At 36.0% G+C, this 72089-nt stretch overlaps 3 protein-coding genes and 1 long non-coding RNA gene across 7 annotated transcripts; 1 reads left to right on the top strand and 3 right to left on the bottom strand.

Annotated features, from left to right (window-relative positions):
* The first annotated feature begins 925 nt into the window (after window positions 1-925).
* On the top strand, window positions 926-7678 carry LOC108204286 (uncharacterized). Of its 4 annotated transcripts, none has more exons than XM_064091857.1 (6): window positions 926-1250; window positions 4216-4851; window positions 4945-5542; window positions 6006-6203; window positions 6410-6561; window positions 6760-7678. In XM_064091857.1, the coding sequence occupies exons 2-6, from the start codon at window positions 4252-4254 to the stop codon at window positions 7360-7362; spliced, it is 2151 nt and encodes a 716-aa protein (XP_063947927.1). In that variant the 5' UTR covers window positions 926-1250; window positions 4216-4251; the 3' UTR covers window positions 7363-7678. The 4 variants fall into 4 exon arrangements, with proteins under 4 accessions (XP_063947927.1, XP_017229131.1, XP_017229130.1 ...); XM_017373642.2 differs by having other exon boundaries at window positions 6003-6203; XM_017373641.2 differs by having other exon boundaries at window positions 4216-5542.
* A 25255-nt stretch (window positions 7679-32933) lies between these two features.
* Window positions 32934-33711, bottom strand: LOC135150786 (uncharacterized). The gene is made up of 2 exons (XR_010289052.1): window positions 33495-33711; window positions 32934-33270 (listed from the first exon to the last, which is right to left on the bottom strand). It is a non-coding gene; the product is annotated as an uncharacterized LOC135150786 (long non-coding RNA).
* A 24446-nt stretch (window positions 33712-58157) lies between these two features.
* Window positions 58158-61497, bottom strand: LOC135150820 (uncharacterized). Its single transcript, XM_064088058.1, has 2 exons — window positions 58967-61497; window positions 58158-58878 (listed from the first exon to the last, which is right to left on the bottom strand). The coding sequence occupies exons 1-2, from the start codon at window positions 61495-61497 to the stop codon at window positions 58158-58160; spliced, it is 3252 nt and encodes a 1083-aa protein (XP_063944128.1).
* A 6734-nt stretch (window positions 61498-68231) lies between these two features.
* On the bottom strand, window positions 68232-69628 carry LOC135150816 (uncharacterized). The gene is made up of 3 exons (XM_064088033.1): window positions 68903-69628; window positions 68418-68516; window positions 68232-68324 (listed from the first exon to the last, which is right to left on the bottom strand). The coding sequence occupies exons 1-3, from the start codon at window positions 69626-69628 to the stop codon at window positions 68232-68234; spliced, it is 918 nt and encodes a 305-aa protein (XP_063944103.1).
* Between the last annotated feature and the right edge of the window lie 2461 nt (window positions 69629-72089).

Below are 72089 nucleotides of genomic sequence, written 5' to 3'. Positions count from 1 at the left end.
GTATTTTAGTATTAATGGATTAAATTTTAATTATATTATATTATTCAACTAACTATATCTCCTGATTACTTGAAAATGGACAAACCATAATATATATGTGTGTGTGTCAGGATTTTAGTACATTTAATCTGAATTTAGTACACGTAGATTTAAAAATAAAAAAATTAGAAAATTCAAATCTTTTCCGAACATAGCCGATCGTGTAATACCTTTGAAATATCCAGTAATCTAAACAATCGAATTTCAACGTAATTTTGTAATCTTGGTTTTTTTGACAACAATAACTTTCGAGATTAGAGTTAGAAAGAATTATGTAATGGTTCGTGTTTATATTGAAATAAAACATGTTAAAGTTATATGAAGGTTCTTGTTAAAAAAAGATATTTAAAATTATATATTTATAATTTTATTTATAACATCATTATAATTTTTTAATGAAATATTATATGATAATGAATTGTTATGAGTGTTTTTAGTATTTGAAACTGTTTAACAATATAATACTAATAGACTCCACATTTGTAGACTTGTAGTACCAAAAGGAGAGTACCAAACCAAAAATAATAGACTCCACATTTGTAGACTTGTAGTACCAAAAGGAGAGTACCAAACCAAAAAATATAACTAAAACCTTAGACTACAAATTATACCCATGTTGGCTTATTATAGTATAGTATAGATATATAAAATATGTAAATGAATATTAGAAATATTATATTTTTCATACTTTTTATTTTCTCATATATAAAAAGATAATATTATTTATGTCATATCAGTTATGTGATGACTTCTTATTTGTCTTGTAGTACAAAATAGTGGAGTTAATCTCTCGTTATCTATATATTTCTATATTTAATTAAAATGATAATTCAACATTTTATTTTTTTAAAGGTATTTTCTGTTGGTTAAAATAACACAACTTCTACCCCTCTTTACCACCGAGCAACCAAAACATAACAAGAGACGGAGATAAATATAAGCTACACACACCCAGACAAACACCAAAGCCCTAGGTCGTCTAATTAGGGCTCAATTACTCGTAACATCTAATGGTTTATTTGTGCTTTCAGGCCCCCGAATTTATGGCGTAGACTCAGATTTGTGCCCTAGTTTCTTCGTTTTTATAGCCTTTGTGTTGATTTCTTTGCTTAATTTGTTTTCTGTTATATCTAATTCTTGTTTGATTCTCGTAGTCCTAGGCCTTCGTGTTTCGGAGACTCGCATTTCAAAGCTTTTCGACATCTCGGCCTGTAAGTGTATCTTCCGATTGTATGTATTTTTCGGTGGTATGCCTTACGCTTTTGTATATATATGTGTGTCGATTATGTGTGGTTGATATTTGTGTTTGAATTAGTTAGTTCACTACAGCGGAATCTCGATAAATGAAAATCTGGTAGCGAACAGCCTCAGCAGATTAGTATCTTTTCTGTTTTTTAACTCGATCCGCTATTTTTGAACTCGATATATGAATTGTCCATAGATAATTTTGTGTTTGATGTAGCCTCGATGGTTTGAAATCCGATGAGTTAAGAGCCTCGGTAGATTAATGTATTTTTTATTTTTAAACTTGATATATGAATAATCCACTATTTTTTAAACAGATATATGAAATTGTATATACATTATGTATGGATAATGTTTGTGATAAATGTAGCCTTGATAGATAAAATAAACAAATAGTCTCGTTTGATTAATATACTTTCTAGTTTTGAACTTTGACAAGTAAATAATCAGCAAATTTTAAACTCGATAAGTAAAAAATCGGCTAATTTTAAACTCGATATATGAATTATCTATGTATAATGCATGGATAATGTTTGTGTTTGATGTAGTTAGGTTACTTAAGCAGAACCTCGAGACATGAACACCCTTGGCAGATTGATATTTTTTCTAATTTCTAAATTCATTCATGTATAATCAGCTGTTACTTTTTAGACATTATAAATTATCTAGCTGTACTTGTGTTGTTCGAGTTACAGTTATAGGAAATAAAGAAGAAGATATGCTTTGTCCTTGAGATGTACATCTTTCTATCTGTGTGTGTTTATATGGTTAAATTGCTAGTTATTTGTAATGAATCAATGTCTGATGGATAAAGTTTTAAAGTATAAAATGTTTCGATAATAGTTTATGATTATGTAAATAGTTCTTAAATCACGTAAATATTTAATAATAGCTTTGGATGAAGTTAATTTTAAATTATTCAGGTGCCATTGTGTTCTGGTAATTGAAGAAGAGGAAGATGATAAGTTTTGTTTCTTTAATATATATCTACAATTCTACATGTATGTGTGCGCCAAGTTAGTTAAAGTTCTAGTTAGTTGTATTTACCTTCTGAAGGATTGATACTTGAAACAAATGTAACTTTTGCCTTTGTGATTAATTATTGAAATTATTTAGCTGTCCCGATGCAGTTGTATTTGATAGGAAAAACATAAAAGATATGTTTGTCTTTTTGACAAGGTGATAGTGTCCTGCTGTGACTTGAGACTACACTTGTAAGTTGCCACATACTCCCTCCATTTTGTTTTAAAGCTCGCCTTGACTTTTGACACGTATGTATAAGTGCTTTGACCCCATAGTTATTTTTTTTTGTTTTTGAAATGTTCTTTTTATGTATTAAAATTTTGATTATATATTTTAATTCAAAAAAAGAAAATTTTAAAATAAGATTTTTTTATTATGCAGTCAATGCACCAAAACATGTGTCAAAAGTCAAAATGACCTATAAAACAAAATGGAGGGAGTAGTTTTTAAGCATGCCTCTATCCTGTTGAACAGGACCTATGTCCCACACTTGAGTGGCGGGTCTTTGATATCTCTGGAAAGATTTTTTTCCCCTTAAAAATTTACTTATGTTTGATGTTTAATTATAGTTTTGCAATTGATTTCTTATTATATCAGACATCAATATGACTAAGTTTGACATGAAAGGATTTGTCAGATCAGATACGCTTTATTCACTGTTACATAGGTTGGGAGTATAGATGTTTTGTTTTTTGTATTTAATAAAGAATTGCATGTTTTCAGTCATAATATCATTTTATAGCAAAAATATTCTATTAAGATTACTTTAACCTGTGTATTGTTATAATTTTACAGATCGTATTGTGATTTGTGAGGTGATTGGGCCTCAAAAATAATAGTTATTTTTGTTTGTTTGTTTGAAATATTCCAAGGTGATTTATGTAAAACTATTAAGAATGGGCTCATAAATGATTGACTTGTTTGGGCCTGCACATTTATTTACGGGCCTAAAGTAAAGACCTACATGTGAACCCTAATATATCCATTAGTTGAGCAGCCACTTTTGTGACAACTGACAAGTATTAACTGAGAGAGAAATGTAAGTGTTTACATGTATGGTAACATAATTAAAAAATCGTGATTCCATAGAGCTTCATTTGGTATAGTTTTGACGGAGTTTGGTCCAGCAAGAAGGTAAGTTTGTGTATGTTTATGTAATTGTATATCCCCAAAACATGAATCTCATCCTTTCTCTTTAAGAAGTTTACCAAAACAGTATGAATGCACTGGTTCATTGTCGATTTGTCGTGGATGATCTGAGTAGCCTTTTACTATCATCTGAGACGTGTTTGTTTCGCATTGCGGTACATGTGGATTGGATAACGGAACAGGGTTTATTCCCGTACCTTGTAATTGTGTGTGAGACTAATTTTGATTTTTCAAGTCAATTGGGTTCTTATTTAGTCATGTGTATTTTGGTAAGGTCAAGACGCTTATGATGTAGCCAGTACATTATTATTCTTGCTTATAATATAGTAGCTTCAAGACACTTATAATCTTCGTTACCAAATTATTATTCCTGATGTAGCAAGTGCATTATTATTCCGGCTTCTACTATAGTAGCTTCAAGTCCCTTATGATATAGGTGGTCTTTGTTAATATAGTAGCTTGAATACATGTGTAATGAGGCAGTCTTCCAGTTATTATTCTTCAAGACACTTATAGTATAGGTGGTCGTCATTACATAATAAAATGTAAGCAGTAACTTGGAATTTTTTAGCAGTGACGGCTGAAGTTTTTTTTTTTTTTAAACAAAATAACGTACTTGTAAACTCACTTAATGACACCATTTTTCATAAAATAAATTTCTGTGTTGATTGATACTACATTGTTATTCTTTATTTATGTGCTTTGCTTAATTGTGGTACCTTTTTGTCGCTGATCATATATTTTGAACATCTTGGTCAGGCTGAGTTTTGTGGAAAGTGAAAGTTGGAACTTAAGATGTCGTCGTATCCTGTTCTGTATGATAAGCCAATTGATCAATGGAAAGTCACTGAGCTAAAAGAAGAACTCAAGAGGCGGAGATTGACAACGAAGGGGTTAAAAGATGATTTGATTAGGCGCCTGGATGAATCTCTTCAGATGGAAATTGAAATTGCTAACAAAAGTGCTGGTAAAGGTTTGGCTTTTCATCCTGAACCTGTTCAGTATCAAGACGCTTCAGTAGTGGCTGGAGCTGATGAGAAATCTAGTGCTATTTTTAATAAGAGTGGTAAGGACACAGAGCTGAATAGTAATGTAACTGAGCCGAATGTTGATGTCAATATGGGGTTGATGGCTCAAGAACCAGTTGTAGAAGTGGATACCTTGGAACCCGTCACTATTGCTGAAACTGCTATGGAGTCTATTGTTCAGGAAACAACTTTGGACATGACTGTTCAGGTGACTACTGTGGAAACCAAACTTAAATCTGGGGGCCATGAGTTACAGAACAACGGAGCTCAGAGCCAGAGTGAGGCTTTAGATATCCAAATGCAGGACGAGAAGTTAGATCCTTCACATGAGCTCGCCAAACTCAGTTCATCTGATCTTGAAACCCAGGTATTTGAGGTCAACAAAGTAAAATCTGATTCTATTTCTACTGATAATGTCCCGGTTAATGAAAAAATTGAGGATCTGAACATCCAACCGCAGAACGAGGAGTCAAATCCTCATCAAGAGGAGGCCAATCCCAACTCCTTTGCTCTTGAAACCCAGGTATATGAGGTCAGCAAAGTAACATCTGATTCTATTTCTACTGATAACATTTCAATTAATGAAAAATTAGAACTAAAGGATAATATAATTGCTGCTGATGTCAAATTAGAGTTTGATGTTAAGCATATTAGGCAAGAGCCATCATCCGGCCATGTTGGCCTGGATGATGGCGGTTTACAGCCAATGGATGTCAAAGGGCCACAAGAAAATGAAGTTAAATTTGAAGTTACTGGAACTAATGCTGATGATTCAAATCTAGAGAAGAAAAATCATAGTGGTGATGTGGAGTTCTCAAAAACGTCACACTTAGATCGAAGTTCTGGGGACAATTCAATTGAGGATGGTATATTAGAGAGTAAGCAGACAGAGTCAATATCGTTATTTGTTGAATCAAGTGATAAGATAGAGAGGAGGGAGGTGACTGTAGCGAGAGAACAAGTTCCTGTTGTAACTATGGTTGATGATACTAGGACTGATGGAAAAACTGAGCAGAAAAATGTTCCTGACGTTGCATCCACAAAACGAAAACCTCATGGTAAGACCTTTGAAAAAGATTGTTATTTGGGCTGTATTTAGGCTGTTGATGCAGTATAATTAGATATAAATACATGACTTCTTCTATTTGAACTATTAAAAGAATACAGTATAACTAATGGCTCACATCTCATTGTTGTGCCTACTTTTTAGTGGAGAAAAGAAGTACAAGCATTTTAATCTGCAATAGACATAGTGAGGCTTATGCTTCTTATGTCTAAATTAATCTGTGCATCTTTATACAGCCTGGATAGACACAGAAGTATTTTCTGTTAAGGTGGTTTTTGTATAAGATATTTCCAATATCTATGTATGTGCGTAAATATGTTCTTTCTCCTTCAACTTTATATGTTTTAGTTGTAACCATTTTATTGTAAGGCATATCATATTATAAGGCTATACGGGTCTTTTAATGTTTCACTTCTTTTTCTGACTGCAAGCCTTTACTATAATTTTTCAAGCAGACCAAGGAACAGTAGGGAATTTTGATACTGCAAAAAAGCAGCGCAGGTGGAACAATGAAGGACTTAAAGTTCTTGAACCAAATAATGACAATGCGTCACCATCTATAACACCAAGGGGTACATTTCAGTCAAATGCCAAACATACTATTTTGAGACCTGACCCTATGGCCAGTGTTGAGACACCTAAAGAGCGTGTCGGTGAGTTATTTTTTATCTTGACCTTAAAAATTGTTGTTAGTTGCACCTGAACCTGCAGTAAATACCAGATTTAACACAAATGAAATAAGTACATGTGTTTTAAAAATATGAATTCATTTTTAATTATTTAATGAATATGGTAAATACTTATAATAGAATATTCTGATCTTCATTAACCTAATAAACAACTTATAATGACTTGGCAGTTCCACCATCGTCAAGGTCACCGACATCTGCTCTTAGGATTGATCGTTTTTTGCGTCCTTTTACTTTGAAAGCTGTGCAAGAACTTCTTGGAAAAACAGGCACTGTCACGAAATTCTGGATGGATCATATCAAAACTCACTGCTACGTCAATGTAAGATCTCTCGTCTCTCTTCCCTCTGAAATATGTGAGATCCCACTTAAAGAAGCATTGTTCAGATAATTAACTCAAGACATTTCTAGTGTCTAATATAGTTTTCCTGTACAAAAAAAGCATCAAATATGTGGGGGTTATGGAGCGTTTTTTCTGTAACATTATGTGACACTGTTTTTTCCATTTCTGTGGATACAGTTTTCATCCATTGAGGAAGCAATAGAGACCCGAAATGCTGTATACAACCTTCAATGGCCAGCAAATGGAGGTCGCCTTTTAGTTGCCGAGTTTGTTGAACCTCAGGAAGTGCAAATGAGAATTGAGGCTCCTCACTCTCCAGCTGCTTCTGTTAATACAGTTCCTATCCTGCCTGCTGTTCCTACCCCTATGCAGTCACAGCCATATCCCCGTGTGCAGGTGCTGAGGAAGGCACCTCCACCTCTGCCTGTTCTCCCCCGGCCACCACCGACAGTGTCCAATCCACTAGCAGGAAGGGAGCGGGGTCTCCATCCGCCACCACCAACAGTGTCCAATTCACCAGCAGCAAGGGAGCGGGCTCTTCCTCCACCACCACCTCCACCAGTGTCCAATCCATCAGCAGCAAGAGAACAGGATCTCTCTCCACCCCCACTCCCCGAAAGAGTCATGGTCCCTGAAAAAGTTGACCCGCCCGTTGTCACTCTTGATGATCTCTTTAGGAAGACCAGGGCAACTCCTCGTATCTATTACTTACCGTTGTCTGACGAACAAGTAAAAGCCAAGGAAAATGCCCATGGAAAGCCATCTAGCAGCAGGGACTAGGCTATAACTTAAGCAAGCTGCTCTCATATTTTCTAATGGATTTCTCACTTTTTAATGTAGTAATAAGCTAGTGTCATGTAATTACCTATTTGCAGGTCTGCAGGTAATGCTTGTAGGAAGGAACTTTGTAGGAGCTGGCTCTTTGACGGATTTTACTTTTCCTGAAAAAGATTGCCCTTTTGTTGAGGCTAAACCCTAAATTTGGATTTGAACTTGCTAAATCTACATTCCTGTTTCTTAATAGGATTAAGGCTGAACTCAGATATGGATTTGAACTTTGCTACCTATTTCTTAATAGATTGATGCTTGTTAAATATTTCGTCTGTCGTAGTCTCGTAGATGCCAAAACTTGAATGAGCCTCAAAATACCTTGATCATTAATTGTTATCACTGTATTGCTGTTTCCCACATAAATACATAATCGTTACCCCCTCCGTCCCTATTGTTTACCACTTTATGTACATTGTTTGCACGTATTTTGAGACTCTTGTAAAATATAGTTCTATAACGTATATTTAACTTTTTCTTTTTTTGAATAAAAGTTTAAAACGTGAAATTTCTTTTATGATTTTTTTTAAAAAAATTTACATTTTGTAAGTATACTTTATAACAGACATAAAATATCTGTCAAAAAGTAACGTAAAGAATTAAGTGGGAATGATGGAGTATCATTCGATTGCTGTTTTCTACGTAATTTTAGAATGAACATGTTAACAAGCTCCAAGTCTGGTTTCAAACATAACTTCTTGAAATTTCTGAGAATGCAGATATCTTCCTCGGTGTGATTGCATCCTCCCTCTTTCTGTGGAGTATCATTCGATTGCTGTTTCCTACGTAATTGTAGAATGAACATGTTAACAAGCTCCAAGTCTGGTTTCAAACATAACTTCTTGAAATTTCTGAGAATGCAGATATCTTCCTCGGTGTGATTGCATCCTCCCTCTTTCTGCTTGAAAACGAAAATACTAGAACGGATAATATTTGAAGACGAACAAACCCTTACCTACAAGTAAATCTCACACAATTAAATTTTTTTAAGAAATATGAGAAATGTATAAATATATATTCATTCTTGGGAGGCTATTTGCCCTCTAATTTGACAAAAATAAATATATTGGGAAAACAATTTCACATGCAGATACTACTTATTTTAGGGGGTTGTTAGTATTAAGTATTTATAGTGTGTTTAGAGACATGCTAAAAATAAAAATAAAATAAGTTAAAAAGGTGAAAAGTGAAAAACTAATTTATTATGTGTTTTAAGTGGTGCATTAATAAATAAAAATATAATAAGGGATGGAAAGGGCGAAAATTAATCTATAGTGGTTTAATAATTGATTAAAAACAAAAATAAAATAACTTAAAAAGGCGGAAACTAAAATCCCCAAACAATGTCTTGTTAAATTTTTAAAAGAGTAATATATCTGCTACCATGTCGATCATTCTTGTTTAAAACAATCAAATAACAGTATTAATTTTCAATTTTCAATTTAAGGTTTCTATTCTGTTGAAGAAAAAGTTGCTGTTATTTTCAATCAAATAACAATATTAATTTTCAATTTAAGGTTTCTATTCTGTTGAAGAAGAAGTTGCTGCTATCAAGGTATGAATTCTTACTGTATATTATGCTTGATCACACTCTGTGCATAAATAATATATTTACGGTTTGGCTGGTGTGTGCCTATGGCACATGCTAAGCGCGGAAATTTTTGTATTTGGGAGATTTTGATTGGTGTGGTTGGTGTATTTGCAGGGGGATCCACCATTATCATGAGATATGAGCCAATCAAAATCATCCAAGCACAAAATTTTTTGCGCTTAGCATGTGCCCATGGGCACGACATAGAAAAACCGATATATTTATATGCACATTTTTGAATCTTCTAGACTTTAATACATAATTTATATCATAAATGTTATTGCCTGAACCAAACCCTCCGCCTATATTTCTCAGTAGTTTACAACTAACTTACCCGCCAACTGTTTGATGCTTGCCTGCTTGGTCTATTAGATGTTTATTGTTTCACTTGTGGTCATTAGATGAGTGTAGTACACGCGAACAATCTTCAAAACTTAATACGATGCAATTTCTATCATTAGTATGTATGTGATTTTTATTTGCTTTTTGTACTAACTAAAACTAAATTATTCCAATGTGCAGGGTTGTAGTAGGGAAATAAGTATTGTATTTAGCAGTATGATAATAATTTTGGAATATTCTGCAATTAACGATGTATATCTACTTATATTTTTGCTGTTTTTAAGTAGAAATGAAGTGAACAAGTCACCGAAGCAACAAGCTAGACAATAAAGGTAGGCGTGTAGTGTTCATCACTACATGATATCCTGTTATTATGATTTCTTTAAATGACAATTACAATAAAGATTTAGGAGCATTTGTGAATGGATATTTATATTCCTTGATTTCTCACCATCTCATGTATCTTCAACATAAAATTCTTCTTTACTATTTTCTCAAACTTTTAAAAGCTAAGGTGCTTTTTGCAAATTCCCGCTGCAATGAATTTCCTCCGTGTTCGAGTTAACCAGATTGTGTTTGTGCCATTTGCAGATCATGCCTCTTTAAATCCTGTCACGAATTGGATCAGGTTCGAGTGAATTTGAGTTGTACTTGATATTGATACCCCTATACTGTAGCTTGTTGTCATCACATTGATATCGTTATCGATATATTTTATGAGATGAGGAGTATTTCCATCAATAAGTCCTTTAAAAAAATAATTAAATTTTTTGATGTTTACAAGCTTAAACAATTATATTGAACGCATATATAGTCTATTTAGGCTAATTAAGTTTTCTTGTGGGCTTTTCATGTGTAATATCCAGTAAAAATCCAGGGGTTGTGGGTTGCTATATAAGGAGTACTATATAAGGAACAACATCGGGTTTCTTCCCATCACAAATCGCAGTTTGTCTAATAGCAACGTCTCTTTTTATTCGACCGAGCCAAGAGAAAGATTGGTATGTGAAAGAACCAAGGCACTAAATTTGTCTCATATCCAAGTTCATGAAATCAGGTACATGTAATTTGGTATAAATCTTGAAATTATATGTATATTGTTTGCACTAATAAACATCTTCCCCTTTAGCATCAAAGCTCCAGAGGCATTTTGCGCATCTTATTCTTTAAGTAGCTGAATGTAATCAAGCGGCACTTTGGCAATTTTCTTAATTTACATCTCCAATGAACAACGACGAAGATATTTGCGGAAATCCCCAGAGTTTTCCTAAGTACATTCTGCTCTTGAGGTATATGATGGTGAAACTCTGTGTCATTAAACTTAATAACTTATTGAAGAAGGAATATCTCTTCGGTCTTAATCATTCTATTTTCATAACTTGAGATAACTATTTAATATGTGTATTTTATTTGCACTTGCACCAAAGCTTCTGTGGTATTATCACTGGTATGTAGGGTCGTATTCCTCATGGAGCAGAATGTGCTTTAGCAAAATTTTGGCAATTTTCTCGAACTACATATCCAAAGAACGACGAAGTTATTTAGAAAATAACCAGAATTTTTCTCAAGTACATTCTGCTCGTGAGGTATACGATGCTACAACTGTAATAACACTTGTAGAGTTTTGTTTTTGAAGGTGGTAAATTTCTTTATTAATTTCAGTTTCAAATCTTGAGATAATTGGATGATATGTCTACTTTTTTTTACAGTAAAGAACTTCCTTCCCCTTCTTAACACTTGAACTTTGACGTATATTATTTTTCAGAAAAAAGTTATTTCAAAAAAAATCGTCAATGTGTACTTTTTTCTAAAAATAAGTAACCTTTTTATATAAATATGAAATGTTAAAAAATTATTAATACGTTATACTAAAAGTTATTATGTGAATATGAAATTTTTCATGAAATAAATTCTTATTTTTTGATAACAATTGCTAGGCATACATGCCTAATATTTAGAAAGTGAAGTTATATTTGTAGTATCAGAACTTGTATTAATTTTTCTATCTTTTGTGCAGTCATATGTTTTGAAGTTATATCATTTATAGTGATTTTTTTACACATGTGTAATCAAATGCTCAAGCTGAGTATCAAAAATTTGAGTTGTCGACAAGAGAACTGCACTCTTCATTTATGTCGCATTCTTAAGCATGTAGAATAGTCCAAGAAAGTTGTCAAGTTCTTTCATATAGTAACTAAAGTAAGGCTGGTAGATATGTGGAGCGTTCGACGTACCAATTGTGCTTGTTGGAAACAAGTGGACGATAAGTCAAGAGTGCTGCCGTAAAATCAGAGCAATCTATAAACAAAGAAAGCTACTGTAAGTTCTGACTTATCGACAAGTCAAATAAATTACTGCAAATTTGCAGTAAAGTGAAGTTGATATCTCATATACATATCTTCAAATCAGTTCTCGATATGATAACTTAGTGAAATCAATTCTCGACATGATTATTTAGTGAAATTTCAAATTACAAATACAATCAACTATGGGACAAACAAATCACATCGCCAGTAATTTTTAAGAGAATTGTTTTTCTCTAACTGGACATGTGACAAGTCTATAATTGTAACTTGGAGCTTATGTAGATATCAATGAACATGATGAAAGATGGACAAGATAACTGATATGAAGATGTTGTGATCAATGTTGCAGAAATTTTAAATAAAGTCCAGAACAAAATCGTTGTGTGCTCCCTGATTAGCTTATTTTGAAAATTTTGTAACAACTGCATGTGCTAGTCTATAATGTCATCACTCTTATATAGTTACTTGTGGTGTACTAGTTGAAACACTCTCTTTTTAATTTCAAGTACAAAATCGGGCTTTTCATCAAAGTAGAGCCTAGATTGTAATAGAATTCAAACTAAATAAATTTTATTTGTCTTGCATTTATATCTATATTCTTGCATGCTTATAAAATGCTATTATTTTTAACAGTTCCTCCATAGTTAACAAGTTTTAGTTTTATCTTTATGTTTCCAGTGCCAAAAATAAAATAAATAAATAAAAAGAATCTAACACACAAATTCACCCCCTCTGTGTGTACAACTCATTTCTAACAGATACAAAGATGTAAATTTCTGTATTAATTAACCCATTAATTTTTATATCTTTGACAAAAAGGAAATAAATCTAAAATAAGTAAGTGACAAATGCAATTTTAACTTTGACACAGATGTAACAAATTTATATTAGGTAAATCGAAAATTTCATGTATCTCGCCGCAAGGGTTGGTTTACCTGGTTATGTTACATATTTGATGATGTCACAGGTATTTAACTTGTTTAGTGTGCAGAAATGAAGATCATAGTTTAATCTAGAATCAGAGTTGAACGACTGCCAGCTGGATCAGAGTTTGTATGATGATCAGAGTTTGCAGGCGGCTGATTTCTAGGAGAAGATCTGGATAAGCAAGGAAAGAGAATATCAAGGAAGATATGCATATCAGAACAGGAAAAGGATAGCTACTGATTAGATTATTTTAGGAAGCAGATAATTATAAATCAATCAGTAGATATCATGTAACTGTGTATATAAACACAGCTTAGGGTTTACTCTAGATGAGTTGATAATTGAATATTATTCGTGTAACCTAGCAGCTCTTAGTGATAACATATAAATCACTAAGAGATTATTTGTAAGCTACTGTGATTTGTGAATAAGAGATTAGTTGGTTTATTCTCTTATACTTGAGTTTTGTTATTGATTCTGATCACTATATACATTAATATAGTGAATAAATTCGGCCTAACAAGTGGTATCAGAGCCAGCTCTGTTGATATACCTACAGTGAGATCTTAATCACACAATCATGTCTGAGAAATCACAAACTAGTTGCTCTAAAAGTTCTAGAAGAAACAGCTGTGAAAAGCAAGGGAAAAGCACATGTAAGAAAGTCTGACACTGAGTTATTAAACTCTGATGATGACTCAGACTCTGATATACCGTCAGACTCTGATGACAGTGATACTGAGATGATGCAGCTGGCAGCACTGATGGTGAAAAGCTTCAAGAAGATGGCTTATAAGACTTCAACAAAGGGAAGAAGTTCTCAAAGAAAGACAGAAACTCTGATAGGAAGGTCTATAAAAGGAATGAAGGCAAAGAAGAAAAATCTGGAAAATCTGATAAGTCTAAATACACCTGCTTCAATTGTGGAGAGAAAGGCCATTTTGCAACTGAGTGCAAGAAAGCTAAGAAAGAAAAAGAACAAGCCTTTATCACAAAGAAAGGAAGCTGGGTAGACTCATCAGAATCAGAGGAAGAAGTCAACTATGCCTTGATGGCAAACATGGACAACAGCACTGAGACTGTTGAAACTAAGGTACCTCATTCCACTCTTGCTTTTGATACTGAGGATATAACTGAGTTAAGATTGTTTCTTAAAACTCTGCATGTTAGTTATAGAGATCAGACTTTAGAAAATGAAAGACTAAAATCTGAGATCTTAGATGTCAAGAAAAGGAATGATTATCTTGAAAAGGAACTAGTTCAGATGCTAGAAGTTCATAAGGAAAGAGATGACTCTATCTTTGTTAAAAATGAACTCTTAAAGAAAAATGCTTCTCTTGAATCAGAACTTGTTAAGGAAAGAGAGATAATCAGAACTTGGACTAACTCAGGGAAGACTACTCAGAATATCTTAGAAAGTGGAAACTGGAAGAAAGGGTTAGGTTACTCTGATAAACATGAAGCTGAGTCATATAAACAAGAAACCATTAAAATTGAAAAACCTAGGGTAGTTCCAGTAAGATTTGTTGCAGAATCAAAGACTCAGGACAAATCAAAGACTGATATACCTAAACAGGTTAACATTGGTTTGATGACTCAGAAACAGCTTAAGCATAAGCTCAAGGAGGTTAAGAAAGAAAACAGGATTAAGGAACCTAGGAAAAATAGGAATGGAAAGGTTGGAATAAACAAAAGCAACAGTTATATGCCTATTCCAAATGCTCCTAGGAAAACTTGTCATAATTGTGGTAATCCTAATAATCTTGCTTCTTTTTGCAGGAAAAATAAGGACATAAATGCTATGTCTCCAAAATCAGAAGTTAAGACTAGGAATACTAGATTTAGACCAGAAAATCTTTGTTTTCATTGTGGTAGTTTATGGCATTCCATTTACACTTGTAAGGAATACCATAGTTTATATTATGACTATTATGAATTGAAACCTTCTTTGAAGAAAAAGATTGATTCTCCTAGTTCAACATCTGTTAAAAAGTCTGTTAGCACAAACTCTGATTTAAACTCTGATAAATCTTCCGCTGCTAGTGTTAACAAACTTAACAAGAACAAAGGATCCAAGCAAGTCTGGGTCCTTAAAACTAACCATTAGTTGTGTATGTGATTGCAGGACAACAGGGAGAACATCCTAGTTCTGGACAGTGGATGCTCAGGACATATGACAGGAAATAAAGCCCTGCTATCAGACTTTGTGGAGAAGGCTGGCCCAAATGTTTCTTATGGAGATGGCAACATAGGGAAAACTTTGGGATATGGCAATATCAATCTTGGAAATGTCATCATTCAATCTGTAGCTCTGGTTTCAGGACTTAAGCACAATCTGCTGAGCATAAGTCAAATCTGTGACAGAGGATATCATGTTGATTTCCTGGAGGAACACTGTGAGGTTATCAGTAAAACCACTGGAAAAGTTGTTCTAAAAGGATATAGACATGGGAACATCTATGAAGCCAAGCTATCTTTAAACTCTGAAAGCTCTGCAATCTGTCTACTTGGCAGAGCCAGTATTGAAGAAAGCTGGAACTGGCACAAGAAATTATCTCACCTGAACTTCAATAATATAAATGAGCTTGTGAAGAAAGATCTTGTGAAAGGACTTCCAAAATCAGTTTTTACTTCAGATAGACTCTGTGATTCCTGTCAGAAAGCAAAACAGAGGAAGCCTTCATTTAAAAGTAAAACTGAGTCCTCAATTCTTGAGCCATATCATCTGCTTCATGTTGATCTTTTTGGACCAGTAAATATAATGTCCATTGCAAAGAAGAGATATACTCTGGTCATTGTTGATGAATTTACCAAATATACATGGGTATATTTTCTACACAGCAAGGATGAGACACCATCTTTATTGATTGAGCATGTCAGACAGCTGGACAAAATCTCTAAAGATGCAGTAAAGATCATCAGAAGTGATAATGGCACTGAGTTCAAGAATTTTAAAATGGAGGAGTTCTGTAAAGCAAATGGCATTAAACAGGAATTTTCAACACCTGGAACACCTCAACAAAATGGTGTTGTGGAAAGAAAGAACAGAACTCTGATTGAAGCTGCTAGAACCATGTTGGAGGAAGCAAAGTTACCAACCTACTTCTGGGCTGAAGCTGTGCAATCTGCCTGTTTCACACAGAATGCAACTCTGATTAACAAGCATGGGAAAACTCCATTTGAAATGGTCAAAGGCAGAAAACCAAATCTCAAATACTTCCATATTTTTGGATGTAAATGTTTTGTTCTGAAAAATCATCCTGAACAGCTAACCAAATTTGGTTTAAAAGCTGATGAAGGAATTTTTGTTGGTTATCCTTTATCAACAAAAGCCTTCAGAGTTTACAATCTGAGAACAAGGGTAATCATGGAATCCATTCATGTGTCCTTTGATGATAAGAAAATTACTGGAATGGATGATTTTGAAGATCATGAGCAACTGAGATTTGAAGATGAAGATGCGTTCTTTGATTCTGGGATAAACTCTGACTCTGAGACAATATCAGAGCATGTCACTTCAACTCACCAACCTCAAGCACATGTTGAGGGGGAGCACTCTCTACATGAAAATATGGATGAAAATGTTGAAGACTCGGCAGAAAACACAAACTCTGATTCTGACTCCTCAAGCTCTGATCATTCTGCATCAGAGAATCATGAGAACACATCTTCAGGGGGAGCATCAGAAACTCAGAATGCTCATGGAGATAGCATGAATAATGGGGGAGAGGCATCAGAGAATCAGAATGATACTGGCATGGATTATGGGGGAGGATCTAGTTCCAGAAATCAACTGCCACATGAAAGAAAATGGACAAAGTCTCATACACCAGATATGATAATTGGAGATCCAGATGCTGGAGTACAAACCAGAACTGCAACAGCAAATGAGTGTTTATTCCATTCATTTTTATCTCAGACAGAACCAAAGAAAGTGGAAGAAGCTTTGAAGGATGCTGATTGGGTAACAGCAATGCAGGAGGAGTTAAATGAATTTGAGAGAAATAAAGTCTAGACACTGGTACCGAGACCAAAGAACAGATCAATAGTTGGTACTAAGTGGGTTTTCAGAAACAAAACAGACAGTGATGGTGTAATTACAAGAAATAAATCCAGATTGGTAGCTAAGGGATATTCTCAACAAGAAGGAATTGACTATGATGAGACCTTTGCCCCAGTTGCCAGATTGGAAGCAATCAGAATTTTCTTGGCTTATGCAGCACACAAGAAATTCAAAGTTTTTCAAATGGATGTAAAGAGTGCTTTTCTCAATGGGGAGCTGGAGGAAGAAGTATATGGTGAACAACCTCCAGGATTTGTGGACACAAAATTTCCAGATCATGTCTACAGATTGGATAAAGCACTGTATGGACTAAAGCAAGCACCAAGAGCATGGTATGAAACTCTGGCTCAATTTCTTTTGGACAGTGGTTTCAACAGAGGTACAATTGATAAAACTTTATTTTATCTCAACCATGGTAATGATCTGCTATTAGTTCAAGTCTATGTAGATGATATCATTTTTGGATCTGCTAATCCTAAACTCTGTGAGAGATTCTCAAAGCTTATGCAGTCCAGATATCAGATGAGCATGATGGGAGAAATGAGCTATTTTCTGGGACTTCAAGTCAAACAGACTGATGAGGGTATTTTCATTAATCAGTCTAAATATACCAAGAACCTGCTAAAGAAATTTGGCATGCAGGATAGCTCAGCTGCTACCACTCCAATGGCAACTGCCACTAAGTTAGATAAAGATACTGGTTCACCAGTAGAAATTACTAACTACAGAGGTATGATAGGCTCACTACTATATCTGACTGCTAGCAGACCTGATATCATGTTTGCAACCTGTCTCTGTGCAAGATTTCAAGCAGATCCAAGAGAACCACACCTTGTAGCAGTCAAAAGGATTTTCAAATATCTCAAAGGAACAGTTGAGATGGGACTCTGGTATCCCAGAGAATCAGACTTTACACTGATTGGTTACTCTGATGCAGATTTTGCAGGATGCAAAATAGACAGAAAAAGCACAAGTGGAAGCTGTCAATTTCTTGGAGGAAGACTGGTTTCCTGGTTCAGTAAGAAACAAAAGTCAATTTCTACATCCACTGCAGAAGCAGAGTATATTGCTGCAGGAAGCTGCTGTGCTCAGATTTTATGGATGAAGAATCAACTACTGGACTATGGGTTAACTCTGACTCAAATTCCTATTTATTGTGATAACCAAAGTGCTATTGCTATGACAGGAAATCCAGTACAGCATTCCATGACCAAGCATATCAGCATAAGATATCATTTTATCAGAGAGCATGTGATGGAAGGGACAGTAGAACTTCATTTTGTCCCAACAGATCAGCAGTTGGCAGATATCTTCACCAAACCTCTGGCTGAAGCAACATTTACAAGACTTGTAAACGAATTAGGGATGATTACTGGTCCTCTCTAAACTCTGATACATTGCATGATATTATATCTGTTAGTAATTGTTGTTAATATCTTGATATGCAACTGCCTCTGTTATTCTCTGATCTAAATTCTGATGATTATGCACTGATATGACAAACTCTGATAGTTAATCTCTGACCCGACAAACTCTGATGGTTTGAATTTTTACTGATATGAGATATTCTTGTGCAAAATGTTTTGCAAATATTTGAATTAAATCATGAAAAACTCTGAAGTCTGACTTTTGGGACATTACATATGTGGAAATCCTTGTTACACAAATCATGATTTAAACTTGTTACCTAGACTGCCTTACTTCTTAAATATTAGATAAGTATTCAGTGAAGAACTTGTTTTATTCCTCTTATGAGCTAAGAGTAATCAGGTCTCAAATATGGATCACATATTGGTTTTCTCTCAGAAAAGAAAAGAAAAGAAAAAGAAAAGAAAAGAAAAATAGAAAAAGAAAGAAAATTATTTCAGGTACTCCTTTGAGATCTTAGAAATTCTGTGAAAGGAAAGAACCATGTGCAATGCTGGTATTAAGCAAAATGCATCAGAAAATTATTTTTCTTGGTGACCTTTTACATTCTCTGATTACTGGAGAAATACTCTGATAAATAAAATCTGATGAAGGTTATAACTCACTTACCCTGAGAAGTTTCCTTTCAGAAGATACTTGTCTTACAAAAGAAGAGAAATCTTAAACTCTGATCCTTATTATGAGACACTCGGCTTATGAGATGGTTAAATCATTTTCTGTACATCTGATTCTTTCTAATTTTATTTGAGAAATTTGTCAATCTCTGTTACAATTAGAATAATCATGACAACACACACCTCTCACTCCACATCTGTGATTAACAAAATTTATGACATTGGGTGATTTTTTTTCAAATAATGGTTTGCAAACTCTGAAGAGAAAATTGTGCAACAAATTTTCCTTTTATCTCCCATCAGTGTTAAAATTCTATGCTTAACCGTTATTTTTGTCTGATAATTAGCTATTTAATTAAACTCTGGTCAATGGTCAAAATTTTGACTGAAGTCGGAGTTAAATTAAATATATTTTGGTCAGATAAATATCAGATTTACTGTCAAACGGTACAAAATCCATTTGAATTCCTGAGTGGAGAAAAACACGGTAAATAATTGTGTTTTATCGGTAAATGGTACAAGGTTGTACAGATTCACACGCTGCTCATTATTACTACTCCACTACCATTTTTTTTACCGCTCAGAGCTTGCCACGTGTCCCACTAACACTTAGAGTCAGAATATCGTGCATATACATATATATATCGTTCTTGAAAATCATTTTCACATTTTTCACACGATTTCTACTTACTCTCTCTCTCTCAAACTCTCAACTCATTTTCTCACAAGATTTCAGACAATGTCGACCAAAGCCTTCGAATTTGATGGTGCCAAGTTCGTTACCAACAACTATGCTGCAGTTCCGACCAATGATGAAGCTCTCAGCGAGTTCCATATAATCCAAGACTATCTTGCCCACAGTGAACTTATGTATGCCCTCACTCAACCAGAGGTTATCTCTCCAGCACAAGTTCTGACTCTCTGGCGTTCAACAAGATACAATGATGGTGGTGAACAAGGATCACCATCCTTAACCTGTACTTATGAGGGACAGGAGTATCTTGTAACTCCTGAGACGGTTCGAAAGGCCCTTCACCTTCCAGAGCATTCCAAGTATCATAGTTCTGTTTCTACTCAAACTCTGAAGGATATGATGCAGTTCTTTGGATACTCTGGTAGCACTGATAAAATGGGGGAACTCAAGCGTCCATGTCTCTGCAAAGAATGGAGCTTTTACTATGACTGCATAACCAGAGCCTTTGGGAATAAATGCAGCAATTTTGATGCTATTCCTCTCTTCAGTCAGCAGATTGGGTATTCTCTTATCCATAATCTCAGCTTTGATATTGCTCCATCTATTTTGAGATATATTGGTGATAGGAAGTTAGAGGATGAGAATACTGTTTACTTTGCTCGATTTTGTCAGCTTATTTTCTCATACTGTTATCCTCTGGTCCCTATTCCTGATACTGATATTGAACTACCCTTTAAAATCACAAAACGAGCATTCACTGATTTAATGAAGAAGGATAGTAAGAAACCCCAACTACCTGTTTTTGCTATTCCTGTAACTGTACAGGATAAACTGAAGCAGGCAATGCCAGAGAAATATGGTTCCTTATTCTCTGATGCAAATGTTCCCTCCTCTTCCCACCAGCAACAAACAGATGCCCCAACCTCTGGTCCTTCAAACAAAGAGCCAGTTGCAAAATCTGACAAGCAACAAATCTCTGATCCTTCCCAAAAAGGACCAGTTATACCTTCTTCTCCTACCAGGGTGCTGAGATCTTCCAAATCACCATCCAAGTCATCTCCTCCACCTAGGAAGAGAAGATTTCTCCAGAAGATCTCAGACTCTGACTCTGACACTGAGACAGTACCAGTTCCTCTTGTCTCCAGGCCCAGGAAGAAGATCAAGCCCACCTCCACAATCACTGATCTCACTGTGGACCCTCCTCAGGAATCCATGGTTAATCCTCTTGAGATGGTCACAGTCTCTGATCCTCTGATGGTGGAACCACTATTTGCTGTACCTCTGACAACTTCATCAGAACATACTCCAGAAGCTGACATTCCTATGTCAGAAGATAATCTTCAATCAGAGGAACCTTTGCCACAACCTACAGCTGCTGTTATACCTTCTTCAGCACAAACTCCAGAAGCACATACTCTAGAAGCACATACTCCAGAAGCACGTAATCCAGAAGCAATTGTATCTACTCCAGAAGCAATTGTGACTACACCAGATATTGCTCAGGAAACTCTGATTCCTGTTGAAGATTTTGTTGCAGCTCCTGATCAGGAGATCTTAAATGCTGCAAACTCTGATGAAGCTACAGCTCCTCTGTGTTCCCATACAATCAGCATTACAGCTATTGATGATGATGATGATGCTACAGAGGTAACCTCTGTTCCTCCTGTTGACTCAGCCACTCATATAGCTGAAGTCTTTGCTCAGATCAGAGAAAGCATCTCAGTGAGGGAAGTTTCTCCAGTCAGAGTTTCTTCACCTATTAAACCTGCTTCACCAGCTCCTGACTGTAACATTCCTCATTCTAAGCCTACAGAGACCAGGGTCTGTACACTAAGTTACTCCAGGAGAATGCACAGAGCTCCACCTTCCTCTGTGGAAGCCAGACTCGCCTCAATTGAATCCACTCAGAGATCTATGCAGCAAACTCTGGCTGATTTGAGCTCCTCTGTAGCTCAACTGGTACAATTTCTCAACCCTAATGATGTCAAAAAGGGGGAGAAAGTGCTTAAAGACAAATGCAAGGTTGATCAGCAACAGAGAAAGCCAGATGATGAGGAAGAGGATGAAGATAAGAAGAAGTCTGGAAATACAAACTCTGAAATAGTCTTACACACTCAGAGTGAGACTAAGGAAAATAGGAGTGATAAGGTTGGAAGCAGTTCTAAACAAACTCAGACTACAAAGTCTCAGACTCAGACTACAACTCAACCTCTGATACCAGCTGACAGTAAATCAAGAGCTCTCTCTGAGCAACTAATTGAGCTTGGTAATCCTGAATCTAAGATTTTGAGTCACACAGTGAAGATTCAGGGAGAGGAAACAACCTTATTCTACAAAGCTCCTACACAACTGGATTTTGATGAAGCAGTTGCAAAGAATATATTTGAAGAAGAAAATCCAGGGGTGTCAATTGAAGATATTAGAAAAGAAGAAGAAAGGTTGGCTGCTGAGAAGAAGAAGATCATCAAATCTAAGTCTGATGAAAAGGAAGCTAAGATTGATGAAAAGAAAGCAAAGTCTGATGGAAAGAAACAGATCACTGATTCCTCCTCAAAGAAATTACCATCTTCAAAAAGAAAAGGAATAGTGATCAGTGAAGTCAATTATGCTGATATCAATAGGCCCAGAGTTTATCAGAAGAAGTCTGACTCTGATTCCAGTGGAAAAGGGAAAAATATCATAGATGGTGCTCCATCTAAAAAGAAGGATGAATCAGAAGTAAAACAAACTCTTGCAACTATTACTGAGTCTATTGATCAGAATTTAGCCTCTGACACTGCTCAAGCTAAAAATATGAAGGAAGATCAGCTGAAGCCAGCTGAAGTAAAAGCTACCTGGATAAAGTCAACCTCTGACAAGGCTCAAGTTGATACAGTTGAACCAAAGAAGAAGAGCTTATTTGGAAGCCTTGGTACAGGACAGTACAAGGAAAGCTTTTTATTCACACAAATCAGAACTCAAGGAACAAAAGGAAAAGAAGCACGTGACACTACTGGTCTAGGTCACAGCCAAGAGAAAATGCAGACCAGTGCAGCAACTGTCTTCAGAGATCCATATCCTCTTACTGAAACGGCTGGAGAAGTTGTTACACAGAAAGATCTTGACAGAATAGAGTCAGCACAAATTCTGATGGATACTCATGATGGACCAGAAGATAAGGAGAAAATTGCTATATTTTTGGAGTCTGGCAGAGTTTACAGAATTTCTGAAGCTGATCTGTTGTTAAAGTCTCTAAGGGAACTTGAGCATATTCATTATATGCTTGAGATAAAGAATGAAGCAACCAAGAGATGGTCTGAGAGGCTGAAGAGAACTATCCAAGAAAAGAGAAGATTTTATGGGATAAGTTCCGATGCTGAATATGTTCCTAAGATTACTCAAGAAGATGGTTCAGAGATAGATATGATCAAAAATAGCTCTGTCTTGGAGACTATAGCAGGAACCAGGATTTTGGGTTACAATAATGAAGCTGACAGACCAGGAGCTATTCAATTGGGAGAAGCTATGAAAAGATGCAAGGCAAGAGCCTTGAGATCAGCTATATACCAGACAGGAGAAGACAATGAAGAGTTAAAGACTGTCAAAGCTCAGATGATACAGACTCTGAAACAGATTGAAGAAGATTTGATCACTCAGTTTGTCAAGGAGAGCTATGGATATAGACTGATTGGCTAGTTAGCTTCTGCTAGTTCTTTAAGTTGTAATTAGTTCTGCTTGTTCTGTAAGTAATAATTAATTTTTGCAGATTAGTTACTTCATGCATTTGTCCTTGATTATTTTTGACATCATCAGTATATATATAGAACTTGTTCATTCTGTCTAACGTACAAGTTGGGGGAGATTGTTACATATTTGATGATGTCACAGGTATTTAACTTGTTTAGTGTGCAGAAATGAAGATCAGAGTTTAATCTAGAATCAGAGTTTAACGACTGCCAGCTGGATCAGAGTTTGTATGATGATCAGAGTTTGCAGGCGGCTGACTTCTAGGAGAAGATCTGGATAAGCAAGGAAAGAGAATATCAAGGAAGATATGCATATCAGAACAGGAAAAGGATAGCTACTGATTAGATTATTTTAGGAAGCAGATAATTATAAATCAATCAGTAGATATCATGTAACTGTGTATATAAACACAGCTTAGGGTTTACTCTAGATGAGTTGATAATTGAATATTATTCGTGTAACCTAGCAGCTCTTAGTGATAACATATAAATCACTAAGAGATTATTTGTAAGCTACTGTGATTTGTGAATAAGAGATTAGTTGGTTTATTCTCTTATACTTGAGTTTTGTTATTGATTGTGATCACTATATACATTAATATAGTGAATAAATTCGGCCTAACAGGTTAAAAGAGGGGACTTGTATCCAATTGGTCACAAGTTCGACTCCTGAAGGGAGCATAATCGGTGATTATGCCTCCGGATAATTAAATCATCTGTAATCGAAGCATTTTTTTCCATTTGAGTTCAGAGTCTTTATTTCATGTGAAATGTTATAAAATATTTTTGTGGTTGAATCATAATTCTTTTGTAGAAAGGTAGATACTTTAGTGGTAATCATCCCGTTCATTTTTTATACATCTTTGACCAAAAGAAATATAATTTTAAGATAAATAAGTGATATCACACAATTTAATCTTTGACACAGAAGTAATGTATATATATTAAATAAAACGAAGGTTTCATATATTTTCGTATATCCATTTAATTATGTCATCCATATTAAAAGTAACTATCATTAAATAACACGAAGGATTCATATGTATTCACATGTTTAATCAGATTACAACGTTTATTGTAAAAAACTAGGGAATTATGCCCGCGCTTCGCGAGCTCCCTAAAAAAAAGTTTAATAATTGATAAAATTGTGATATTATGAATATGTCTTCAAAAAATTGAAGCGTATGGGAAATTATAATATTATCAGAAACAATTACATCAGCAACAAAAATTGTAAATACTTTTCTTACTATGTATACTTTTAATTTTTCCACATGATACCGATAGGGATTACAATTTATCTGAATAATAGTTTTTGGTTAAGTTATGTAATGAGCTTATCCGAAGAATAAAAATACTACTAAAAAAATCAAATCATATTCAGGACTAAAACAATTCAGCCACATGAGCCTAACATTATTTTAAATATATGAAGAATTTGTGTAATAAAAAAATAAAAAAATTTGAGACATGATTATAAGATTCGCTCATTTGATGTAGAGATTTCATCAATTTATTAAACACTTGGACCACGCCCTCGCTTTTTGGTCTCTGCAAAAGAGAAATTAATCGATCACAACAAAAGAAGAAACACTAAAAACATGAACTAATTTTTTTATATAAAAAAACCATTTAAGAAACTTGATCATTACCACTCTCAATGGTTGTTTTCGTGGAACTTCCATGATTGTTGTGATCAAAGAGTGTCTGAGACTCTGAATGCTTGGTCCTCTATATTTACGACCAAGAGTTGTGAACAAAGAACAATGATAATTCACAACAATTGTGAGAACTCAAAAAAATCTAACATATTAACCTAACCACAGCCACCTGAATTCCCTTGGTGATGTGCAGATGAAGGGACATTCTCCTCGTCCTTGTGTAGGGTTACATCAACTGATTTAAAGCCAATTGCCGAATCGAGATCACGTACAACAACTGTATGCAAAACGAATGATTAAAGCTATGAATTCTATGACCAAGTGAATAAATAGAATGCGCAAAATCACACAAAAAAAGGAATTGCAAGACTCATGGAAGAGACTATACGGATTAAAACAAATATTTTGAAGAGAAGACCTCACCACCAGAGTTAGTTCCAGTTTGATTCTGATTCCATGAGAGTCTACTTTTAATGGAATGTGAAGAGAATTGGTTAGTGTCAACGGTGCTTAGGGGTGTCCTTGTGCTAGATTGCATATCTAATACAAACATATGGATGTAAGAGTCCAAAAGCTGTTAATTAAAAAAACGGTAATTGACAACATTTGTCCCTTCACAGACAATTTAACATACTAACCTAAAGTAAGCCCATTGGTTTTGTGCAGAGGAATGGAAATTCTCTTTGTCCTTGGATAGTGATCTTTTAACAGATTTGAAGCTGAGAGCTGGATCAAGATCACGTACTTGACCTGGTTGCAAAAATGAGATCGCAGCTATGAATTCTATTACCATTTGATTAAACAGAGAGCACATATCACATAAAAGAACCTCCTGCCAGGCGCATGGTACATAATATACGGACTGAAACACAGAGTTTGCAGAGTAGATCTCACCATCAGAGTTAGTGCAAATTTGATTCTGATTCTATGAGAATCTACTTTGATCGTTTTTTGAAGAGCTATTGTCAGTGTCAACGCTACTTAGTGTTGTCCTTATGCTGGATTGCATAACTAACAGAAAAAAACGGGTAAAAGATTATTAAACATAAACCTATAGTTGTGGAATTACTGATCACAAAACAAAAAATCAGCGTTCTCATGTACCACTTTCTCCATTGTGGGATGAAAACCAAATCAATATAGAAGTCACATTCCATTGCACATCAGTGGCCTCTACTTTGTGCAACTTTATAATCATTGGTTTAGAGGCTTTTTGTGATCAATCTTTCTAAACGTATCCGGGCTAGTTTTTTTGTCAGTGAACTCCGGATGATCTCTTTAACTGGCGGCAGAAAATAATCAAGCAATGGCAAACCATTATTCTTAATCATCTGATCATCTGAGGAATTCCAGAATTAATTGAGCAGTAGATTTAGTAGATTTAGGCCAAGAGCACAGTGTCCTTTGCTAGGAACTTCTGTCCACAAAATAAACACATCGAATTAAGAAAACTGTGAGATCACATTATAATTTTCTTTTAAAAAGATAAATGACAGAACATGAGATATAAGGTCCGTGTTGATCCGATTCACCCAAATATATCAATTTTTTTATATGAGATAATAGCTTAATCTACTCAACTGCCTATAATTGGAGAAAGTATTCAAAATTCAAAATAATTTTAAACAGAAGCAAGTATTCAAATTCAAAAAAATCAACTATTTGATTTAACATTAAACTCTCTCTTTATAATACACATTACATCTTCCATAAATCATATAATCAAGGCGAGGTCTCAAGTCAAGTTTAAAACAGAACATGCATTCATAATGAACAACCAACTCAAATTGATATATACATTAGTCTCTGAACTAAAGCCGAAACAACTACCCAAGAATAAGTACAATTTCGATTATCTTAAAAACCGCTCAGATACAACATAGGTTCGCTAATGCTGTCCCTACCGAATGCAAGCGCTTAAGGTTCCTCTAGAATGACACTCTTGATTCTGATGCCTCATTTCTTCATTAAGTTATTGTAAATCAAATTCAGATATTCCCCTATCTTTGTACAAAATATCCTATCTTTCAAATTAACTAATAAATAGGCTGAATCACTCGATGTTTGCAAGTTTGATATTAGTAGATTAGTTCCATATCCAGCGTATCAGTCTTCAAACTCTTCTGAGAAAGACTTACAACAAGGTTAAAAGATGAACATGAAACTATAAAATTCTAGATAGAATATCAAATAGCATGTGTAACTCTTATTTCATAGTGGAGAAATTACACACACAGAACCTCCGGACAATACATTTTATACTAAAGAAGCTAATAAGAACACTGCATTTAAATAATGGACAGAAGACAAAACATACCCAGATTTATTTGAAGAAAGCCTGATAGAAATTTTATATCGGGCAAGTGACCTCCCGAGGCTTGGTGGACGCAACAGCATCATTCCTTCAGAACTCAGGCTCATCAGGTGCTAGTGTGCTGATTTCCCAGTTTGAGCCTAGTAAATACTTCTCTTATATATATTTCTAGTATTGATCATAAAGAAAAATGGACTTGCATGCCACCTTATCACTGGTTCCTCTAGCATCATTTTTCTTTTCATTGTGGATCATATGAACCAAAGCGGATACGGTTTAATTTTTATTTTTCACAATTTCTACTCTAAAAATAAAAAAATCTAAGAGAACGATTCATAAAACAAAACTCTTTAAAATAGAAATTCAATCTTCAGGACTGGAACTTACAATGAAAGTATTTCAACTAAGTGAGGTTTTTTTTATATTTCTCATTTAACCAAAGTTCTTACAATGTATATACAATTATGTTCACGCAACGGAAGTAGGAGCTTCTATTATTAGACAACATACTCTCTACTAATTCCAACTAAAAAAGCATAATGGGCATAACGCGTCAATGAGGCATGTTGCTGGTTTATGCAAGTGTTGGAAAGTTCATGATCACTCTTTACTCTTCAATAACAATAATAGATTCAACAAAAAATAGATTAAGATGAGCTGGATGCCAGATATTGGCATTCTGCCAGATTTTGAGAGGATAATGTAATCTCTAAATACTGGATACTATGCAAAAAATGTTTAGGCCGGTTGATGTCAAGTGACACGAATCCCAAATTAGCCAATTTTACTGTCCTGCTCGATATGAGCCTATATTTTTTATCCTGATGATCCTTACCAATGATTTTATCTTGATTTAGGTTCTCTTATCTCTCTTGGATAAATGCTTGAAATTTAGAATACCACAATATCTAATATTCAAACATATTAAAGATAGTACCTGCATAAAACAGAAACTATTGTTACCAACATCCTACTTTTTAATATATCTATAGACCCTTAAATATGCTTTAGAATTATTTTTCTGAATGGTTTCTTGTACTATAAAAAATGGGTATTTGATGAGTTTGGAGTATAACATGATACCTACTTGTTCAACTACCTGCATAAGGTTCTTAGATCCTCACTTTACTGAGATTGGTGATGACGTGATGTGGATCAATCCTGTTAACAAATAAATCCAACATTTGACGCCTCATATCAACAAATTCTGCGATTGTGCACAAAATCTGATTTTTTTTGCAAGACAGAGAACAAAGTTAGAAATTTAAAGTGCTTGAACTAACAATATAACTTCCTGTGCTTTTTCTCTTGACGCTCTTCCAGGATTTCATGTTAAATGATCAGTAAGAATGTTAAGGTCAAAGAATTTGAGAAGAAAGTGAGATACAACCATTAATCTGGGATGAGTCTGCTTTATCAGTATATCTAATCCGAGGTAATGCTAGCAATTTCCAACTCATTTCCAATGGCGCAAGAAGTAGAGTCGGTTTTCTAAGTAAAACTATCACTTAACCTGACCAAAAAAATTAATAATTTTTTTATGTATAGATATTGTGTTACCTTCAATTGCTAATTTAAACCACTAAACTCTGTTCAAGGACCTACTAAATTAAACTACCAAAAACCACCAGCATGTGAAACCCATCAGCTTCATTGCATTCATAGATATGCCAGAATTCCACTATATACACACCAAATAGAAACACATACACCAGATAAAGAGTCATGTAGTTACATCTACACTGTTAAATTACACAAACTTCTTTTTCCACATATTAGATATGAAACTGCATCATTTGATTTAATGTGAAACATGTGGCAACACACTGGTATATTCTGTTTTAAAATAACTATATAGACTCACATTCTAGTGCCTACACGAAAATTCTAGTAAGTCGATTAACTCAGTATTTATATATAAACTATACATCATTTAGTTTTAAATGTCACCATGCTAACAAAATAATACAATTCAATATGATTATGCAAATAATCTCCCATTATTCACATCCTGTAGGGAATCTGATTACATTGCATGGTATTGTTTTTTATATATGTAAAAATGTAAAAATGTAAAACCTGAGAGAGCATAATAGCATAAGCAATGTGGTTCCATGACATAAAACATATCTGTTTAATGGAGCTTGTAAGCTCTAACCTTTTTGGCATTAACAACTCTGATATTGCATGGAGGAAGGAGAAAGCCAAAAATACATTTGGCTCCAGATTACATTTGACTGTGAATAAAGCTTTTCCTCACTCCGGATTGAATTTATCAATATTCATTGCTCAAGAGGCAAACTCCTGCTCAAGCACAAATGTGAAATTGTGATGAAGAGTGTTTATACAATTATGATAATACTGGAACTTGCCTGCAATGGAGCAGAAGTTGCAGCTTCAAAGTAGATGGCAATGCACCATAATATCAGTCACCCCTAAATATTAGTCGTAGAAATATTGCAAATGTAATAAAAAAGGCCATTTGCGGATAGCAATGGACCTTGATGCAATTCAACATTTTGTAATAGCTTCCACTCATCTGATCTTTAATCTTTAACTGCAAGTTCAAAAATTTTATGGGCTACATTATAGAAATGGCTTGGTCTGGATGTATTATTCAACATAAACCTGCTAATAGAAATATGGCTTTCGTGGAACAATATATAATGAAAATATATATCTGGCTTTGTAATATCAACAAAATTGGACAAAATAAACATGCGTTCTAGTGATGGACAGAAAGGCCAAAAAAAGTGTTCGGGAATGCTGCAAAATAATATATATGTTTCCTATAGCAATCTTTAAAACTAAAGGAGAGTTCGGTAGTCACCAAGCCAGATCCATGCTTTTATGTCGACTTGGATCAAAGGAAATGCAGGTCAGCCTCGACAAACTACAACCAAAGCTTAACACATACTTCAAGTCACCAAGGATGCATGCTATATTTTTTGCCTTAAGTCCAAAATAATTACATGAACATACTTTCTAACATAAAAGAATGTCTAATAAATAAAGTAGAATATATTACCTATATTGGCCATCCATATGCCTTTGCAAGACATGTGGTAGGTCATTTTGGATTAGATCATGCTCATACTCCTGCTTTAGTCGACTTAGTAAAGCCACGTAGATGTATCAGGAGAATCATCCATGTAAAACCCTTTCCATTAAGAGTATGTTGATAATCGGCGAGAGTATGGCCATCTTCAAGCTGCAAGCATTAGTATATTAATATAAAAGATATCACAAATGCATGCTTGCCCCAATACAGGTACATGATCATACTCACTGACTGTAAAATGCTTTAATAATATTTTTAACAAATTCATTGAAATATATCATTTTAACAACATAAATAAAAATAACCCAACGAATAATGTACATTGTTGACAACTTTTTTTTTTTGACAGAATACATTGTTGACATTAACCGAGTAAACTACAAACTCCTAACTCATTAAATTGTATACCTATGCTGTGTTTATAATGATAATTTTTAAACATAACTGAATAACACTTTAGCTTCTCGTAATGTATGAAATTTGAAAATAAAAAATATTTGAGTATTTTTCGTAAATACCCAAGTCCAAAATATTTTTTTGCAAAAATACTATATAATTTTCAAATATTTTACAAAAATACCAAACTTTTGCAACTATACTTGTAACGGGGCCAATTAAGTGAAGTTACATCTGGTTAAATCTAGCTGCACATCGTATTTTTGCAAATATTTTTAAGAAGTTAGCATTTTCACAATTATTTTCAAACGATAGTAAAATCACAAAAAAACTTTAAAACATTACGAAACAACTGCATACATCATTGTCCATGAGGATGATAGTGTATGACAAAACGCCGTTTCCCGAGTAATACATTAAGCGTCATAAATGTCAGATTATACTAAAATTCAGAATACAGTTAACTTAGTGAGAAAATCTCCATCGACTAAATTAAGTTAAGAGGAATTACTAACCCATTCTTCAACCTGTCAGAAAGTTCTGAAGATAGAGGGTAGAATGGGGAGTAATAAGTCGGAACTCTATCTACCTATCCTCGTATATTATATAATGCAAAGTTGATAAGTAGGCTCGTGTGAGAAGAAAAAATACTCACTTTCATGAACTCAACCATATAAAAACCTTTCCCCTTTCCAATATTCCAAAGGCCTTGTCCTAATTCTTTTGCTGTGGCGGATGCCAGACTCCCAGTATCTACCAGTCTCTGTCCAAAGTCCAAACAATTATGTAACTAATCATAAACCTTTAAATAACCAATGGAGGTATAATGAAACAGTTTGATGCATGAGATAACCCATCAGACTTTGTCGAGGAACTGTTTTTCTTCTCTTCTGTTCATGTGTTGCCTTGCTTTTGCCCTTTGCCGAACCTTTTCTTGGTGCCTGCACAGTTTTAATAATCAATACACAATTATAGCAAACATTACGGATATAGTAAAAGCGGGAACTCAAGATAGCAACCATGTGGAATTGTAGATGACATGCTTCTATACAGAACCCAGCTTACATGTTACTTGTAATTTTCAATCGAAAATAACCCAAAGAAAGTAATTTAAGGATATATGAGGCAAGCTAAATTTGCTATGCATAATGCAACACCAAGCATGGACTTGACAGTACAAATTCTAAGAGAAAATGGACCCGAAAGAAGACCTTCTTACGTTGTTTAAGGTCTTTTCTAAAGGTGGAGTCTGCAGCTATTGGTTGTCCGTTCATTAGAAGGCCTTTCGTTAAAGTGGAGTCTGATTGACCCGTGAAAGAAACATAATATTTGATATAAAAGCAGTAACTATAAAAGTATGATGGCATCCAGACAATCAAAAACTTCCACAACTTATAATACTGCAGGACATGTCTGGTCTAAGAAACTAATATACTGGGCATTCCCGATATGATTTAGGATGTACCTGCAATAGAACTCAGATATATCTTAAAAATAAAAGTGCTGCAGGTTTTTTGTACAATATTACATAACAATGAAGACACTATAAACAAAATCCAGACTTGTGAAGCCATATATAGGACTAAAAATATACCATTTACTTCGGTTCTTGTAGCCTCGACTTCTGTGGGTGAAGTCTGCTTGTTAATAAAAATCAACCCCTTCCCTTCATCAACCTTTTGAGATAGTCAGTTAATTTCTTCCACTGAAGAAGCATTGCTGGCCAATGATAGATCAATATCAAGATCCACGAACGGATCACTAATTGGTTTCAACTGAGAAATGTGCTTGTTTAATAGAGATAACGCAGCAAATGGGCTTTTTGGCGTGGTACAGGAAGCTAGATTATGAACTGGATTTTCTGCAAGAATTTTACTTTTTATAGGTGATTTGCCACTCAATCCTCTCATCAACTTCGGAGCATCAGTCTGTAATATTCGATTCTGAGGAAATTCTTTTTCTAAACCTATAATAGTCCTTCCTGTGCAAATGTAATAAAAAAGGCCATTTGCGGATAGCAATGGACCTTGATGCAATTCAAAATTTTGTAATAGCTTCCACTCATCTGATCTTTAATCTTTAACTGCAAGTTCAAAAATTTTATGGGCTACATTATAGAAATGGCTTGGTCTGGATGTATATATAATTAACAATATATATCTGGCTTTGTAATATCAACAAAATTGGATAAAATAAACATGCGTTCTAGTGATGGACAGAAAAGCCAAAAAAAGTGTTCGGGAATGCTGCAAAATAATATATATGTTTCCTATAGCAATCTTTAAAACTAAAGGAGAGTTCAGTACTCACTAAGCCAGATCCATGCTTTTATGTCGACTTGGATGAAAGGAAATGCAGGCCAGCCTCGACAAACTGCAACCAAAGCTTAACACATACTTCAAGTCACCAAGGATGCATGCTATATTTTTTGCCTTAAGTCCAAAATAATTACATGAACATACTTTCAAACATAAAAGAATGTCTAATAAATAAAGTAGAATATATTACCTATATTGGCCATCCATATGCCTTTGCAAGACATCTGGTAGGTCATTTTGGATTAGATCATGCTCATACTCCTGCTTTAGTCGACTTAGTAAAGCCACGTAGATGTATCAGGAGAATCATCCACGTAAAACCCTTTCCATTTAGGCCCCTCAGTATACCCCATCATCATCATATATCCGGCTGTAAAAATTGGCCACGTCAAGGAATCAATCAAACTCCAGTCCATTAAACTGCACACAACAAAGGGGTGTTAGTTTTAAGATTTCAATCACTACAACCAAAATAAAAGTAAGACTCGGAAACAATGATATAATGGAATGTGTTCCTACTCTCAAATAAAGCAATTAATGAAAGGCGTTACCTATCTTTCAAATATAAGCCACTCCTAGGACAAAAAATGTACAATCACCAAGTGATTACAAATAAAAATAAGAAAGTGCCCGTATTTCTCTACCTTTGAGGCAAACTTGCTTATCCAGTTGCAACTGCTTGAGGTGCCGGTTTCCCATCATTTAACACAGCACATTACAGAATTTACACTTTCACCGAATTTGAGTTTAGGAATCCATTTTGCAATATCTGCAATCTCCCTGTCTTAAATTAGTCTTGCTGGGCAGTATAGATATAAAGCCAAATGAACGTAAATATAGATATCAACACTTATTGAACAATGAAGCACATCTGTCGTAAACATATATACGTGGTAAAAGAAGATAAAAATAATCAAACAAAATCACAGAGAATATAAATCAAACACCTTGAATGCATTCATCACAATCTAACTTATCAGCCTAATCTATACACGATATAGGAATGTATATGGGCACAGATTAACCTACTTATCGACGGGGGATGAATACGTGGTGGAGAGGGTGGCTTGTCCGTCGTTGGCTACGCAAAAACGAACACAGCCATAACTGATCCAATGCAGCCTGTCTTCCCTGGTGCTTGATCTCTGATATCCTGGAGATCGAAAGTTATTCTGGAATAATAAATGGAGGGGAGAGAATGTAACAGTCCGCGCGCGTGAGTGTAGGCAGATGGAGCACGGAGCAATTCAAAAAACACATGTGTTCAATTCTTAGCAGGGGACAGGCAGAGGAGATCGAAGCCATGATTCGAATTTTGAATTAAGAGGCAGAAAATAAGGAATAAACTGACATGGGCAGATGGGTTAACGGGTTTCGGGTCGGTGGAGCAGGCAAAAAATATGGGTAAATTTTGAAGTATTTTTGGGGCCTTCACTAGCATGGATTAAGAATATATGGATAGTTATCAGCGGAAGTTTACGTAGTCTTTACTTCATATAAAATATTATATATTGAGTGAACAAGATTTGAATGAAATTTTGAAGTGAATTAGCGAGATATATTTTTAATATGACAATAATATTTATATTTAAAATTAAAAAAATGTACCAGTTCCTTACAAATGAGAAGTTAATTATAAATAAGAAGTAATTTTTATTCAACGTGTTTGGATAAATTTTTCGTGTTTTGATAGAGTATATATTTACATATATTTTATATGATTTAATCCCCATATTTATTATATTTTGCATTTAATTGGATATTTATTTAATAGATTTCAATGTTTTATTGTAGGAAGCAAGGAGTTCCTAAACTTGGAGGAAATTGGAATAAAAAGCTTAATCTGGAGATGAATTAGAAGGAAATTCGGATTTATTGGATTGCTTGCGCTTGAATCACAATTTGGGCCATATCTTGAGTTCTAGAAGTCAGAATTGGGTGATCTTACAGCCCACGCGAAGCTTGGATAATTTTCTTTAATTCAGAAATGGTCCAATATCCAAGATCCAATAGAATCAGCCCAGAAACAGGACAGAAAAGTCAGCTACGAATTTTCCTTGAAGAATCCAATTCTGGTTGGGAAACTGATTTGTATTTCCTTGTAAGCATTAAAATCAAATATATTTATAGGGATAGACATTAGAGATTAGGGAGAGATATTGTATTGTATAATTAGTTTAGGTTAAAAACACTTTTGTCTTCTTCTTCAAGACTTCAGAATTGAAGAATTCATTGTATAATCCATTTTATTTTCTTTTATTTATCTATTATGCTAGAGTAGATTTTATTCTAGAATTGAGTTGAACCCTAGTTATGGTTGATGCATGATTTTCGATGATCTCTGGTTGATTAGATTATTTGCTCTTGCTTATTGAGTTGTGCTCATTAACAATTACATGTCAGACGTGATTATGTGTATTGTTCGAACCGATATCTATTTACCATCGGAAGTTGGATTTAGATGGTTGTGATTTATCCAATAAGGACATGAACTTCTCCATGGAAATAGGTAGAAGGAATTGTTTGGAAGTTAGGATGTTGTGTTTAATGTCTCTAAACTGCATGATACCATGTAAATAGGCTTGATTGTATTTTAGAGAAGCCACTAATACTCGGAAGAGGTTATTGGTATTTTATAGGGTGCATCTTTCCTCTTGGGTAATTTATCTGATTAATTGGGGGAGAAAATCATAATTGCATTGATTCATGCTAGTGGGGATACTTGATTCTAGATATTTTTATTTGATTATTTTTTAGATTTTATTTGTATTAGTTTAATAATCTCTCAATATTTTATTGTGTTACTTGTTTATTGGATTGAATCGAGAATAACTAGTGTTTGATACGTTTGTCTTGTAGGAACAATCGGACATGTGCCCTGCGTTTTATGATACTAATTAAAAGTTCGAATAGAATATTAACCTTAATCGCTACGGCGCAAGCGATTCAAATCCACGTCTTCTACTGTATTCCCTGATTCTCCTTGGACGAAGTGTGGCCTTCGATCTCCCAAGGTGTGCCTCTTCTTAAAGATCCGAAAACTCAAAACCCTAGCTGTCTCCTTGAGAAAAACGTCTGCATCTCTCAAACTCTAGGATGAATTCGTTTTTGGTGTCTCTCTCAGCTTTAGGAGAACGAGAATATATATAGGCTACAGTAGGGATCATGGACCATTAGGTCAGGCCTTCCAATGACATTCCAGGCCAGGGCCAATGTCATTAAATATTAATTCAGTCCACTAAAGAATTAATATTTGCACTACCTTTCCTAATTCCGTAAATTAATTATTTAATTCGGCTCCCATATTAATTGCTTATAAATTCCCCATGTTTAAGATATCGCATGTCCATTAATTAAATTAATTTCTGACAATTAATTTAATCAATATCTTTTATCCTTGATCATCCACTCAACCTTATAATTATGCAAGAACGAATCTGCCTGCAGGACTAAAGCATAATTATCTTTATGAGCTTTCAAGGGGACATCGTCACCCGAATATATTTTTCGGACACGGTTTCCTTTTATAGTCAATATCCCACTCTGTATATAATGTCATTGCCCAATACATAAATTCGTAATTTAAAATAAATTACTTAACTTATGAATCAAGGCATGTGCATTAAATACAAGTGTCAATCACTATATCCGGATTAAGAACCTAAGCAATAATAACTTCGTAGAATCTTAGTTCTTTATTGTCAGAATTAAAGAAACAATTACTCCACTATTTTGATCCCGTTCAATATACACAAAGTATATAAGTATTATTCAATAGTCAAGATAAACTATTTCCAAATAATACTTCAGTCGTTCCAGTGGTTTGTCTAACACCACCTCGACTGTGAACCTTTATTATATTATATAAGGAACTCGACAATCTAATCTTCTGTTATCCCATTTGATACTAGATTGTCTACAATATATAATATTCAGACAATGTGAAAACATGCATTCAAGATTCTCAAATAATTGTTATATACTTCAAACGAATATTTCAGTATAACCCTAACAATCTCCCACTTATACTCAAGATATTCTTTGAGTATATCAGTGTCTATTACAAGCAATCCACTACCAACTATAACAACTATGTGACCAAGTATCTGACTCCTATCGCTTTCACGTGCTCTTGAAAAGCCTTAGCTGGTAAGCTCTTCGTGAAAGGATCTGCCCGGTTATCCTTCGATGCTATATCAGCCACAATGATATCTCCTCGCTTAACGAATTGTCGTATGAGGTGATACTTACGCTCTATGTGTTTCGCTGCCTTATGGGCCCGTGGTTCCTTGGTATTTGCCACAGCATAAGTGTTATCACAATAAATCGTGATTTGCTGTGGCAGATTAGGAATCACATCCAAATCCAGCAGGAAGTTTCGGAACCATATAGCCTCTTTGGCTGCCTCAGAGGCTGCCACATATTTGGCTTCCATGGTCGAGTCTGCGATGCATTTTTGCTTCACACTCCTCCATATTACGGCTCCACCTCCCAAAGTTAAAACACATCCCGAGGTGGACTTTCTCTTATCCTTATCTGTCTGGAAATCCGAATCGGTATATCCCAAAGGCAATAAATCAGAGGACTTGTAAACTAGCATATACTCCTTAGTCCTTCGCAGGTACTTGAGTATTGCTTTTACGGCACTCCAATGTTCCTGTCCTGGTTTTGACTGGTATCTGTTAACCATGCCCACGGCAAAGCAGATATCAGGCCTCGTACATAACATTGCATACATTAGGCTTCCACATGCCGAAGCATAAGGAACTGCCTTCATGTTCTTTATCTCCTTAGGTATCAAAGGACACTGCCTCTTTGATAGAGTAACTCCATGTCTGAAGGGTAAATTACCCTTCTTGGAGTCCTGCATGTTAAAACAAGCTAATACGTCACCTATGTAGGGCTCCTGAGATAAAGCCAACATCCTTTTCTTGCGATCCCTTATAAGTTTGATCCCAAGGATGTTCCTAAGTCCTTCATTTCAAATTGTTTGAACAACCATGCCTTTATTGAAGACAACATCTTAACATTGTTTCCAATGAGTAAAATGTCATCAACATAAAGCACTAGAAAAACCACTGCATTTCCCTCACATCTCTTATACACGCATGCTTCGCTTGGACATTGATCAAATCCATACGACTGGACTGCCTGATCAAAGCGAATGTTCCAATACCTAGAAGCTTGTTTAAGTCCATAAATAGACCTCTTCAACTTACATACAAGATGCTCTTGGCCTTCTTTAATGAATCCCTCTGGCTGCTGCATATAGATGGTTTCCTCAAGATTTCCATTAAGGAAAGCTGTCTTGACATCCATTTGCCAAATCTCATAATCGAGATGAGCTGCTATAGATAAAAGAATACGGATTGACTTAAGCATGACTACTGGCGAAAAGGTTTCCTCATAATTGATACCTTCTTTCGGAGTATACCCTTTCGCAACAAGTCTTGCTTTCTAGGCTTTCACCCTTTTGTCTGATCCCCTCTTTTTCTTGTAGACCCACTTACATCCAATAGGTTTTACACCTTTGGGTGGTTCCACGAGCTCCCAGACCTGATTAGAATACATTGATTCCATCTCAGAATCCATTGCCTTTTGCCAAAGACTTGCATCTTTGTCTTGTATTGCCTCTTCGTATGTCCGGGGATCATCATCATGTTCACCAGAGACCAAGTCCGAAGACTCTCCCAAAAAAATGAATCTATCGGGCTGTCGAACAACCCTCCCACTACGACGAGGAACTGGTGGGGTATTAGTGATCGGTTGCAAAGTCTGCTGTGGTTGTTTTACTTGTACTACAGGTTCATTATTCGCCCCTCCCACTAGTTCCTCTAAAATGATACTACTCATGGGTTTGTGATTCATTATATAGTCTTCCTCTAAGAATCTTGCATTGGTGCTAATAGTGACATCCCGATCCTTAGGACTATAAAATAAATAACCTTTTGTTCCCATGGGGTAGCCTACAAACAGCTTTACTTCTGTACGAGATTCTAGCTTAGTCGCGTTCTTGTTCAGCACATGTGCTGGACAACCCCATATACGAATGTGTCTCAGACTCGGTTTGTCCCCGGTCCATAATTCTAAAGGGGTTTTAGGAACCGACTTAGAAAGTACTAAGTTCAGAAGATAAGCTGCTGTCTCTAAGGCATGTCCCCAAAAGGACTTGGGTAAATCCGAATAACTCATCATCGATCTAACACTCTCTAAAAGAGTCCGGTTCCTTCTCTCTGCTACACCGTTCTGCTGGGGTGTGCCTGGTGCAGTCAACTGGGATTCTATCCCATTCTCTGATAGATATTCCCTGAATTTCCCAAGCAAGTATTCGCCACCACGATCAGATCGTAGTGACTTGATACTTTTATTATGTCGCTTCTCCATTTTAGCTTTGTACTCTTTGAATTTATCAAAGCACTCAGACTTACGGCGCAACAAATAAACGTACCCATATCTAGAATAATCGTCAATAAAAGTGACGAAATACTCATAACCACCTCTTGCTTGGATATTCATAGGTCCACATAAATCAGAGTGAACCAATCCTAACACTTCTTTGGCTCTATTCCCCTTTGCCTTGAAAGGCCTATTGGTCATTTTACCTTCCAAGCAGGATTCACAAACTGGAAATGGCTCCACTGCCAATGAGCCTAAAGGCTCGTCTACTACCAGTCTTTGAATCCTCCTCAAGTTAATATGATCTAATCTCAAGTGCCAAAGATATGTTTGGTTCAAACTAGAAGGTTCCTTTCTTTTATTAGAGGTAGAAGATGTGTTGTTCAATACCCTATGTTGTAGTTGCAGTGCGGGTTGACTAGGATTAATTATATACAAATTGTCTTGCAATGTACCAGAACATATAATCCGTTTATTCATCATAATAGAAACATTACGATCCAAACAAACATTATAACCATCCATAGCAAGTTTAGAAACCGAAATCAAATTCCTTCTAAAAGAAGGTACATAAAGACAATTGTTCAAAACCAAATTCCTATCAGAACCAAAAGATAAATGAATAACTCCTACTGCAACTACTGCTACTTTCGTAGCATCTCCCATGAACACGTAGATCTCACCATCTTTAAGCAGTCTGGATTGCTGGAACCCCTGCATAGAGTTACAAACATGATCAGTGGCTCCAGTATCTACACACCAAGTGCTCGTAGATATAGCCGCTATAAATGTTTCTGTAACTAGAGATTGAGACATACCAGTATCGTTTGTCTTCTTAGGAAGAGGACAATCCTTTTTCCAGTTACCCGACTGCTTGCACCGGTAGCACTTCCTCTTAGGCTTTTTCACACCACCTTGAACTCCCACTGCCTTCACAGCTTTCTGTGTCTGAGCCTTTTTCTTCTTCTTATTGCCTTTCGGCTTAGAGGAAGAACCTTTCTCAGCCACATTCACTTGAACACTCTGGCGAAATAATCCTTCAGCTGCCTGAAGTTCTGTCAGCAGTTCCGCAAGACTATACTGCCTCTTGTTCATGTTGTAATTCAAGCGGAACTGCTCAAAACTCTTGGGCAAGCTCATAAGGATAATGTCAATTTGGGTTTCCCCGTCAAGCTCAGCACCAACGATCACTATCTCATTCAGATGTGACATCATCTTGAGAACATGATCCCTTATAGGTGTACCTTCAGCCATCTGAGTGTTCATTAAAGCCTTCATGGCTACTTGCCTAGCAGCCCTATTCTGATCTCCAAAAAGTTCCTTGAGATTAAAGAGCATATCCGAAGCAGTGGCCATAGCCTGATGCTGATGCTGGAAAACACCCGACATTGCTGTCAGAATGTAACATCGCGACATCTCATCAGCCTTTATCCACCGCTTATAATACTCTATCTCCTCATCAGGAGCATCAGCAGCGGGCTGCTCAGGCTTGGGTTCATAAGTGCAAAACTTGTACTCCTCAGCAGTCAACACAATGTCCAAATTACGTTTCCATTCAATATAGTTAGGTCCGGTAAGTTTGTTATCCTTAAGTATGGTGAACAGTTGATTAAAGCCCATTTTATCCTGAGAATCATGCATGAAAAAAATCACATTACACATAAAGAAGGGTGCATTAAAAATTAAGACCTATTGGTTCCTCTAACAATTATTAAAATTAAATGCACTAACGTTTAAACACCATAAGTTTCTGGTACGTCACGATGGGTGACATGTATACCACCTAAATTTGTTTAAACGTTACTTCGGTCCTATTACTAAACAATAAGACACGTTGGGGTGGTCTATATTATTTTTCATAGCTAAGTGTATACCATCATCAAATCTTAAATTATCCGAAACCTATAGAACTTGGTACGCCACGATGAGCAGCATGTATACCTTCCAATATTCTTTGAATAGAATACTTCAATTCAATATTCGTGTCTGGTTTGATTTCTAGGCATTGGAGGAGTCACATCGGTCTCACTTAATACCCATAAGTCTTAGAGATCGCCCCAAATCAGAGATAAAGAAAATTCGTATCTATTCGTATTAATTTAAGAAGTTTGTTCCAGTAATATCTATAACATTCTAGACACCATAAATTACATGTCACGATGGGTGACGTATACATAATTTATATTCGTCTTTATGTTAAATTACATACAAACAATGATGGAGACCATGTGATTTAATATCATATTAATTCCCTCTCCCACTTAGAATTTACTTTGAGGATTTTAATCTACATGCATCGCCCTATGTTAGTTCTTCAAAGTCCACATGCATACTATCATGGTCATAGCAACACAAAGAACACATAATATGGCAGCATACTATCATGATTAAAGCATTAATGAAAAACATCCCTATGTCCATGTCATACTAGCATGCGAAGGGTTAGTATCACATGGCATAACAACAAAGACAAGAAACACATAATAACAATAATCAAGGATTATGTATATCATAATAAAACACATCCACTATTATGGCCCCGGAAAAATCAGCTTCGAATTCATCCTTCGAAAGATTCCAGAAAACTTCGAGTGCCCGTTTGGAGGCCTAAACGGCCTCAAGTTGCCTGGAAAAATTCCGAAAAATAGATTCTAAAACCTGATACTGTAGGTCTCGTTCTGCCGTCTCCGAAAAGTGCTCGTTCGCCCAAATCGGACATCGTATGCAAAAGTTACGGCCAAAACAGTGCAGCACCCCCGAAACCCTAATCGCAGCAGCGGAAGATCTCTGTAACCTGCCGCCCCGTTGATCAAACAATTACATACAAATTGTACAGACGAACCAGCCTATTCTATTACATCAGATCATAATCTAAAACAATTACAAATTGAATTACAAGATCAAACTATCACGATCAACCCTCGTGATTTACAAAGCCACGATAAACCACGTGGAATCCAAACATAACAGAATAACCACGATAAACCACGTGGGATCCAAAATACATAATTAAAACATGGCCATAATAGTGGATAACTGTTATATCCTGGAACGATTGTAGAGGGGGGGGGGGGGTTGAATACAATCGTCACTTAAAAAAATAATCACGGCGGAATAATCTGATTGAATATAAATTTGTTAATCAGATTTTAATTAATTAATATAACAATGTGGAAGTCGTTATATAATTAATATGGTTCGTTTTAATGTCCACTAGTTCGTAGAATAAATTTGACAGAAAGTATTCTAACTCAGCGGAACAAAACAACCGAATGATCAAAGCACAGTAAACTGTGGATTTAACGAATAGCAAGTTTAGCACAACTTAAAAGCTTTACAATACTTTGAACAAGAACAAATGAATGAGGGAGAGCCATATTTATAGGCAAACCCTTGAACTAGTAAGACAATGGTGGCAAAGACAATCCCTAGCTTGCAAAGACAATCTAGCACTTTGTCTTGTTATTTTAGACCTTGTAAGACAATAAAATTAATCGTCTACAACTAGTAAGACAATGAAATCCGTGGGCAAGACAATCTGAGGGAAGGTAAGACAATCTGGAAGTAAGGTAAGACAATCAGAGCCATTGTCTTGCTATGTTCCAATCGGCAAGACAATTACAAAGATTGTCTTGCAAGCTACTAAGGCAAGACAATTGAGGGAAGGTAAGACAATCTCAAGGATTGTCTTTCCTTGTGTTGGAAGGGGAAGGAAGTGGTAAGACAATCATAGTGATTGTCTTACCTTGCTTAAATCAACAAGACAATCCTTTGGATTGTCTTACCTTGTTGATTATAACAAGACCAAGCCTTGGATTGTCTTTCCTTTTGATTAAACACTTAGACAATCATTTAGATTGTCTTTCCTTGTAGTTTTCCAAGTAGACAATCAAATAGATTGTCTTTCCTTGTGTTTTACAAGTAGACAATCCAATTTCCCTTTAATTAATTAACCAATTAATATTCACTTAATTATTTTAAATGCATAAATTCATGAATTAAATTAATTCGAGATAGAATTAATTTAATAAATAAATTACACATCCAATATAATTATTTTGAGAAGTGAAATAATTAATTAGATAATCAATTATCCTTTTCCTTCTTCAGCAGAGTCTTCAGTCTTCTTTAAACAATTAGGATCTTCGACTTGATTGAACGACCACCTTCACTTGACTCGGAATATTTAACCGGATGAGCTGATACACAAATGTACTGTCTGGTTCATCTGTAACTAGCTGAATTAAATATTCCTTGTCAATTAAACAATTAGGCGGTGGCTTGTTCGTCGATTCTTCGTCTTCTTAGTTCTTCTTCATTTGTTGACACAATATGGAATCTTCTGAATAAATAAAGTATTTAAACTTTATACCTTCTGATCTTCTGGACGTGCTACAAAAGATTATTTGTACACTGAGGCTTGATCATATTAATGAATTTCTTCCAGTGGTTTGCAGCAGCATCCTGAAATTCTTCTGACATAAAATCTTCAATAAATCATTTGACGTTCTTCGTACGGATTCCAGATAACAGTACTTGCTATTTACTTGCTTTCTTCTCAGAGTTGAGTTAATACTCTTAAATACAAATAGGCTAAACATGTGCCTTTCAATCTCCCCCTATTTGTTTGTTAACATAACATGCAAATTATCGAGAGGATAACTCAACTAACTGATAAGACAAAGGATTAAACATTGAAATATAAATAGAAAAAGTTTCTGGTATTCATTAAACATTTAACAGATTCAAACATTAAAGATAGATTAGTGTTCCTTTGGAACATATATTACAATACCCTATAATCTATAGATCAACTTCTCCTTCTTCAGTATCATAACTGTGAAGAACAGGAGTTGAAGGTTCTTCCCTGGTTGGCTTTTCTGCAGCAGTGGCTTCACCACGTTTCTTCCTTTCGTTAGCCAGAGCCAGTTGGTGCATAACTTCCAGATCCACCGGGTCCTCCTTAAAGTCAGCAGGCTGAGTCTTCGTGACTTTCTTCATCTTCCTTGTGTATTTAGAAATACCATTCCGAAGACAATAGTCAGAGATAACACTATCAGCATCAGCCTTCTTTTTAGAAGCGAATCCCTTGGTTCGTAGGAGAGTAGATGCAAGGATCAGTTGGTTCACAGGATACTTTGGAAATGCTTCATCATTCAGATACACAGTATTTATGACGTCGTCATTGATGAACTTCAGACAATAAGGTTTCTTGACAATCTGAGGATTATTGAATTCAGCATGTTCCATCAGCTTGTCTCGAAGGAGTTCATTCAAATTAGAGCTTCTTTTAACTTTGTTACGAAACACCCAGAGCTCGGTTACTGTAAATGACTTTAGAAAATCAACTGAGAGTCTGAATGTTCCGTTCCTCCTGGTATAAATGATAAGCTCCCATTCATCTAGCAAGTTCCTGACAGCAACTGTATTGTACCACAGTTCAAGAGATAGGGCATGCATAAATAAATCCTCATCAGGGTTTACCTCCCTTAGATCATAGATTAAAGACATGAACTTCCTGTCGTCGAAGGGTTCCCTCTGAGATCCATTGAAAATTCTGCGTGCAATGTCCCAACTCTTACCAACTTTGTGCTTTATATCAACATTCTTCTGCACACAGGCAGCATCATAGATTTTCTGCTTTTCCTTCTTGATTTCTTCTTCAGTAATCAGCTTGTCTTCTAGGAGCTTTTGAAAGTCCCTAAGCTTTCGCTTCTTAGCTTCATTTTCCATCTTGAACTTTCTTACAAGCTCTTCATGTTCAAGATCTACAGCCTCCTCTTCTGTCTGGAACAGATAAGCTTCATCAAATACACCATCTTCGTGATTCTGGCAGTAAGTGGCATCAAACACATCATCATCATCCATTTCCTTGGGAAAGGCATCATAATTGTCTTCCTGTTGATGCATGGGTTGCTTGCCTTTAGACTTTTCAGTTTCTCTGCCGGGTGCAGAATCAGAAGTATTGGTGTTAGTGTTCCCTTTATTGCTTTGATTGGAGCTGTTCCCTTTGTCTTCTCCTCCATTGTCTCTATTCTCCCCCTTAGTTGAGGGATCCTCTCTGGAGGTTGGATCATCAAACTTGGAGTTACTGAGAAGTTGATCCAGTTTGCTGTCGATTTCACCAAATTTAGACATATAGAGCTCATGGTTGGATCTCATCTCGACAGCTAAACTCTTGATATCAGCATTAAGCTCATCCCTGTAAGAACTGGATGGCTCCTCCTCTACTTTCTTCTCTAAGGTGACCAGTTGTGCACCTTTCAAACTTTCATTCTCAGCAATTATTCTTGCAAGTTCAGCTTGTAACCTTGCAATCTGTTCCTCAAAAAGAGCTGTGTCAGTGTGTGCACTCACCTCACGTACACTCAAAGCTGTTTCACTAGCCTCACGTGCATGTGTATCGCTCGGTGTTTGCCTTTCATCACTCGATTCACTCATAGCTCCAGCTGTACCTGTATATACTACCAATGTTCCTTAAGATGGGTTCAAAGGTAGTGGAGGAACAAATTGTCCTCCGGATGCCATTGACGGCAGATGTACTTGCACATTGCCAAGTAGCTCCTGATCATTAAAGAAAGAATGATCAGCAAATTTTTCATACATAGTAAATTGGTTTTGAAAAACTGTGCTCTCAGAAAGTGTAGTAACCTGTGTATTGGCTTGATTTTGCACTAGCGTGAGTGCTAGAGCAGTGCTTGACTCTGTACAGATTACCGTGGCTGGACGGTCAACTTCAATGGGTTCACTCTGTTGAGAGAATGACTCTAGAGACTGTATTGCCATATCAGTGTCCAAGCCCTTTTGGGAAGGCGAGGATGAGGCTGCAATTGTCTTCGAGGTTTCAACTCGTTGCTTCTTTTGGGAAGACAGAGCTGCGGGTTGACTCATCAAACTACTCGAACTCCTCTTTCTGGCAACTTTCTTAACAGGTTTTGAAGTAGTGTTGGTTGAAGTGTTTGGAGAAGAGACAATTTGTTGAAATGAAACATCAGCGGGGATATGAACTTGTGTGTTGTCAGGTTCATTGCTGGCAGGCTGACAAAACAAGTCAAAGTTACAACCATAATCAGAGATATCAACATTAAAGTTAATTAGATGAGAAGTCAGAAAGTACCTGAGCTACCTGTAAGTCATCTCTGAATGATTGAAGTTCAGGGTTGATAGCAGATTTTGATGGTAGTGGTTGTGAGGTTGATTGTGTTTGAGGAGAGTATTGTGTTTGACTGAAGGGTATTATAGGTTCAGATGAAGATGGATGATTTTCAAAGAAGTTGTATTGTTGAGGCTCATCTTCAAATGAATGAAATTGTTGTTGGTGATGGATAGGTGATTGAGTGGGTGATTGTTGAGGTGATGGTTGAGGTGATTGTTGTGGAGAGTTTTGTTGTTGTTGTTGAAGTAGCTGTTGCAGGGGTTGTATCTGTTGCTATTGAGGTTGTTGTTGTTGAAGAGGTTCAGGTTGAGCCACATTAAACTGAAGAGGTGCCAACAGAGCGTTGAACATCTCTGACATGAATGGAGTGACTGCAAGTGGAACTTGAGTGTGCTTTTTAGATTTAGATAGCTTATTCACCAACTTAGTACTGGCCCTCTTGACCAAAGCTCATTCACTGTTGAAGTAGAAGTTTTTATCAGCTTCTGTCATCTTGTCATTCTGAAGCAGCATAAGAAACCGAGGGTAAAAGCATTCAACTTTATCATTATTCTCCACTGATCGACTCATCAGTGGTCCCATTTTCCTCAGAATCTCCTTCAGGATTATCTTTCCAAAGTCAATTGGACGATTATAAGCAATGCAAAGTCCAAAAACCTGAAGGATGTTGGAGATGTTGTGGAAGTTCCGACGATCGGTAGGAGAGAACACCTTAGCCAAGGTGTCAAAGAATATCTCCCACTCAAGCTTCAAATTACCCTTAGACATCTTGGGCAGATTGATATCTCCCTGGTACTGTATGCTTTGAAAGAACTGTACCAACTCATGTTCTTCGGGAACTTCAGCAAAGTTGCCCCTAGGAAAACCCAAAACACGATTAACATCATCAGATGTAATCAGTATGCTCTTCCGTCCTTTCACATCACCAAGCCTTATATCTCCGATCAACCTGTACTCCTTTAGCAGTGTAGAATTCAGTGCGGTTGAGTAGAAGTCGTAGAGTGGCTGTATCTGTAAATCTGTAGATGCGGTGAGGGCAGTACTGGCTATACATTGTTCGTTCAGAAATCTGACCCAGTGCTTGAACTGGCTCGGGCAAACCTCAGGGTCCCGCTAGGCAATGTAATTGGTCTCTTGGATTACAAATTTTCTAACCATTTTTATAATTAAAAAATGAATTAAGCGAGAATTTATCAAATTAAACGATACTTCTCAAATTTCTCGCAAATTTCACTTAATAATTAATTAACAATTAATTAATTAATAATTCGAAATATTGATTTAATTTCGAATTAAAATTTAATTAATTTAAGGTGTGAAAATTTAATCCAACAAGGGTCCAAAATAGTCCAAATAATCACCACAAATTCCACAAAATTTGAAATCCCCAAAAACCCCAAGAACACGAAAGAGGGTTTGAGTTAAACTTTTCGAAATCCATGCAACTCGGCCAAAAACGAAGGAGATTAGTCCATTGCACGCATAATCACAACAAACCAGCTCGAATTAAACCCTTAAAATAGTGAAAACAGTTCGAAAAACTCGGTAGAATCGGGGTTGAAATCGGGCAGAGTTTCGTTCCAAATCGGTGCAAGAATTAGTAACCAGCAAGTTTATAATCACAAAACTTGAAAAACTCACAAAGAACCAACAAGTTTTTGATACTCTCAAGGTTTTGATGATGACACTAACAGCAAGCTAATAACATGAAACTGATATGTGTTAGCATGCTATCAAAGGTTGTTTATGCGGACTAACAGTATTTCAGGATGTTAGCATGATTATAGCTGTCAGCAAGCTTCCAGGGATATTTTCAAGCTATCAGCAGGCTTACAGCGTGAACAGAGAAACAATCGGATAAAGATCAAAGTCTATTTTTAAGGAGATTTAATAGGAAACGACTTTGTAAGGATTCTAATATTTGTATATATCTTATATAAATATTAGAGCTCAGTTTTATAAAGAGTTTTCATTCAAAAACGTTTTCCTAACTAATAGGAGATTTTATCTCAAATCGATCTTATCTAAAACTCCTATCTAGTTTAAATCTGTTGAATTTTATTTTAAATATCTTACTGAGATGTTTTCAAACGTATTCTATCTTTTACTCAGTAAACTTATGTCATCCAAACGTTCATTATTCAAATCAAATTTAAACGTGAGGTTATTACCAAGATCGTTGGGAAATTTGTTGGATTATGACCGTTAGTATGATGTATAAATACTTGAGTGTGATTTCGGTTTTGATAACAAGGAGAACACACCAAGCTTTCTGAAATACAACTCTTTACATTGCTAAATCTTTTATTGAGCTCTAGTACTTATATTTGCATATATATCTATATTGAGAGTTCATAGTTTCGGTTGTATTACGCTTATTCATTGTATTGTTCAAGGTGTAATGTTTTGTTGCTGTGTATCCAGCTTGTGAAACAAGGGAACAAGGGAACTAGTTAGCTAGGAGAATATACTTGGGATGTATAGGTCTTGGTAGGCTTTTGGTTCGTGGTTCAGGGGTTTCAGCAGGCTGATAACAGGAACAAGGGAGAAAGGGAGCTATATTATTGAATCTTGTAATCGTTGACATTTCTTGATTAATAATATAATCTCTTACCAGTTGGTAGGGGACCAGGACGTAGACCATTAGGGTTAGGGGTCGAACCTGGCTAAAATTCTTGGTGTTGCTAGCATACTGCTTTACATTATCTGCATTGCATTTATCTTATTAGCAGGCTAATTGTTTACTCTGAAAATTAACAGCAGGCTGTCTTTGACAGATTAATTAGTTGGTAATTTATAAAAATCGGGTATATTAGCCATAACACCTATTCACCCCCCTCTAGGTGTGTAATTTCAATTGGTATCAGAGCGAGGTTTGTACTAATACTTCTGTAACAGGAATAGTATCGATCGATATGGCTGATAACTATCAGGGAAAGTTCGATTTTAGAGCTCCTCTCCTCACGGGTTCTGACAATTACAATTGGTGGAAAGGCCAAATAGAGGCTCATCTGTCCAGAGATCCCCTAATGCAAAGAGTTGTGCAAAGAGGTCCTTATGAATATCTTGATAAAGATGGCAAAGTCAAGAACGTTGATGTTCTCACAGCGGACGAGCTATCAAAGGTTGCTGCCAATGGAAAAGCAAGGAGTACATTGATCAATGGGCTGAATCAAGCTGAATATGACAAGGTCTCTTCTCTCAAAACAGCAAAGGATATCTGGGATGCATTGGAGACGTATCATGAAGGCTCACAAGGTCTAAAGAAGGTCAAGCTCGGAAAGCTCATGAAAGAATTTGGAAGCTTCGCTATCAAGAAGGGAGAATCCATTCGTGAAAGCCAAGCTAGATTCCAAGTTACTCTCAACAGTCTTGAAAGACTTGGCAAAAAGATTCCTCAATCGGAAATCAACATGAATATTCTTAATGCAGCTCCATTCGAATATGGTGCCAAGGTCACAGCATTGGAGTCAGCTCTCTTGATACTATGGATCACCTGGCTATATTTTCTGAGTTGGAACAATTTGAAGCTAAGATTGAAGCTAACAGCTCAGAAAGCAGCAAGTTGCCAACAGAGAAAATGAAGAATCTTGCACTCCACTCTACTGCCAGCAGGCTGGATTCAGATGAGGAAACAGAATCAGATGAGGATCTAGCTCTCATGTCCAGAAAAATCAAAAGAATGATCGAAAAGAAGAATAAGATGAAAAGAGAAAAGGGCAAAGCTTTTGGTGCAAAGAAAGATCCAAAAGATGATGCATGTTTCGAATGTGGCAAGAAAGGACATTTCAAAAGGGATTGCTACAAGCTGAAAAACAAGTCTAAGCCGCCTAAACATCAAGCTGATTACAAGAACAAAAAGAAATCAAAGGCACTTCTCACATGGAGTGATGATGAAGATGAGTCAGCTTCTGATGTTTCAAGTGATGAGATGGTTAACTTGGCTCTTGTTGGTCTCGATGGCTCAATAGAGACAACTGATTCAGATTCAGAGACTAATAGTGAGGTACATTCTATTAATTCTGAATTACATTCTATTGATACAACATCTTGTGAACTAACCATGCAGGATAAGAGTTGTCTATCAATTATGGAACTCATTGATCTAAAGAATGAGAACTATGAGCTCGAGAAAGAAAATGTTCTTTTGAAGAAAGTCATAGGTGATTTCTTGAATGAAAAGAGTGCCAAGGCAAGCAGTGGAATCATTGCTACTTTTAAGGAACAAATCTCACAACTTGAAGGGAACAACATACAAATCCAAAGAAGGAATGATACACTCATGAAGGAACTCAGCTCGCTAAGAGAAGATCTTAAAGCTAAGGATACTAGCTTGGAGACATTCGAGTTAAGCAAAGCTCAAAGCTTAGCCGAAATCTCTATTCAAGCTGAAAAGATCAAATCATTGGAGCAAGAAGTCAAAGATCTTCAGAAAGCCATGGGAAAGTTTGTTCAAGGAGAAGAAAGTCTCAAATCTATGATGAAACAAGCTAAAGGTTCTCATGACAAAGGAGGCATTGGTGTAGCTTCTACATCCACATCTTCAATGAGATATGAAGGGAAAAATGGCATTCCATATAATTATGCCATGCCTTGGGTGACTTGTCACAAATGTGGAAAGAAGGGCCATCTTGCTAATAATTGTCCAATGAAGAATACTCAATCAGCAAGCTGGAGAAGGAAGTCAGCTCACAAACAGTATGCTGACAACACAAACAAACAGAAGACAGCTCCTAGACAGTATGCTGATAAGACTGGCAGAACATGGAAGAAGAGTTCTAAAGTGGTCCAAATGTGGATCAAGAAATCTGATCTAAATGTTCTATATGTTTTATCATCTAACACTGCTGGACCCAACAAAATTTGGGTACCAAAACGTTGAGTTGTTTGTGTTTGTTTTGTAGGTTTGTCTCGTGTCTAAACTAAAGCCAAATCAATGGATATTGGATAGTGGATGCACTAGGCACATGAGTGGAGACAAATCTTAGTTTCTAAGCTTGAAGATGAAGAAGGGTGGTCGTGTCACAATTGGTGATAGCAAGACTCTTCCTATTCTTGGCAAAGGAACTATAGGTAATAGTATCATTTCTATCAACAATGTACAATATGTTAAAGGTCTTACTTATAACTTGCTTAGTATAAGTCAGTTATTTGATGATGGTCATATTGTTAACTTTGGTAAGGATAAATGTACTATACTTGTTGGTGCTAACAAATCTCCTCTAGTTGCAAAACGAGAAGGAAATATATATGTTTTGAACTTTGAAGAATAGGAGGCAGGTGTTTGTTTAGCAGCTGTGGATAATAATCCAGAAATTTGGCATAGAAGGCTTGGACATGCTCATATGGATCATCTCAGCAAGCTGTCAGCAAAGAAGCTTGTTCGAGGACTACCAAAGCTTAAGTATGTCAAGATGGAGACATGTTCTGCTTGTCAATTGGGAAAGCAAACAAGGACTCCACATAAGGCAAAGAAAATGGTGTCTACTTCTAAACCTTTAGAGCTTCTTCACTTGGATCTTTTTGGTCCCGAAGCTTATAAGAGTATTGGAGGTAAACAATATGCCTTTGTTATTGTTGATGATTATTCTAGATTCACTTGGGTATTATTCTTGCGTACTAAAGATTGTGCTTTAGTGAATTTGAGAAGCTAATCAAGTTGCTTGAGAACAAACTAGATACAAGACTTGTAGGTATTCGAAGTTATCATGGTGGGGAATTCCAAAAAGACTTCATTACTTATTGTGAAGAAAGAGGAATCTCACATGAGTTCTCAGCACCTCGCACACCTCAGCAAAATGGAGTTGTAGAGCGTAAGAACAGGTCCTTACAAGAAACAGCTAGGACATTGCTGCAGGAGAGCAAGCTGCCAAGAAGTTTCTGGGCAGAAGCTGTCAACACAGCATGCTATGTTCTTAACAGAGTGCTTATCAGGCCAATTCTCAACAAGACTCCTTATGAATTGCTAAGGAAAAAGAAGCCTAACCTCAGTTATTTCAAGGTTTTTGGATATAAGTGCTTCGTACTCAAAACCATTGATAGGGATGGTAAATTCGACTTTAAATCTTATGAAGCTATATTTTTGGGTTATTCTTTAACAAGTCGTGCCTATAGAGTGTATAATCTTGCTAAACATACTGTTGAAGAGTCTATTGATGTTTCATTTCAAGAGTCTACTGATGATCTTGCAAGGGATGAGGAAGAATGTGCAGGTACAGGTACTAGCAGCAAGCTGACAGTGCAGGAAATTGGAAATCAGCAAGCTGACAAGTCAACTGCCACAACTTCAGAAGGCAATAAAGCTACTGAATCCACTCCATCTCTTGAAGAAACTTTGGATAAGATGTCTAAGCTCACATTGGATGAATCCAGAGGCCAAACTTCCACTACGCCATAGATGGCCAATTGTAATGCCCAAGTCATGTTACAATAGGGCCAAAATCCGTTACAATAGAGCTACTGTAACACTAATGGGCGTTACGTTTGCGAACGTTACAATTGGCCACTATTGTAACACAAACTGGAATCAACTGTAACAGCCAAAAAACGTTACAGCAGCGCCCTACTGTAACATAATAAGAGGATGCTGTAACGGTAAACCACTGATACAATAGCACATTCCACCGGTCAAGCTAGCATGTGGGTCCCACATATGCCACGTCAGCATGTGGGTCCCACGGAGGCCAGGTCAGCATGCGGGACCCACAGAAGCCACGTCAGCATGTGGGTCCCACAAAGCCACGTCAGCATGTGGGACCCACACCTGCCACGTCAGCATGTGGGACCCACACCCGCCACGACAGCACGTGGGACCCACCACGCCACGTCAGCGTGGTGGGGCCTCCGCTGCCACGTCAGCCTGTGGGTCCCAAATAGCCACGTCAGCATGTTGGTGGGTCCATCACTGTCCACGTCAGCGTGTGGGTCCTACACGTGGACTGCCACGTCACCATTTGTGTGCCTATTGTAACAGTAAAAAGGTGCTTTCGGAACACTAAGTGGACTAACTGTAACACAAACATTAATCAGCTGTAACGTTAAAATGAGCTATTGTAACACATATTTGAAAATTTTCTGCAATGCCTGCATTGTTTTTGGAGCATTCCCATTAAAAATATAAATAATGCAACAAACAATCCAACAAACATCCATCCAAACTTCCCACCATACATCCACCTAAACTACAAATACCAAACTCCAAAAGAACAAATATCCAACCATCCTCCAACATAAAACAATCCCATCCAAACCATTTAAGAAACGCAACATCAAAACAATCTGACAACAAAATGAAGGACGACAAATTCATATTAACTAAGTTTTACGTAGAAACAGTTATATTAAAGAGTCGGTGGTGCCACGGGTGGTGCCAGGAGCGGTTCCAGAAGCGGTGCCAGGAGTGATTGGAGTGCCAAATTCATCTCCATCACTAGAAACAGTTGTACAAAAGTCATGAGTAATGTCAACTTTCAGACCCGGATTTGCCTCTCCGAGTTTCTTCAGCAACCAGGCCATGTTATGTTGAACTTTTGTATTGACCTTCGCTTCCATCTCACTCTCTAGCTGAGCAATCTTTGTGTGCAGCTCCTCGACTGTAGATTGTGTAACCGGATCAACTGGAGTTTCTGTCGAAGCTGCTGTTTTACCTTGCCTTCCCACCAACCAATCTGGCCGGTTCTTTTTCTTTTTGGGAACGAGCTCAGCTGCATCATTTCCTTCTTTCGTTATCTTTTCAACAGACTCCTACAAGAGAAAGTTTTGTCAAGTGTACAGAGGTAGAGGTAAAATGAGTTCAAATATATATACTTTAGAAGATAATTTACTTACAATTTTTTTCTTAATTGCTTTTGGACTTAACTTGTACTCGTGCCCAGGCTTGCGCTTGCGACTTTCTACAAAGATTTTAGCCTCTGATGGGGACCTCTGATTTGGGTCATCTTCTTTCTGTCAAGTAACAGAAACAACACTTCACTCGTAACTAGACAATGAATTAGACAAGCTTGGTACGGGAACATTGAAGGTAGACAAAAAATCGAAGTAATCGGAACATACACTTCACTCGTGAACTTTTCAAACTAATTAAACTAAAATTGAATTTAACAACTGTGAATTTGGGCATTACATAATTTGAGTGCATTTTTAAAAATAGAATTAAAAAACTGCCAAACTCAAAGCTAAACTCAAATTAGCGTACCAAGTCCAAACTGCTATTTAATCCAATAAAAATTTAAATGCAGAAGATTTAGAGTGCCTAATCTACCTTCAAATATTATTGAAGTCTATGCCTATTATAAACTCATATGGCAATTAGCCAAAAGTAACATCAAACTGGCGATTATCAACACTCTATAAATTAATATAAGAAAAAGGTACAAGGTACTAAATTTTATTTCTTACAAATTACGGACATCATCAATTAGCAAATATTTATGACAAATTATTAAAAGCTATAGGGTACTGAAGTTGTTTATGTTCATACCAGTGTTGTTCTAAGCTCAGCAAGACTTTTGCAACCGAGAGTGTGTGTCTCAACATACATATTGCGACGAGCCTTATTATCCTCAGCCAAAATCTATTACCAAAACAATGTTATCATATTTTACTTTCCATATCAAATGGCATGCAGCAAATTAATTTCTAAACTATATACTTGCCACCTTATAAATATACCTGAACTCCATCGTCCGCCCAGTAGTCCAACAGCATCTTAAAATCCTCGAGCGGAATATGATCCGGCCTGTTTTGAATCCTCTCCTCATCATTGTCAAATTGGGAGTAATGCATCAGCTTGACACGAGACTTGTGTGTTCTCCAGGATGAATTAAGTGTCTTGTACACCCACTTTTCCCCTTCTGGTGCAATATCAAACCTCTCCTATAATGTGTCAACATAGAACTTGAATGAGTTGGTGCACAGATATGAGAAAAGTAAGTAAAGTTGAGGTTATAGAGGTCACCAAAGTATATTCCAACATTTTCTTCTTCAAATCATCTGGAACAACATGCCAATTAACATAAGTAAGTGACACGTGATCCTTAACTAGAGTCCCCAGGAAATTGCTCAACTCGGATCTAGTTTTCCGCTCTCCAATTGGTTGACCTCGTTTACTCAATTTAACAAAGATCTTTTCAGCAGCAGTGCTAGCATGAACTTTTAACATTTTTGAACGTCCTCTACGTCTTTTAGGTTCTGTTCAGATAGCCATCAAATAAAATAAAATGCAATTACCATATTATTGCTAATAATCCTACTAATTATTAAAAATGAGACGTACAGAAGAAATAAAGTACAAATGACCATATTACCTGCTTCTACTTCTTCACCTTCACTTCCATTTTGTAAATCGGTATCACCAACATCCTCTCTCCTCATTTCAGCTTCAAGATTCTGCTTCTGACGTTCTCGCAGGGCCATATACGCAGCAATTGTACCACTTGGTGCAGAATTATCCCCTTGTTTTAACAGTTTGCTGCATGTTGGCTTTATAAGTTTTGCACTTTTGGTACTAGCAGCAGCAACTTTTTTGCCTTTGTCGATAGGATCCACCAGATCCTTATCACCCAAATCCTTATCATTTGCTCGCGAACGAGTTCTGGGACCAGGTATTGCTTTCCGTTTCTGGACAGATTTGATTCCCTATGCAGTAAATATTAAACACAAATGAAGAAAAAATGTACATAATAACTAAAACAGATATATATTGTGATATTGTTAATTTAATAAAAAAAATAATCATTTAGAAATTTTAAGACATAATTATTGCATGCAAATTGTGTCTAGCCTAATACAAATGAATAAGCGTTAACAAAACAAACTTAAAATTAACAACACAAAACATTTAAAATTTCTCAAAAAAGAAAGCATTAACAACTCTTTTTTATCTATATTCTTGATTACTAATTAAGTTAAGAGGCCTCTACCAACAAATGAAGAAAAAATGTACATAATAAGTGCAAAATCAAATGCAACCCCTTACACAAAATTACCCAATAGGTTCATATAATTTCACAAACAGCTAATTAATAATAAAATAAACACAAATAAAGAAAAAGTGTACATAATAAGTATAAAATATTACCTCTGAAGTGTCATCACTTTCATCTCCCGTCTCATTTTCCACAACATATTCAGGATCATCCCGATCCTTCTTTTCCTTTGTACTCTGCTGGACTATCGGCTTAATTGGATTAGCAGCATAATTTCCTAATCCGAGTTCCTTGAACTTTTTTTTGTTTTCTTCCACATTCTGAATTTTACGCAGCTCATACTCATTCACTCGGCCCGACTGCAAGTGTGAAATCAGGAAAATATCAGTTGGTATGTTGGAAAATAGGTGTGAGCTAAGGGAAAATATTACTACCTCAATTGTATCAATTTTTGATAAGTGTAACCTCCTTTTTGCCACCATTGCAGATACAGCGTTGGGGCATACATCTTTCTTCCACTGAGGGTTGCTTGAAAGATCCTTCTGTAGGTCCTCCAAACGCGGTGACTTTGGCAGATTGTTGTTTTCAACTTCTTGCAAATGAGCTGAGCTTCGAAGATTCTTTGGAGGTGTCTTTGGCAGATTGTTGTTTTGAACTTCTTGCAAATGAGTTGAGCTTCGAAGATTCTTTGGAGGTGTCTTTGGCAGATTGTTGTTTTGAACCTCTTGCAAATGAGTTGAGCTTCGAAGATTCTTTGGAGGTGTCTTTGGCAGATTGTTGTTTTGAACCTCTTGCAAATGAGTTGAGCTTCGAAGATTCTTCTTCGCTAGCTCCTGCAAACGTGGTGATTTTGGAAGCTTGTTCTGTTCAACCTCCTGCAACTGAGGTGACCTTGGAATCCTCTTGCTTTGCCTTTGTTGCTGCAGTTGGTGTGAAGAAACAAAAGTACGCTTGTTCTGTTTGCTTTGTAGATGTTCTGCAGAAATTTGCAAAAAGACACAAATCAGTAAACATGTGTCTCATGAGATTAAACACATAAGCAAGCCTTATTATAAGTAAATATGACTTAGTAATTTGTTATTATATTTAAATTTAAAATTTAAAATAAGAAATGACCTTTAAGTATGTTCTTTCTTGGTCGTACGACTAGAAATGGCACCCCTGGCTCCAGTGGCTTGCATTCTTTGTCAACAACACAATCCACATATATATTTATGTCCCCACCACTTTCGCAGGCATCTACCAGTTGAAGCAAATCTGAATCACACTTCAGAAGCTTCCATTGTTGGGGTTTTCCATTCAGCACATATAATCCTCCAATTTCAGTACAGTTGAGGCAATCCTTGACATTTTCTAGCGCCACTGTATATGAAAATTCATCCACGTCTTGGCGGTTGATAATAATACTCTTCCCCCCTGAATAACTTGTCTTGTTGAATGTGCCATCATAGTTATACCTCACATTCAGCAACTTCTCTGCCATCCTACAGAATTGAACATATATGGATTAAAAGAAGGAGACCAATTATGCGGATAATTTAAAAACTCAACTAGACAACTAAATATAAAGACAGAAGTGATTGTTATTAAGTTAAGGAATGATTAGCAAGAAAGAGAGAATTATGCTACAATTCCACAATTATATATGGAAAACAGTTAACTAACATTGGACCTTAGCAACACAAGTTTAATTAACTATGAGAAACAGTTAGTTAATTCAGAGATCATCACCAATTAAAACATCACCAATAAATTTCATTCTCCTAAATTACATATCAGCAACTAAAACATCTCCTAAATTACATATTACCAAAGAGTTTTTTTTTTACTTAAGTTGGTGATACAGGGACTTGTCTTTTAGGGATATCATCCCTGAACCAACTAAATTCACCAACTTGATTTTGTAGTTGGAAATCAAGATTAGAATCATGTTTATCATGAGGGTTGTTTTCTTCTTCCAACAAATCTTGGTCTTCAGCGTCACACCAGACCCTTGGTAGTCTTTTCATAACATATTGAACAGATTTTGCAATTGGATCTTCCACATAGAATACTTGCTGCACTTCTGAAGCAAGAACATAAGGATCAGATTTGTGACGGGACTTGTTAAAATTGACCCTAGTCAGACCAAAGGGATCTTTTTCTTCTTGGTACCAGCAACACTTAAACATAACCACCCTGAATACTCCCCAGTAATCAACTTCAAAAATATCTTCAATAAACCCGTAGTAGTTCACTTCCCCGATAATTGGATTTTTGTCCTTAGAATTTGCAAAACTAGTGGTTTCTGCAGTTAAAAAAACTCCACTGTTTTGTGTGGTGCATCGAGAATCTCTCTTCTTTGTGTGGAATCGATAACCATTTATGAAATACCCGCTAAACCTCCTCGCTGTTCGATTGGGACCTAATGCTAACACTTGTAACTCGGTTGAATTGGTGTCCAGATTTCCAACTTGGACCTTTAACCATCTCCAAAACTCTTTGGAGTGTGTTTGCTCCTTTTTGTATCGTTCTGAAGTTTGATCTGCTTCAACTGAAGCTCGATGAATCCTATCAAGTAAATAATTGAAACTGTTTAAAAAAGAGGCATTTTAATTAGTTTTTATTATTTAATAAATGTAAGGACTAGAGAACTTACTCAAGCAAAGCCTCAATTTCCTTATTGCCGCTATTGAACAGAGTGTAGATATGACATGCTTTCCATTCTGAATCTTCTAATTGGAAAACTTTGCCATCTTTATTCCTTCTTGTTCCAATATGGTACGTCACATTTGTTGGACATCTTCCAAAATCAGTATTTTCTTTTGCTTCTTCACAAAGCAAAAATCTTGAACAAAATGTGATACACTCCTCTGCTAGGTAGCCTTCTGCAATTGAGCCTTCTGGTTTGCTCCTATTACGTACATATGATTTCAGCTTTGCAAGATACCGCTCAATAGGATACATACACCGAAGGTGCACCGGTCCGCCGCATTTAACTTCATTACACAAATGGACAGGTAGGTGCACCATGATGTCAAAGAAGGCAGGTGGGAATATTATCTCAAATTCACAGAGAATTTCAACAATTTCTTCTTGCAACCTCTCAATATCATCCAAGACAATCACCTTGCTCCATAAGCCTCTAAGAAATTCACTTAATTTGATCAACGGCTTTGCCACCTCAGGTTTTAGTGATTTCTTTGCAGCAAATTGTAACAAGTAGTGGAGGATAAAATGCGCGTCATGGCTTTTATACCCCACTACTTTTCTCTCGTCTGTGTGCACGTAACGACTTATATTAGCAGCACAGCCATAAGGCAGTTTCACATTCTTCAACAGCTTGCAAAAGACATCTTTCTCCTTATCTGTCATGTCAAAGATGGATGCCATAATCTCGTAAGTCTCTCCATCTGCACCTTTAACAGGGTGAAGTGACTTCCTTATTCCCATTTCTTGCAAATCAAAGCGAGCACCCAAGTGGTCTTTTGACATGCCACCAATATTTAGTAAAGTACCTAATATATTGTCGCATAAGTTTTTTTCTATGTGCATAGCGTCAAGATTGTGTCGAAGTTGAACATGTTTCCAATACGACAAATTAAAAAATATTGACCTCTTTTTGAAAGGAGAGTCGATTTTACGCTTTCTCTTTCCCATTCCCTTGCGTTTCTTCCCAAATTGATTTTCAAACCCAAACAACAATTCTTCGATATCCTTTCCCGTTAATGGATCCGGAATCTGCCTCGTTTCAATCTGCCCATTGAATCTTTTCTTGTCAAACCTCCATTTGTGTGAAGGATCGAGATATTTTCTATGATTCATGTAGCACATTTTTCTACTATGTTTCAGATGTTCAGAACAAGTTTCGTAGTGACATATTGGACACGCTAGTCTACCCTTTGTGCTCCAACCCGACAACATAGCGTATCCTGGAAAGTCACTAATGGTCCAAAACACCCTTGCCCGTAAATTAAAGTTATGATCAGTCAAGGCATCATATGTTTGGATGCCGACATCCCATAATTCTTTCAATTCGGCAATCAAAGGCTGCATATAGACATCGATACTATTTCCCGGAGATTCTGGTCCCGATATTAACGTTGAAAGAATCAAATTTTCCTGTTTCATGCAGAGCCAAGGTGGGAGGTTGTAGTTTACAAGTAGAATTGGCCATGTACTATGACTTAAATTCATAGAACGAAATGGATTAAATCCATCAGCAGCTACACCTAGTGAAATATTTCGAATTTCCGAAGAAAAATCAGGATACATAGCATCCATTGTCTTCCAAGTTTCGGCGTCCGCCGGATGCCTTAGTTTCCCATCTTTCGTCCTTCCCGCTGCATGCCATGTGTTCAATTTGGAAGATTCCTTGGACAGGAACAATCTTTGTAGCCTAGGCTTTAGCGGAAAATATCTCATAACGTTTGCTGGCACTTTAGTAACTAACTTCTCTGGATCGTTATTATGGGCAGACCCTTTCTTCTCTTGTATAACCCACCTAGATACCCCACAAATATCACAGACTTGTTTATTTTTATTTGCTTCCCAATACAACATGCAACTATTGGGACAAGCATGTATTTTCTCGTAATGAAGGCCCAAGTCCCTAATCATGTCCTTCGCAGCATTGAAGGACAAAGGCATATTTGCTTCGGGGAAAGCATCCTTTATCAACCCCAATAATTCCCCAAAAGCAGAATTGCTAATTCCATGACTACATTTTAAATGGTAAAGCCTGATCATAAAACTTAAACGAGAAAATTTCTTGCAGCCGGGATATAGTGGTTGTTTTCCTTCTTTCAGATGCCGATAAATCTTTTTAGCCTCCGTATCTGGTCCATCGTCTAAATTCTCAAACATCTTCCCCGTCGCTTCTAAATTATCACCAAAATCATACCCCGTTTCGCAATCCATAAAGTCAGAACCTATATTTGCAGTACTATTTTCGACTTTCTTTTGCGAGACATCATATATCCATTGGACATGTAAAGCGGAAGGCCCTCTGCAAATGAGATGATCATAAATCACATCCTGACGATGCCAATATTGACCATTACATTTCTTGCAGGGGCACTTCATTTCTTCACCTACGGAAAAAAGGGGAAACGCATTTTCCACAAATGCTTGAATCCCACTGACATATGCTTCATTGTACCTAGGTAGTCCAATCCAATCAGCCTCCATTCCTAAAAGCTAGTCACACTCTGTTTTTGTCAAAATTAGTGAACAAATAAAGATTTGGCAGCCTGTTCAATTGCAAACCTACATATTATCATAATATTACAATCAAATACATAGTAACTAACACCTTACAAAAAAAATACATAGTAACTAACATAGTATCATGATTCAGCCAAACTAACTAACATAGTATCATGATTCAGCCAAACATTAACAATAATACTCAAAATACAAATGAGAATCACTTAAAAATATCAGTTGGTATGTAAACACAGTGTACATAATTACAAGCATGCATAAGACAGCGAGAGGGGGAGGGGAGAGAGAGAGAGAGAGAGTGAGTGAGAGAGCTGGAGAGAGAGAGGGGGGAGCGTAAAATATACCTAATCCCCTTGGTGAGAGCTTAAATCGAGCTTGGCTGCCTTCGAAACCCTAGGTGAAAACTTCTCTGCTTCGAACCCCCAAACTTCGAAACCCTAATTTTGAAACCCTAATTTTGATTTCTCTGCTTTGAGGCGAGTGAGAGCGCGGGAGTTGAGTGAGGTGAGGTGAGGTGAGGTGAGGTGAGGTTGAGCGAGGAGAGAGAGAGCGAGGGAGGTGAGGTTGAGCGAGGTGAGGTTGAGCGATGAGGTTAACTGTAATTAGCGATGAGATAGTGGAGAATAACCGTACTTAGCTTCGATTTGGGGGGGAAAACATGCCGCCCATTTTTCGGACACACATTCATTTTTATTTTTAATATATTTATTTTAATATTTTAACATTCTTTTAATATTTAATATTATGTTTTATAAATTTAATAAGTACAAATAAAGCAATATTTAATATATTCTTATATTTTCTGAAATTTATTTTTTAAATTACATTCTTATACAATATCGTTTAAAAGATATTTAAAAACATGAAAGTGAAAGTATAACTAGCATTATTATATTACATTGTCTATTGAGATACGACACAACCCGTGCACTATATTTTTCAATTATTTTTTCCCAACACTAGTAAGGGTATTTAATATCATCCGTATGGTTGGATCGTCTTAAAAGATATTCAAAAAAAACAAACAGTCAATCCATGACTATCCCCAATACAAGTATTCTGTGCTACACAACTTACACTACAGAGATACGACACAAACCCTGCACTATATTTTTTCATTATTTTTTCCCAACACTAGCAAGGGTATTTAATATCATCCGTACGGTTGGATCGTCTTAAAAGATATTCAAAAAAAACAAACAGTCAATCCATAACTATCCCCAATACAAGTATTCTGTGCTACACAACTTACACTACAGAGATACGACACAAACCCTGCACTATATTTTTTCATTATTTTTTCCCAACACTAGCAAGGGTATTTAATATCATCCGTACGGTTGGATCGTCTTAAAAGATATTCAAAAAAAACAAACAGTCAATCCATGACTATCCCCAATACAAGTATTCTGTGCTACATAACTTACACTACAGAGATACGACACAACCCGTGCACTATATTTTTCGATTATTTTTTCCCAACACTCGGAAGGGTATTCAAAAAGATATTCAAAAATTTAATCGTTTTGACTGTTATAGGATTGCCCAAAATTTGTTCAAAAATATTCAAAGAGCACTTTGACCATTTTGACTGTTATAGAATTGCCCCAAATCATTTTTAAAATTTGTTCAAAAATAACACTTGTGGGACCCACAAGTGCCACATCAGCAGAAGTGGGACCCACATGTGGGGACCACATGCCACGTCAGCACATGTGGGTCCCTATATAGTAATAATATCTCCGCGCGGCTCATCTCTGAAAACACACATCCCGAGCCTCTTTTTTCATTTTCTCAATTTTATCTCTTCTCTCTCTTCTTTCATTTTTCCTCCTCTCTCTCTTCTTTCATTTTTCATTTTCATTTTCTTCCCCTCTTCGCCTCTCTACCCCTCTTCGCAAATCCAAAATGAAATCATGTCTCCTAAATCAATAATCTAATCCATGGATTGTTGAAAGCCTTCGAATTCGACAATCGTTTAAAAATATTCAATTTCTGTGGTTTATAATTGATTGAATTTAAATCCATGGATTGTTTCTAATTTTGTTCGAGATTTATTGCAGGGGAACTCAGTTGATTAAGCATGGTGAGTCTCGAAGCTTCGTTCGAGATAACGAAGCATGGTGGAAGCGAGTCAACTCAGTTGTTTACTCGAAGCATGGAAGCGAGTCAACTCAGTTGTTGACTGAGTTGACCAGGTGAGTCTCATGAGGTCCAAACCATGAGCCCAGGTGCAAATCCATTTTTCATTCAAATTCGAATTCATTTAAATTGATTGAATTTAAATTCATGTACATATTGAGCTTGTTTGGTACTAATTCTTTCAGTTTATGTTGCTAATTGTGTTTATGGTGCTAATTGTGTTTATGGTGCTATTTGTGTTTATTGTGATATTCAAAAACAACTGAATTATGATGAATTATGGAGTGGTGTGGCCTGTGTTTATGGTACTAATTCTCTCAGTGGTGAATTATGGAAAAAACAAGTGAATTATTCAAAAACTCTTGGGGAAAGATTTACAAAAAACGAGTTTATGGTATTCGGGAGTTTGAATAATTTAAAGCATTTTAAGCTACGAGTTTTTAGTCTGTTGGCATTTTAAAGCATTTGTCTGTTGGCAAGAACGAAAACTATACAAGTGGGCAAAAACTATACCTCAGCAATCATTAAGACAAAAACTATAAGACACCTCAGTAACATAGATACAAGAACTATAATCATAAGACAGAAACTACACGCTACTGGCTTTTCAAAAGAATCAGATGAATACAAATTGAAAAATTAAACCATCCACCATAAACTAAACCATCAACAATACACCATAAGGCACCTCAGTAACTTAAGGCACCTAAAATCATAAGGCACCTCAGACCAAAACATAAAAAAGACCATACTTAAAAACCACCATACTTAAAAACTAGGCTTAAAACCAACATGAAAAATGAACCACCATACTTAAAAACTAGACTTAAAATCAGATGCTTCAAATCAGATGCTTCATAAATCAGTGATACTTAAAAACCATACTCAAATCATACTTAAACCAAAAAATCACCAACATTCTTAAAAACCATACTCAAATCAGATGCATACAAAAGAAACTAAACCATACAAAAGAAACCATCAACAACCATTCTTAAAATCCAACATCATAAACATACTTAATAAAGTTACCATCCAACTTAATTAAAGTTACCATACTTAAAATCCTTACATCAACAAAACATACTTAATTATACGTTCTTAATTAAAGTTCTTAATTAACAAAAGTTCTTAAAAAAACATACATCCACCAGCCCTCACCAGCAACCAGTTCCACCAGCCCTCAACGTCCATGACGCAGTCGCTGGACCAGTTGCGATTGCTCCACCATCACTGCTTTGAGATCATCCCCGAGCAGCTCCACCATCTTGTTCAGGGTAGTAGTCAACTGGGTGAGTTCCACCATCTGCTCACGGAGGGTCGCCAGGTGACCGTTCAGGTTGCACAGAGATTTCTCCACATTCTCTGTATATATGGGCTGTGTTACCGAGTTGGAGGCAGAGTGATTGCTATGAAAAAGAAAAAAATGATTACATGCATAGATTAGTGATTACAAAAATGAAAAAAAACGAAAATGAAACGAAAATGAAAGAAAACGAAAATGAAAAGAAAACGAAAGTGATTACCTTGAAGACGCCATCAAGATAGCTGGAGATTCAAACGAAAGATGAAGAGACGTTGAGAGGGTTTTTGTATAGCTTGAGAGGGTTTCAGAGAGATTAAAATGAAGATGTTGGTGGAGAGGGTTTAAATAAAGGCTGTAAAAAACTCTTAAGCTACCTCCACGGCTGGTGCATTCACCAATAAAAATTTGATTGCACACGGCATTTTTGGAACACACACGGCTGCTTCAATTTTGCTTTTTTGCAACGTAAAAAATTAAAACACTGCATTTTTATTTTATTTTTTGATAAAATTTAAATACATAAATTAAACCCAATTGGTACGTTTTTTTTACAATTTTACAATCTCGATTAAAAAAAGTTTAAAATCTCGATTTTATTGTTAAAAAAAATCTCAATTTTATTGTTTAAAAAAATTTCAATTTCATTGTTTAAAAAAATCTTGATTTTTTAAACATAAATAAAAAAATTCGATTTTATTGTTTAAAAAAATCACGATTTTTTTGTTCAAAAAAAAAAAATCTCGATTTTATTGTATACAAAATCTAGATTTTTAAACAAAAATAAAAAACAGAAGTCATATATAAGTATATGGGCCAGATTTTAAACAACTGAAACATGGGTAATCGATGAAATGGGCCTGATAAGCATAATTTTTTTTGAAGCCCATCAAAGAAAAGATTAGGTTATATTTTAGTTATGCATTGATAAACACAAAAGCAATGTTGGTGGAGTGGTTTCTGACTTGTTTTGTTATGTGAGAGGTCATGGGTTCAATTCCCTTGGCCTTCAAAAATTTCAAAACATTTTTGAAGTACTGCCCAACAATGCCATGTTAGCGTTGTGGGGCCCATGCCACGTCAACGTCGTGGGACCCTCACAGCCACGTCATCAGAGGTGGGCCCACATGTGGGACCCACACAGCCATGTCACAGTATTGGGACCCACCTGCCACGTCAGCAGAAGCGGGCCCACGTGTGGGACCCACCTGCCACATCAACAGTAGTGGAGCCCACACGTGGGACCCACCATGGCCACGTCAGCAGTAGTGGAGCCCACACGTGGGACCCGAACTGCCACGTCAGCAGTAGTGGGGCACACATGTGGGACCCACCTGCCATGTCAGCAGTAGTGGGCCAACAAGTGTGGGACCCAAATGTGGGAGCCACTAATTAAATAAATTTTTAATTACATAAATAAATAAATAAATAATTAAATAATTAAATTAAATAAATTATTGTAACAGTTGGATTGGCGTTACAAGGTTGCAACACTGTCACATCTATTTTGACACTGAATTTCGGCTACTGTAATACGTCGTGAGGAGTGTTTCATTATGTCAAAATCTGCCTAGCTATTGTAACACAAGCGTTACAAGGGCGTTGCAATAGGCCATTTATGGCGTAGTGTTCATCAGCAAGCCAAAATGTTGTTGATGAGGCTCCTCCTAGGCAGACTACAAGGAATGAAGAGGTCATAGCTCAACACAATCTACCAAAATCAACTAGAACAGTGAAGAATCATCCTCCTCAGTTGATCATTGGAGATAAATCAGCTGGAATCAAGACAAGGAAAGCTCAAGCCAACATTTGTGCTTATGCTGCCTTCATAGCTCAAGAGGAACCAAAGAATGTTCAAGAAGCTTTACAAGATGAAAATTGGATCATGGCAATGCAATAAGAACTCAATCAATTCGAAAGATGTGATGTTTGGGAACTTGTAGATCCACCAAAGGATGCTTCAATTGTTGGAACCAAATGGGTGTTCAAGAATAAAGTTGATGAATTTGGTACTATCACTCGGAATAAAGCTAGACTTGTTGCACAAGGATACAATCAACAAGAAGGAATTGATTTTGATCAAACATATGCTCCGGTTGCAAGATTGGAATCTATTAGGATGCTATTGTCATTTGCATGCTACAAGAAGTTCAAGCTACATCAAATGGACGTCAAAAGTGCATTCTTAAATGGATATCTAAAGGAAGAAGTCTATGTCAAGCAACCACCAGGATTCGAGGATGAAAAATATCCGAACCGTGTCTACAAGCTCAAGAAGGCACTATATGGGTTAAGGCAAGCACCTCGATCATGGTATGAAAGGTTAAGTGAATTCACTACTAGAAATTTGTCAATAGACATCGGCTAAAAAGCGATGTCTATGTAAAATCAGACCGATGTCTTCGTGGGTGATGAGAAAAGTAAGTGCATTACACATCGCTTTCTAGCCGATGTCTATAACCTGTTTACACATCGTTTAATATGACAATCTGATGTATTTTTTAACAGTAGATACCTTCACTATAATTTCAGTTCCTCATTCCTATGCCCTCTATATCATTTTAAACTTGTCACATGCTTAATAAAATGATACTTTAACATCTTAAAACTTGTAAAATAGATGTATATGATAACCTTTTACATCATGCTTTTATAGGAAGTGATGTGGTACCCTTCTTTTCTTTAAGAAAGCGATGTCTTTGTTCTTGTTTTACATCAGTGATTTTTATACTCTGATATCTATTATATAGTTTAACATCAGGCTTTTTCTTGTTAACTGATATGTATTCATTCTTATGACATCGCTTACTAAGTGATGTAAATGTTAGTTTTAAATTGCCATGAATCCTCCTGTTTCTTATGAATCCCCCTGTTTCATTTAAATTTCCAACAAATTCCAAAACAACACCAAAGCTATACTAATTAAACAACCAATTACCAATGTCTAGCCTACCATAACAGAACTAAAACAAAACTAGCTAGCAAAACAATACTTCCGCAAAAGCCAAATATATTACCATCAATCATTACCAATCAAATTACATCCACAATCAAAGAAACTGCACAAATCCTAAATATTAACCAAGCAACCACAATTTACAAGCAGTTCACCACATACTCCAGCAACCATAATTTACCAACTACATTTCCCTCCATTTATCAACAAAATCTACTTAGCTAGCTAGTGTCACTGTCTTACATAAACTGAACTAATTAAAGGAAACCAAAGTTCTCTAATAAACCAAAGGCCTGTTTATAAGAAGGACTCGATATGGCTAAGTGTCTCAAACCGAACCTCGTCAAGCTCAGCCTTGGAACAAATCACTTTTCGATTCTTGGATGCCCACTGAAAAATGTAAAACAATAACATTGAATTATACCTAAATTTATATGTACACCATTTAATTATATCAACAATGGATTAGGCAAAGAAAAATACCCTTTTAAAAAATGTCATTTCATTGTCCATGACAATCTCTTTCATATACCGCATAATAACATAGCCGCATTCAGTTCCACCGGGCTGTTTAGGACATCCCTATTTAACCAAAAAAACTCAAAATAGTAAGTAAAGTAATGCCCCTGGTTCTAAGCATCAGTAGCACAAATTGTTAAAAATAAATACGAAAGCTTACTGTAATATATTTGAAGCTTGGGGCTTTATTTCCCCTTCCGGCCTGAACATTGAAAGTAATCACAGCCCTGTCATCTTGGCAGTGTTAATAATGCACATGCATTTATATCTCCATAAGAAAGATAATCAATAAAAAAATAAATGAAAATACCTTGATATTGCTTTTTCCAAGTTGGGGAAACTAGTTGAACGAGGCAGAGGATTAAGTATGAAAACCTCGCCACCCCAAAACAGAATCTCGGAATAATTGGAAAATACCACATTATTTTAGCAGGAACATTAATCCTTACTTTACCATCCTTTCCTAACTTCCAGCGAGATAGACCACACTTAGGACACTCAGAAGCATCAACATATACCCCCTGATATAGTATGCAATCGTTTGGACATGAGTGGTACTTTATGTATTCTAGGCCTAAGTTGGATAATATTTTCTTGGCTTCATATGCATTAGGTGGCATCATATTTTCTTTAGGAAGGAGAGAGCCAACAGTAGACAATAAATCTGTAAAGGCGCTATCACTAATTCCAAACCTTGCTTTCCAATTATGCAGTTTCAGCATCGACTCCAATTTGGTACATTCACTACCCTCATACAAAGGCTGTTGAGCATCAACCACAAATCTCCTAAACTGATACGACTCATTATTGTACTCACTCGAATTATACGCAGCATCACAAACATTGACTGTTTGTGATGCATGACCAGGGGAATGCATCGATGCAGGGTCAAGCGTAGGTGCAGGGCTAGGGGCATTGTCATGAACTGTTGATCCTGTGATTCCACACCCTTGTGTGTGCCAAATCCAATCAAGGTATCCCAAACTAAAACCGTATTCATATAAATGTCCCCTAATAATCTTAACTGCAAATTTTTTAAAATTAACACATCTTTTACAGGGGCATGGGATTTTTTTAGTATCACTAGCATTTTCCTCGGCAAATATTAAAAACTCTTCAACCCCGATTTCATAGTCAAGTGTATCCCTATCTTTGAAAATCCAAGACTTGTCCATGTTATTCTCAAACTACCTGATTGTCAATAAATATGATATCAAATTACATGGTAACAAAGACCTAAACACATTATACAATTACATTTACAAACTAAACAAACACAAATATATTTGCACAGTTGTGCATAAAACATAAAACACAAATCCCAAGCTTAAAACATATATAAAACAGTACATAAAAAAGAAACCCCAAGCTCCAAACATATATTAAACATATATACAACTACACATTTAATTTTCACATGCATACATATAACTACAAAAAGTTATACTTGCAACCGAAACATATATATATATATATATATATATATATATATATATATATATATATAATAGCAAGCTAATAGCATGAAACTGATATGTGTTAGCATGCTATCAATGGTTGTTTATGCGGACTAACAGTATTTCAGGATGTTAGCATGATTATAGCTGTCAGCAAGCTTACAGGGATATTTTCAAGCTATCAGCAGGCTTACAGCGTGAACATAGAAACAATCGGATAAAGATCAAAGTCTATTTTCAAGGAGATTTAATAGGAAACGACTTTGTAAGGATTCTAATATTTGTATATATCTTATATAAATATTAGAGCTCAGTTTTATAAAGAGTTTTCATTCAAAAACGTTTTCCTAACTAATAGGAGATTTTATCTCAAATCGATCTTATCTAAAACTCCTATATGTTAGGTCCAGATACGATTGTAGAAGGGGGGGGGGTTGAATACAATCGTCACAAAATAATCGCGGCGGAATAAATCTAATTGGAATGTAACTTGTTAATCAGATTAAGATTAATTAATATAACAATGTTTTAAGTCGTTATATAATTAATATGGTTCATTTTAATGTCCACTAGTTCGTAGAATAAATTTGACAGAAAGTATTCTAACTCGGTGGAACAAAACAACCGAATGATCAAAGCACAGTAAACTGTGGTTTTAACGAATAACAAGTTTAGCACAACTTGAAAGCTTACAAGCACTTTGAACAAGAACAAATGAATGGGGGGAGGCCATATTTATAGGCAAATCCCATGAACTAGGAAAGACAAAGGTGCAAAGACAATCTAGTGGTGGCTAAGACAATTTAGCACTTTGTCTTGCCAAAACAAGCAAGGCAAGACAATCTAAGCTAAGGCAAGACAATGAATGGGAAGGTAAGACAATCTAATGAGAAGGTAAGACAATCTCAAGGATTGTCTTTCCTTGTGTTGGAAGGGGAAGGAAGAGGTAAGACAATCATAGTTATTGTCTTACCTTGTTGATTATAACAAGACAAAGCCTTGGATTGTCTTTCCTTTTGGATTAAACATTTAGACAATCCTTTAGATTGTCTTTCCTTGTAGTTTTCCAAGTAGACAATCAAATAGATTGTCTTTCCTTGTGATTTACAAGTAGACAATCCATTTTCCCTTTAATTAATTAACCAATTAATATTCACTTAATTATTTTAAATGCATAAATTCATAAATTAAATTAATTCGAGATAGAATTAATTTAATAAATAAATTACACATCCAATATAATTATTTTGAGAAGTGAAATAAATAATTAGATAATCAATTATCCCTTTTCTTCTTCTTCAGAGTCTTCAGTCTTCTGTAAACAATTAAGATCTTCGACTTGAATGAACGACCACTTTCTTTTGACGTAGAATATTTAATCTGATGAGCTGATACACAAATGTAATGTATGGTTCATCTGTAACTAGCTCAATTAAATATTCCTTGTCATTTAAACAATTAAGCTGTGGCTTGTTCGTCGATTCTTCGTCTTCTTAGTTCTTCTTCATTTGTTGACACAATATGGAATCTTCTGAATAAATAAAGTATTTAAACTTTATACCTTCTGATCTTCTGGACGTGCTACAAAAGATTATTTGTGCACTGAGGCTTGATCATATTAATGAACTTCTTCCAGTGGTTTGCAGCAGCATCCTGAAATTCTTCCGACATAAAATCTTCAATAAATCATTTGACGTTCTTCGTACGGATTCCGGATAACAGTACTTGCTATTTACTTGCTTTCTTATCAGAGTTGAGTTGATTCCTCTTAATTACAAATAGGCTTAACATATGCCTTTCACTATCTAGTTTAAATCTATTGAATTTTATTTTAAATATCTTACTGAGATGTTTTCAAACGTATTCTATCTTTTACTCAGTAAACTTATGTCATCCAAACGTTTATTATTCAAATCAAATTTAAACGTGAGGTTGTTACCAAGATCGTTGGGAAATTTGTTGGATTATGACCGTTAGTATGATGTATAAATACTTGAGTGTGATTTCGGTATTGATAACAAGGAGAACACACCAAGCTTTCTGAAATACAACTCTTTACATTGCTAAATCTTTTATTGAGCTCTAGTACTTATATTTGCATATATATCTATATTGAGAGTTCATAGTTTCGGTTGTATTACGCTTATTCATTGTATTGTTCAAGGTGTAATGTTTTGTT

This window comes from Daucus carota, chromosome 1, assembly GCF_001625215.2.
Source record: "Daucus carota subsp. sativus chromosome 1, DH1 v3.0, whole genome shotgun sequence".
Taxonomy (NCBI): Eukaryota; Viridiplantae; Streptophyta; class Magnoliopsida; order Apiales; family Apiaceae; genus Daucus; species Daucus carota.
This window is presented reverse-complemented; position numbering and strand designations above follow the sequence as displayed.

What these genes read in the sequence shown, in the direction of transcription:
- LOC108204286 (XM_017373640.2), top strand. Translation starts at nt 4,252, where the DNA reads ATGTCGTCGTATCCTGTTCTGTATGATAAGCCAATTGATCAATGGAAA. An exon ending in CACAAAACGAAAACCTCATG is followed by an intron (nt 5,543 to 6,002) that starts GTAAGACCTTTG and finishes TAATTTTTCAAG; the next exon opens with CAGACCAAGGAACAGTAGGG. An exon ending in GACACCTAAAGAGCGTGTCG is followed by an intron (nt 6,204 to 6,409) that starts GTGAGTTATTTT and finishes ATGACTTGGCAG; the next exon opens with TTCCACCATCGTCAAGGTCA.
- LOC135150816 (XM_064088033.1), bottom strand. Translation starts at nt 69,628, where the DNA reads ATGGACAAGTCTTGGATTTTCAAAGATAGGGATACACTTGACTATGAA. An exon ending in AGTTAGGAAAGGATGGTAAA is followed by an intron (nt 68,517 to 68,902) that starts GTAAGGATTAAT and finishes TTGGTTAAATAG; the next exon opens with GGATGTCCTAAACAGCCCGG. An exon ending in AAATGACATTTTTTAAAAGG is followed by an intron (nt 68,325 to 68,417) that starts GTATTTTTCTTT and finishes TACATTTTTCAG; the next exon opens with TGGGCATCCAAGAATCGAAA.
- LOC135150820 (XM_064088058.1), bottom strand. Translation starts at nt 61,497, where the DNA reads ATGGAGGCTGATTGGATTGGACTACCTAGGTACAATGAAGCATATGTC. An exon ending in GAAATTGAGGCTTTGCTTGA is followed by an intron (nt 58,879 to 58,966) that starts GTAAGTTCTCTA and finishes TTTACTTGATAG; the next exon opens with GATTCATCGAGCTTCAGTTG.